Raw genomic sequence first — 72,089 nt, 5'->3', positions numbered from 1 at the left:
TGACAAATGTATACTTCTAATTTTTACATTGGCTTCAGTGGAATTATCTTTGTACATAAAATTAACCAATTGTGTAAATTCTTACAAGACCAATTTAAAAGTAATTATATATTTTTGTGGGACAAAGGAAGGTATATTTACTGTGGATCAAGGTATCTGGTTGTGAAATGTACTCAGATAATTTCACAGTGATCAGTGAAGGGTATCCACTGTAGAACCTGGAAAAATGCCAAAAAGACATATACCACTTTTAAAAGGGAAATATAAAAGTAAAGAAGAGGGGGTTTTGTTCTTGCAAAAAAAGTATGAACAATAATTATTGTGATTATTTGAGGCTTTGCTAATGTTTAGAATACTCCATGAAGTTAAGAATCACTGATGCAAAGAGCTGTTAGTCTAATAGTGGTCTGAATATTCATGCGTTTAAAAAACAGCCACTCCTAACTGTCACCCTGGATAATCACAGATACTTCCTCAGATTGCGTTGTTCTTGAAAAGTATCTACCACATACTGGAAGTTGCATGACAGTTTTGTGGGAGACTGAATAGATTTGAAAAGGTGATGTCATTGTAGACTTTTTAACAAAGGTCCAAAAGGGAATGTTTCTAAACATTGGCTAGAAAGAATAGCAAGAGTTAGGGTTGCATGTGTGGCTGTGTGTGTATGTATACATGTGAGGGAAGAGATATCAACCCTATACTTCAGTGCTTAAGTCACTAGATGAGGTTGGGAATGCAATTCTATTGCTGCCACCCTAATCCCGTTTTTTTTCTGAGGACATGGGTCTAGCCACATTTGCTCACAGAGAGTGATGTTCAAAATAAATGCTGGGCATAGTAATGGGTAACAACACCTCTGCACCCTGGAAACAACATTTCCCATCACTACCTACCTTCAGATTTCTAATCTCCAAGAAAAAAATGAGCTATTTGGACAGTTTGGGACTCTTCTTCCTTTCCTTCTCCTCAGAGCATTTTGTCCCTCACTGACAGTTTCTTTGCTATAACTGTCCCCATGGTTCCTCATATCAGTCTAAAAAGACTCAGACAGTCCCATCACATATTATTGCCTACTTCTTACTTCCTCACAAGATAACTCTGTGTTCCTTTCAGTTTCTTTATTGTCAGGTTATAGGCTCTCCTTGATTCCTTTTCCTCTATTTTTCTCTATGCTTTCAACAGAGGAAGCTGTGCTCATAAAAGCTAGACCTTCATCAGCCATGCCATCTTCTAACAGCACTCTGGTGCTGTGCTGGAAGTGCTACAACTACCTAGTTAATCCTCCCATTTTATTTGTCTCCCATGGGTGGCTTCTTATGCTGCTGGTGAGAGGGGCTCTTTGTTTTTCCCCTTTCACAAAGGGTTTTGTGTATTTAAAGATAGAAAGGGATAGGGAATTAATAGAATGGGCACAACCTCTCAGCCTCTCAATACCAGTTGCTACTGATAATGCACTAAATAAACAAGTCATTTAATCCTTTGATATAACCTGTGTGCTTTTGTGATAATTTGTACGCTGGAACAAGAATAAAATAGTGATCCATCCACACCATGGCTAAGTGTTCCCCAATAGATTGGCTAATATTTTATTGAAGACAGACCCCTTCTCCTGCTCCACCTTGCAAATGACATGTAGATATTTGCCACTGTTCAGCGTTGTTCATTTAAATGTATGCTCTCAGGAAATCAAAGAGAAATGATCAGTGCAGACTTTGCCATATGCAATACTTGTGTTAAATGGGATTTCTTTTGCAACAAGACACTGATGTTGACCACTGAACCATTATAGAAACATCTGCCTGGTGTGCATCAATGAGAGTCTGTAACCCAGTGCATCATGGAACAAGAAAAAGATGTGTGAGCACAAAAATGAACTAATAAAAGACTGTGATTTTATCCCTAGATTGTCAGTCTTCTTCGTACCTTCCTATGGTACCCCCTCCCCTGTAATGTAAAGATTTGTCAGGGCTCTGGGAGAAATCATAATTCAGCAGTACCTTGGGTATAAAGTAACTCCAAAATGGGTGCACGGTTTCATTCCAAAAAAAGATCTCTAGTACCAGAAAGTAAGATTAGTTAAACTAAATACCCACCATGGAGAAAAACTGGCTTTTTACTTATTATGGCTCCTAGAGTGAAAAGAGATGGAAATAAATGGCTGTCACTAAATACCACATAAATAAGAGGCCAAGTGAGTTAGTGATTCACACTATGGTTACAAAAGTTCCTTACCTATTTATACAGTTATTGAGTTAATAGATATATACCAGATGATGGCAATCAAGCAAACGCAGAACAGTTGATTTTGTTTTGTCCCATTAAAAATCATTGTGTATTGTTCTAATAGGTTTCTCTGGCATCTTTTTCCCCATTGCCTCTTAAAAGCTAAAAGTTTATTTCTTTGCCTCCACCAATCAGCTATTCCTTGCCCCACAGGCACAGCTAAGGAACACCCCTCCTTCATGCTATTTTTCTTGAGAGAATGATGAACAATACTGAGGTCTCCTACTTCCATTTGCTTAAGGGAAGAAACCCCTGAGTTCTTAAGACAAAAACATTAGCATGCTTCAAAAGTTTACCCTCTCAAAAAATAATAATCTGGAGAAATCCTTTTTTCCTCTGGCAGCTTCTTCAATGTAGCAACACATACTGAAAATAAAAAATGTTGCTTGAGGGATAAAGGATTTCATGGCATGAATTAAAAGATCTGTCCTTTGGTAGTCTCTTTCAACACTGCTTATAAAATGGTGGCCTTTTTGTTGTGTTGGCCCTTTAAATGTGGCAGAGACCAGAAACTGCAGTTTTAAAGTAGCCATTTTGAAACTGGCCTTTGTTTAAGTCTTCCTCTCTTCTTCTAGCTGGTGAGTTGAACAAAAAATCTCAGAAATAAAATAAAAACTTTGTTATGTGTATGCAGTGAAACTTCAGAGGAAAATGCATTTTCTTAGAATTGTATCTGTTGTGCTACACAAGAAATCTTTCAGCAGATTTGGGTTTGAGTAACTTTCTAGCCTCCTATATGTGGCTATATTTTGGTTGTTTAAATAAACTATCTACTGTCTCCTCACACTGTGTTGCTTTATCCTCAATCCTACATAGATCTAATCTAAACCAGGAAAACTATACTAAAGGAATAACACAAAATTGCATCGATACTAGAAAGATTATGATTCTGTGGATATTTTTTAAAGTTTTTTGTGGAGATGCCTAAGATATAAAAATATTTGCAACAGGCTGTTACATACTACTTACTCAGGGTCAGTTGCTTTATATTCATTTTTGGGAGAGGAAAGGGTTGGATGAATTCTAATAATTGTTGTCATAGTATTATTTTTGGCTGCTTAGTTGCTCATTACGTCTGGTGAAAGGTAGGGTCCTACCTTTTAATGGCTCACTTCTTAAACCATCCTTAGCATAGAAAAGCTGGCCAACCAAAAGGACGATTCATATGCCAAATCCTTTAATTGTTTTGTGTTGATTATAGCCATGGTCTGGGCAAGAAGAAATACTGCCAAGATTTTTTCATTATTCATTTTGAACTGTTTTACCATTTTAATGAAAAGCAGGTTTAGGTCTACAGCTAGTCCACTTAGTAAGGACTAAGTATGTCTTATGTCAGATTTGGCTGCATGGGCATATTAATATATAGTATTACATTTTCTGTTGCTGCCTCTTTGGTTAAATCATTGGTTTGGTATTGTCTGGTTTTTAAAGTGGAATGTCTTGAATAATGTAAGTGATCATAGAAAATGTTTTCCTAGTAATTTTAGCTGAGGAAATGGGAAGGGGTCTTGTTTGACACATTTAGTTAGGGAAGTTTTTTTCCCAAGCAACCATACACTTGGTATCAAGGTATTTAATAATGTGTCAGTATTTTGTATTTTAGAGAAGTGAATTTTGGAGTGGAATAAACTTTTTACTAGCACAAATCCAGTGATGTGTATTTAACCGTTTATTCCAGGATTGAATTTAACCCATTGTTTCAGGAAAAATGTATTTTTGCATTCATACTAACCAGCTTGAATTTGACCACATGTGGCTTTAAAGAGTGGCTGAAGGACATCATTGAGAAACTTGCAATAAACAGTAGCTTCTGTAAAGAATCCATTGTGTCTAATGGGGTACTGCTGGAGTCTGGGTCCAGTCTTAATTAATCAGTATAGTTACACTGCAGTAAAGGCAAAAAAACATATAGATTTATACTAGCTGTGTATCTGGTTTGGAGGAAACAATTTTAATAGTGTTCACATAAACACTAAATTAGAAGAATCTGTGAATACCAATGAGGAAAAAGAAACATTACAAAGTAACTTATAAAGGTTTAGATACCTGTGTGGAAGATAAAATGAGGTTCAATATAGGAAATTACCAAATAATATAGAATGGGTAAAAGATAATGCAATCACAGTTGCTAGGAAGGGGAAAATAGGAAGCAATAATTCAGTGAGAATCTGGGTGGAAGAGAACGTTTGAAGCTACAAACGGGTGTTAGGGTCTCCATCCTCATTGAGTTTCAAAAGGATTGGGATGCCAAGTTATACTTTATGCTCTTAGAAGTTATTCCATCAAGTAGCAATATTATATGATGGGTAAGGAGAAGAAGGGAATCTGGTGTGAGCTGAAGCTGTGAAACATATGTAAAAATTTTCCTTCGTGAAATAATAAGTCCTGCTGCCTCAAAATAGCTCTAATGTACACCAGTGTTGTTGCATTTGGTCCAAGAAAGTTCATGCTAAAATGAGATTAAGACCCCAAAAAGTAGTAATCAGAGAACAGGATCAATATTCGAAGAGACGGAGGGATTTACATACAGACAAATCTATATCTCTGAGTGGCTGGCTTTCTAAAACGTTTCCCAAGTGCATTGTATTTAGCCTTCTTCTTACTTGAACCTTTAAACAAATGCAAAGTCCAGGTTCAGCTGCTTTGCCAACTTGCTACGTTCCCTCATTCTCTTATCAGGGTCATACTTCTCTAAAGCCTGTTCTCTACAGAGTCAGTATTGCAAACATTGCAGGGAGGGCTTAGTTTCTTCACCTGTCTCCAAGGGAGGCTGTTAACCTTTCTGCCCTCACTGGATGCAGAATTTGTCCTTCTTCCCCATTCCAGTACTCCCTGGCACTCAACAAGACATAACAGAATGGTGTCGAGAAAAGGAAAACAGGCTAAGTATGAAGACATTTTTCAAAGGTGATTCCATTCAGGTATGAGTTAATCACTGAAGAAAAGTAGAGAGAGCTTATCTCTAAGGATAGCAAAGCTATAATTGACAAAATACTAGAGAAGCATTCCAGACTCTACATGGAGAAAGGACCATATAACCTAATACCTGCTTTCCGTTACAGTCCTCTTAATTCTAAGTAAGTTGATCTCAGATAAGTAGTCTTAGGCTCTGAATCTTCAGTGGGGTATGCATAGAGATTTTTTTCCCCCCTTCATCTTTGTTGTTGTTCCTCTGCTCATTTTCAATGGTATTCCTTGTTTTCACATCTCTCATTTTATATTAATTGTTGAAATTGTTCATTATTCAAACACTGTTGTGAATATGCTTGCTGAAGTGCAGTATACAAGGGAAGATAAGATATTAGTCCAAAGGATCCTGGTGTGTCTGTTCCAGGATCCCTGTTTCTCCATGTAATTCAGTTTTCCACCTCAAATATTTTATGTGACTCATGCACTGGCACTCCCCATCTTGTACATTTTTCAGGAAAATATTTGCCTTTTTCTCTCCTAACCACTCTCACCATATCCATACATTTAGTGCCTATGTCCTGTATGCTTCCCGTTCTGTCTATTGGTTATAATTATTACCATGAATTGCATCCCCCTTTTGCTCCTTAAAGGTTTTCTATTTTCTTCATCTAAACTACAGCCCCACCCTACAACTACTTTCATTCATACTCCTGTCTTTGATCATTCTAACTGCTCTGATGTTCTGCAGAATAGCTTGCAAATCTCTAATTTTAGTAACCTTTTCCTCTTTCTAGCAGGCAGTGAAACTCTGCAAGGAATTTAGGGATGTCTTTTTTGTCAGGAGGGTCTGTGTAGCAGGCATTCCAAAGGTTTTTAAAGAGCGAGGGTTCACTAACTCTTTAGGGCCAAAGGGACAAAAACACACTTTTAAGATTCATATTTTGTAACTTGCTTAGTGATACAAATCAGCTTGTGAAGGATCTTGCATAACAACAATAGACATGCAGAATGAGAGAAAATGTTTCTGCTGAAATGTACTTAAGACAAGGTTCTCAGCTGGTGTGAAATGGTGTTGTGCCTTTCAATGGAGCCCTATTCAAGGTTGAAAGTTTGGTACCTGTCTGCAGCTATGTCAGTTTACAACAGCACAAGATCTTGCCCTTAACTTTTCTAAATTAGAGAGAAACGCTGTAGCCTTTTAGTAGTGATGGCAGTCCATTTATATACAGCATTTCAACCTTGGCACCTCATTTTGCTGTATGTCCTAATGGTCTCCTGGCTCCCTATTAGAGCTTTCCAAATTTGTTATTTCACTTTCTCTTGTAGCAAATGCCTGCAGCAAATTTGCAGTTAGAGCTGGCAGGAGTCTGTATATCATACTTGGTAAGGAGAGAATTTTTTTTACCTTTTTTTTTAAACTTAAAAAATCATGTTCTCACATAGTGGTATATGAACCTCCAATTCAGTTGATAGGCATCATGCAATTTGAATAAATTAGTGCAGGGCTGTCTAACTGGCAATGTGGCCTGTGATGGGTTAAGGCACAACAGAGGGACTCAGGTAGGGGATCTGCACTGATTATGTGGCAGCAGTGGTGGCGGGAGGTGGGTTCACCCATGTGGTGGCAGCAGAGTGAGCAGGGGTGGCTCACACTGCTGGTGTGGCAGCAGTAGCAGGGGAGTATAATCTCTGAGTTGGTGGTAGCAGGGGGAATTGGGCAGAAGTTGCAGTGAGGGGCTCATACTGCTCACAAGATGAGGAGGCTGTACATGGTAAGGGAGTCTGGGGAGCTTGTGTGGCCTCTCCCCAGCACACAGCCCACCTTGCTTGGAGGCCTTGGGCCACACTGTGTGTTGTGTCTCTCTGAAGTTGTACAGTCTTGCTTTGATGTCATCTGGGCAAGGAACAATGAAGTTCAACTTCTGAATTGGCAAAAATGGTTTGAAAATCTCAGTAGGCTCCTGCATACCTTGATTTAGCATCGCTACAGTGTTTTGCCCACACTTTTCTGATTGAAGGTTTTGTTATGCACAGTTAAACTAAATGTTCTTCATCACAATAGTTTTGTCTTGCAAACATTTAATCTCTGTACTTAATGCATTCTCTTCTGCTTCCCCTTCCAATGGTGTCACAGATAAAACTTCCAGACTAAACAAATTTCTGTGCTTTCATCAGATCTTTGTGTCTCTGGTAAAGTTTAGGCAACAGGATTTGATTACAGATCCTCTTCTAAATCAAACCAAATGACTATTTCAGTTATACTCTTGCTTCTTACCACTGACCAAAATGCTTAAAGAAAGCTTCATCTTTATCATTATATGTATTACAATAATGCTTACAAATGCCAGACATCTGAGATCAGAGTCACAGAGTGTTAGGTACTACATAGCTGTGTAGAATGTCTCCAGTGGAATCAGAACTACATTTTGGGGCACTGTAGACATAACTGGCTGGACTATAACCTAGCTCTCTCAGATACCCATGGCAATGAAGTCAGTGTGGTATGGATTTTAGCATGGATTACCTGCTAAAATAAGTGTAGATGGTCTCTGGTGAAACTACACATCCATGATGAAGCCTTATGGCTACAAAACGCAAATGATCTTAGCCAAAGCCCTGGTTATAGTATATGCAACATAGCCCATAATGATAGGCCATTCATGGAATATTCATAGGCCATTCATGGAAGATCTTGCCTTCCTTATGGAGTAATATGCTGTTTTGTTTTCAGTACTTAGTAAGAGGGGGAAAATTGTTCTAAATTTATTTGAATCTTACTTATTCATTTTCTTAAATTTGTGGATAGGGCACTTTTTGAGAAATGGCATATGAGCTTTTAGATTTCAGGTGTGGTATATCCTAATCCCTCAGTTGTTTTGGGTGTTTTCTCATTTAAAACAGAAGTTGTATCTTGAACCTGAGAAATCTTCCCAGTACACTTCTTCAATCCAACCCTTTTTTTGTTTTGTTCTCTTTTTTTACGAAGGACTCAGAAGTCAGGAGTCTCAAAACAGCAGAAACTCCCTATGCCTGAAGAAGGGTGAGGACACCTGAAAGCTTGCAAAGAACTTTTTCCAACTACTCAGTTGGTCTAGTAAAAGATATCACATCTACCCAAAGAATCTTGCCTGCCTTTTGATGATTTTTGCTTTTTAGACACTGAAAAACTACAGAAAAAAAATTAGCTTTGGACCCCTTAGAAAATCTTGCCCAGGCACTCGTCAATGGGAGGTGCACTTGCCTGTGAAGTCATGCACACATCCTAGCTGACTAATTTATTTTATTGATTTAGGATGGATCCTAAGCACTAAATAGGAAATAGGCTTGTTTTTTAAAAGGGATATAAAGAGAGACTAAGGGCCTTGTTACACAGTAATTTTAGGAAGCTTCTGGAGCTTTTAAGCCCTGGATTGGCTGCATGTTAACACCTTTTAAGTGGCTTCAGGAATTTTTTATTTGGCTTAAATTTTTGCCCCTCCAGGGCAGGATTATCTCCAATCCACATCATTTTGCTACTATCTCATTAAGGTGTGGCCACTCTCCACAGCTATTCCACCCAAGTTGAAGTTCTTCAGCATCCCAGAATGCAGTGGGCCCTTCTGACTCAGGGTGAGCAGGGATGTGGGGGCACAGCAGGGCTGGGCATGGTGCCTTGCCCCCCAGGCATGTCCGGCAAAACAAGCACTGTAGCCTTAGAGTACCTGGCAGCTGCAGTGCCTCTTGCTGCCACATGGACCGGGATCACTGCTCCTGCTGGTGGCAACACCCGGGCGGGGGGGCTGGGAGCATCTCTGGTGAAAAATGGATTGGTCCGCTTGGAGCTCACCTCCCCTGCACTGTTGCTGGCCAGTCAGGCACTGCCTAAGCTCCAAGAGGTCCAATCCATTTTTCTCCACAGCTTACGCAGCACCTGGCTTGCAGCACAAGGTGGGGAAACTCTGGAGAAAAAGGGTCCAGGCCCTGTGGAGCTCAGGTGCTGCTCTGGCTGGCAGAAATGGGGTGGGGGGCAAGGTGCAGAGTGGCCCAATTCTTTATTTCTCTGGAGCCCACCAGCTGGGCTGCCGGCCTGCCAGGCACTGCCTCAGCTGTGGAGAGGGAAAAAAGATCAGGCCCCTGAAAACTCAGTCACCACCTGGTCAGCTATCAGCCCAGCCAGCAGTGGTGGGGGAGGGGCGCAAGCTCTGGCGAAAAAAAGGCTCCGGCCCCTCAGACCCCAAGCAGTGAGCTGGTCCAGGTGGTGGTGGGAGGGCTCACAGCTACCGGAGAGTGAGGAGCTTTTTCAGGATTATTTAGGAATTAATTTAGGATTCACAGGAATATTTACAGACCTTTTTTTTCTTAAACCAGCACATTAGCCTTTCGTAGGCTCTCCTTTTCAAAGGATTTACCTCTTGGAAATCCACATTTGGCTCCTACTCACTTTGTTCTTTAAATGGACTTATCTTACATTCTTTGAATAAATACAGGGAGTCAGTCCTGCACCTAGCTCCTTGTCCTGCCCCTGCTCACTACATCTCTAGTGGCAAGTCACAGCTGTGCAAGTGACAGACAGTCAGAGATGGATTTTCATCCTAAGGTGTGACTTCTCCACTAAGCCAAACAATACTAAGCTGATTAACATTTGTGCAGGTCATAGTGCAAGGTGTAACAAGGCCCTAAGTGCACAATTTACATTCACTGGTTTTGATTTTAAATGGGCATTCAAACCCTGCATGTTCTTTCTAATTCCACTTATAAATTCTGTAGTTAAGCACCACCAAGTTAAATGAAGAAACGGTGAATAGTTTTCATTCCATTTTGCAGTAATTGGCATGATATTGGTGTTTTTGTAATATCTGGTAGAAAGCAGTATTTTGAGTGTGTTTCAGTAATGAGAGCTTTGGGACATGAGTTGGCTAGTCAACATAAAGCTAAAGCTATTCATGACACATTACTCCCAGGTACATTTAAATCGTATAGAATTATTGATTTAGGGACCGGATTAAAAGTAGTATAGAAATAAATCTCTGTCATGTAAATATTTTTCCAAATAAGATCAGATTTCATTACTTCTGCACATCTGCATTATACTAATACTTTGTTTCAGCAGTAAATAAAGCGTGTCCCACTTGCAAGCTAGATCCCATGCAGATGTTAGTTTGTACCAGCCTCAGTAAATATGGTCATTGCTGATGACTGATTATTTCCAGTAATCGTATACAGTTTTGTCACACTGTGGTTTGGGCATGGGTGCTACCAAATTAAAATGATGAAACGTCTTTATCTCTCCCCTGCAGCTGTTTTAGCAATTCCATAAAACCAGTTCATCCTGTCAGCTGAGTAGGCCCAGAGAAATAGATTTCAGCGATACTTCCCTTGATGTCCCTTCATGTAGCAAGTTAGCAGAGGTGCTCTGTAATCACCTGCTTGTTTGGTTTAAGAATCCACTTGAGCAGGATATTTTTAAAGTACCATCTTTACCATTATTTTAGAAATGGCAAGGTTACTTTCCTGTTAGATCATGCTTCCACATGGCACGTCCTCCTCCTAGTATAAAAACAGTAAGAAAGTTTCTTACTACTTTTTTTCTATTTGAGTTGATCTGTTCAACACCCATTGTATGTTATGTTACTTGATGCTTATGTGCTGACTTAATGAAATTCCGACAGGACTGGTAGAAGTGTGGAAGTTTACTAGCCACTCACAGACATATGTAAAGTTTTTAAGGGGAAAGCCATGTTTCATTCACTATTGAAACGCTGCCAGGCCAACTGGAAAATGGGGGCTTTTCTTTAGCAATGTGTCAAATGCAGGGCTTCTGTGTTCCCATATCTGCTGTGGTGGTTACTTATATTTTAAGCAACAGAACAGTATCAACAGGAGAGAATACTCTAGTGGAAAAATTGCTGGTATCAGTTTGCTGGCTGTGTTTTGTGATGCTTACTGCCAATTTTCGTGACTTATTTCATTTTCCAACACTTAAAAATAATGTTTTGGATATGTTGAAATTATGTACTTTAAAAACATTTAAAAAATGTGTTTCCTTATTTTGTGTGTGCTTGCATAAGGGAGGGGGAAACAGTGAGGGTAAACATTAATCAATCCCTATTTTTTGGATCATTTGGTGGCTGAATGAAGAATCAGTTACTCATGAGGTCCTATGCTGGGCACCCCTTTTTTATCTGTGAAATGAATACTCTTTGTTTGCAAATGCATTATGCCTTTCATTTATAAATTGTACATCATTTACATTTTTTGCTTTGAAGTTTTAATTTTTTCTTCCATAGAAAATCTCTTTTTTTTTTTTTTTTACTGTGACAAGCTGTCTTTCATATGAGTAAATATCTCCTATTTGGCACAGCCTGCTGCTTTCACTGCCAAAATGTCTCTTTAATATCTCTTGCAAAGATAGAAGCAATGCATAATGTTTAAAACCTTGTAAGCAGAAATGTAAATATCATCTTGCTTGGAGCAAACTAGAAATACTGGGGCTTTTGGAATTAATTGGTTAGTCAAAAATTTTGAATAATGTAAGAAGGTACAAAACTTTACAGTGAGCATTTCTTGTTTAAAAACTTATTAAAGAGTTAAATGATCAGTGTTTATATTCAGCCAATAGTTAAACTGTAAGAAACAGGGCTTCTGTTTCTGCAGTCAAAAAGACATGGTCATGAAAACAGTTTGGTGTTTATCCCTATATACCTTCCTTTTGGCAATTGAGACATTGGGCATAAACAACAACCTTTCTTGAAAGGATTTATGCTTTGTCTGTTGTACCTCTTATGAGGTTTTTGGCTTTCCACAAAAAATAATCATGTCATATTTGACAATGTTAAACACTGATTTTTAAGGGTCTTGTTCACTGTTTTGTTCTTAAAAAGGATATTTGGCACCAGTGGCCTGGTTTGCTGGTTGTGGATTGCTTTCAGGATAAGGCAGATATGAGGATCTCATCTTCACAGTGAATCTGTGTTTGTTTTATGCTGGCCTGCCAGAGGGGATGAGTGTAGGAGGTGTGGGAAACAGGTGTGCTGCTGAAACAATGTAAGTGGTTCCAGTTATATTACTTCATAATTTCAGATAGCACATCTTTGTCAGGCTGAATTTCACTGTGAAATTTATCTATGTTGGTGGTGGTTGTGCTCCACGTTTTGGAGTCATTGCTGCAGCAGTTGATCTACAGTAGCACTCCCAACAATACCACTTAACTTGGTGATTCTCAACTGAAGGTGTCATGGCACCCTGGGGTGCCGTAAAATCAAGGGTACTCTTGGATTATCAAGTTGAGTGTGAAAGTTTTTTACTGTTGAGTGCGCAAGCATGATTCACAAGATACACCCAGAGATTTTAAATAGGAACCTATAATAAAAAGCAAAATCTGACCTGTTGTGGTCTTTTCTGAATTCTTTAAAAGAGAAGAATTTGTTCTATTATTTTTCTGTAGTTGAAAATTGAATTAAAACTAAGAGCTGACATTTTCTGAGATGTGCATTGAGTATATTGAGATGTGCCTCGAAGATAGAATTGGTGAGAACTTAACTGTATGTACATGGGCAGAATAAAGTGTATAATCCTGTGACCCAGTTAATCAGGACTGCTACTGACATACCTCCTGTTGACCTTAACAGGAATCCCATGCATGAAACAAATGTAGGATCAGCTTTACATATGAAATGACCCTTTTGTAATTACTCATAAAGAAAAGAATACTACATCAAAGACAGCAAGTGAATAGTGCTATGCCTGGTTTACTGCTTTAACATGAGGTCTTGTATGATGCTTGGAAATATACCAAGTGTCCTCAAACTTCAGCTGAAGTCATCAGAAGGATTCTTCTTGATTTCAGTAGCTGTATAAGACCCTAATCCCCAGCATACAAACCATGAGGCCTGGAGAAGTTAAGCAACATGGGATTGCTGCTTTGTGACTGCTGCAACATGTTCATGCTTAGCATGTCTTGCCTGTTGCTATCTGGGTTCTGTCATGGGCCAGAACATGCAGTGATGCATGGGATGTATGACAACATAAATGGAGTTGGTGGGACATGTACAAATGCCTACACAGCTCAATCCTCAGGGAAGGGAGAACTCTGGCTTCCCTTCCCCATCAGACACTCCCACACACATGGGGTTTGATCCGGATACACACTGGAACAATCGCAGACATAGGACTCTGTTCCCCCATGTGTGGCTCTGCCCTCACTGCCACCATGCACATAACAGTCACAGTGCATGGGTGAAGTCATTGGAGAACAAACCTCTGCCATGGGACATGGGGAGGGGGTGTTGTCATATGTGTCTGCATTAATATGTAATAAAGCAGCTTCTCACCCAAAATTTTTATATCCCCTGGATTTCAGAAAATCAGACATTGACTCCATCAGGAAGCTGATGGGTAGGATGCCTTGGGAGGCCAGTATGAGGGGGAAAGTTGTCCAGGAGAGCTGGTTGTATTTTATAGAAACCTCACTGAGAGCACAGATTTGCAGGAAGAATAACTAATGTGGCAAGTGACCAGCTTGGCTTTGGCGAGCTTAAGCACAAAAAGAAAACTCACAAGAAGTGGAAGCTTGGACAGACTAGGGTGGAATATAAGAATATTGCTTGAATATGTAGGGATGAAATCAGGAAGCCCAAAGTACAATTGGAGTTGAAGCTAGCAAGGAATGTGAAGGGTAACAGGAAGAGTTTCTACAAGTATGTTAGCAACAAGAAGGTGGTCATGGAAAGTGTAGTTTCCTTACTAAATGGGGGTGGCAACCTAGTGACAGATGATGAGGAAAATGCTGAAATATTCAATGACTTTTTGACCTTGGTCTTCACAGGCAAAGCCAGTTCCCAGACTACTGCACCAGGAAGCACAGTTTGGGGAGAAGTTGAGCAGCCTTCAGTGGTCAAAGGACAGGTTAGGGGCTATTTAGAAAAGCTGGACATGTACAAGTCCATGGAGCCAGATCCAATACATCCAGGGGTGCTAAGGAAGGTGCCTGATGTGATTGCAGAGCCGCTGGACATTATCTTTCAAAACTCATGGAGACTGGGGGAGGTCCTGGATGATTGGAAAAAGGGCACGTATAGTGCCGATCTTTAAGAAAGGGAAAAAAGAAGAATCCAGGGGACTACAGACAAGTCAGACTCACCTTAGTCTGCAGAAAAATCATGGAACAGGTCCTCAAACCATTCATTTCTAAAGGAAATGGAAAAGGTGATCAGGAACAATTCTTATGGATTCACCAGCCTGATCAACCCGACTGCCTTCTATGATGAGATGCCTAGCTCTGTGGATGCAGGGAAAGCAGTAGATATAATAAACCTTGACTTTAGCAAGGCTTTTGATACTGTCTCCCACAGAATTCTTGAGAAACTATGGGTTGGATGAATGGACTGTAAGGCAGATGGAAAGCTGGCTGGATTTGTCAGGCTCAATGGACAGTAATCAATGGCTCAGTGTCTAGCAGCCAGTGTCAGGTAGAGTGCCCCAGGGGTTGGTCCTGAGGTTAGTTTGTTCACTCACTTCATTAACGATCTGGAAGATGGAATGGATTGCACCCTCAGCAAGTTTGCAGATGAGACCAAGCTGTGTGTGGGGGGGGGGGGGGGTAGTTGATACAATGGAGGATAGACCTAGACAAATTGGAGGATTGGGCCAGTAGAGGATTGGGCTCTCATGAGGTTCAATAAGGACAAGTGCAAAGTCTTACACTTGGGACAGAAGAATCTCATGCACTGCTACAGACTTGGGCTAACTGACTAAGGAGCAGCTGTGCAGAAAAGGACCTGAGGGTTATAGTGGATAATCAGCTGGATATGAGCCAGCAGTGTGCCCTTGTTGCCAAAAAGGCTAACAGTATACTGAGCTGCATTAGTAGAAGCATTGCCAGCAGTCATAATTCCCCTTTATTCTGCACTGGTGAGGCCACATTTGGAGTACTGTGTCCAGTTTGGACCCCCTCTATGGAAAGGATGTGGACAAGTTGGAGAGAAACCAATGGAGGGCAGTGAAAATGGTTCAGGGGCTGGGGCACATGCCTTATGAGGAGAGGCTGAGAGGCCTGGGTTGATTTAGTCTGGAGGAGAGAAGACTGAGGTGGGATTTGATAGCAGCCTTCAACTACCTGAAGGTTGGTTACAAAGAGGATGGAGCTAGGCTGTTCTCACTGGTGGCAGATGACAGAAAAAGAAGTAATGATCTCAAGTTGCAGCAAGGGAGGTTTAGGTTGAAAATTAGGAAAAACTTTCTCACTAGGAGGGTGGTGAAGCACTGGAACAGGTTACTTGGGGGTGGTGGAATTTCTACCCTTGGAGGTTTTTAAGGCCCTGCTCAACAAAGCCCTGGCTGGAATGATCTAGTTGGGGATGCCCCTGCCTTAAGCAGGGTGACCCCCTGAGGGATCTAGTTGGGCATTAGATGACCCCCTGAGGTCCCTTCCAACCCTAATTTTCTGTGATTCTCTGATTCTGCTATAAGAAATGCTTAACACATTGAATTTTCAAAATTGTTTAGAAGGCAAATGAGATCAGAGATCAGGTTGCAGTTTACTTTTTATCCCCCTAGAAAGTCTGAATCTTTTGTGTTGTATTGCCTGATACAATATTTGGCCTATATATTTATGAAATATGTGTGCATGGCTACAGATAACAATTTTTTATTCTCCTGTATCCATTTTCTGCAAAAAAGAAAACTTTCACCCAATTTTCCCCCCCACCAAAACCCATGTCCAGAGGACAAAAAAAAAGTTGATTTTTTTTTTTATATCAAAAAGTGAGGATCATTCCCCTTCCCCTGCATCCACAGATCCAGTGTCAGTGAACTCTTTTGCCACTCTACAAAATAAAATTCCTAGAATGCATTGTACTCTAATGCTCGTTGCCTATGCTGGCTGCTGCTTTCAAGCAGTAACAAGGCAAGTAATAGTCTCTGGGTGAAGTGTCACGTCTCCCTGCTTAGTCTTTCTGGCACACTTCCCATTATATGTGACCCAGGGCAGATGCCCCACTCACCCACTCCATGTTCCACCACTGAATGTAAGTTAATGCTACCTTCACTTCGAATAGTTCGTCCTCTTCAGCATTCATAGCTGTGTTGTTTATTAGGAATTCTCAGATCCTTTCAGCTCTGTCAGAAATCCAAATGAGAAAGACACATAGTATGAATTTGTGGAAAATGTTTCTGTCTATAGTGCCAGGAATGGATTAGCACCTTCAAAAGCTATTTCACTTCTCTGGAAATGTGACAGGTGCTTAGTGAGTACAGGCAGTGGAACTTCTCTGGGTGTATACTCTAAATAGATTTCTGGCTGTAATAACTGAAGCTCAGCTGTTACTCTGCTTGTTTCGTGCAGTGTATGGTTTCTAGGAATCTTTGGAATACATAGATCAAAAGTAAGAACTTGATTAACGTGACAACTTAATCTAATAACCTAATGAGAGATGATCAACTGAAAAATCTGTTTAAGATGCTACTATCATAGGGTTCACTTATTCTTCTCCTTGGTCTCTGTTTCTTCCATCGCAGCAGTATTTATTACAGCTCTGTGTAGATATTGTCAATAGGAAAATAGTTGTTAATTACTGTGCAAACAGGTATGACAGAGCTGGACTGAAACATAGATGGGGGGGAAGTAAACATTACTGGAGTATTAGTTTTGAAAATTGTGGGATGGATTTATAAATATTTAGAGGCCTTAATGGGGTGCTCATATCATTGATTAAATCTACCAAGCCAGTCCAAAATCCATTCAGATAAATTAGCCTCCAAATTAGAGACAGGCCTGAAATGAAATCCTAGATAGAAACAACCCTGGAAATTTTGCTGACTTTTTAAAATATAGATTTCAACATTTAGTGGAAATACTATATGACATGATCCCTGAGATCATCTGGTTCCCCTTTGTCTTTGTCAGAGATGACTATCAGATGGTTCCGGGAAAAGTGAAAAACCCTTGCAATAGTGGCTGTGAGCTGTCACACTACTCTCATGTGACCGTTTTAAGCCTCGGAGTATGAGGTTTGATATCCTTTCTGAAATGTTTATCATTAGCTATGAATGCATATTCTTATTACACATATACACAACAATCCCTTTTTGTATTCTGCTAAATCATTAGTGTTATCAATATCCTGTTGCAATGAATCAAAACTCTAATGATGTACAGTTTAAAAAAAATATGTTTTACACTTGCTGCCTTTTGTTCAATGGTGCTTGTTCTTTGTGTTCTGAGAAGAAATGGTGGGGTCTTACTATCCACTCCGTCTATATCATCTATTATTTCATATACTCGTATTTTTCTCTTGCCCACTTGTAATACAGAATAAGACTTGGATTTCCTGTAAGGTGGTCCATATGGGGTGGCAGGGTAAGGGAGCAGAAAACGGCCTGATTTTTGCAAAGTCACTTCAAGTTGGACATCCAAAACCTGGAAAACTTGGGTTTAAATAGTATGGTGGTGAAAAAAATGCATGCAACTGCAGGAGCCTTTGTCTTACTTTCATCTAAATTACTGCTCGTGCTGCTTTGATGCTTCATATGTAATTCCCTAGTACATTGCCTTATTAGTACTTGTCTTCATAAAATATGCTTATCTACCTTCCAGTGATGAAGTAAACCTCACTTTGCTTTTGTATGGGAATATAAAAGTACAATAAATTCATGCATTGTTTCATTCTTCTTAACCTCTCCCTTAACAGTCCTGTTCTGCATGCTGCACATGGGTTGATTGTTTCTTCAAGTCTGCATCATCTCATTCATGGCTTTCTGAGATTTGTTATATAATTTTGGATATTCTAGATCTGTAAATTGCTGGCTTACCAGAGTGCTAGGATTTAGGCAAGTAGTTCATATGGATTTGGTGGTGTGTGTGGCTAATGTTTTGTGCAGCTACTCAACAATTAAGCGAAATTTTTCTACTGGTTCAGCGGTAATCCTCTTCTATATCCTAGAGTTTTGATGTAGGCTCAAGTAGACTGGATTACTTTAACTTTGAGGGGAAAGACTAACCCTTTAGATCAACAATAGTGTAGCTCCTATCCAGCCACAAAGACAGAAAAAATTTTGTCCAATGCTGAGCTGCCTCAACTTTGAAGGCAATAATGATTAAGGAAATGTAGATGTTCCTGATTTAGGGCTTAGTTGTATTTTTTTCTCTTATCTTTTTTTTTAAGAATCATGAAAATACTTATCAATACATGCAGTCAGCAGCTGCTTCCTTTGTAAAGCTTTAGATTTTAGTGGTATAGAAGCATTGTGATGGTTAATCCTTGCAAATAATAAATAGTAGATGAAAACTGTAGTTCTGCTAAGCACTGCGTGAAAACAGTTTTCCAAACCTAACGTCTTATTTGACTAAAATGAAAATCTTTGAAACAATTTGAATTATTTCTTTTAATTGACTTTTATGAAATAATGTGAAACTCCTCTTCTTTTGAATTGTACTAGAACGTGATGTTCATTTCAGAGTTAATAACATGCTTGCTATGCCATGACCGTTTTGGTATTTCATGGCTTTCATCACCATTACAGACGACGAATACATAAGGTTGAAGCACCTCTTCAAATAGATGTGGGGTGACCTTGGGTTTGTGTCAAAGTCAAGTGAAACATGCTTTTGACTGATATTTATTTTGTCTTTTGTTAGAATATATTGTTAAAACAAAGCAAGTTCCCTGGGGGAACAGGATGATGCTCAGTTGTCCATCTTAATATTGTGACCATATTTCTACCATTCTATAAATAATGGGTCCGAACTGTTCCTGGCGTAATTCTATGTTTACGCTAAAAATGAAAGTCAGTGTGATCTTGCTTGAATAAGGATTGATTTGAGTCCAGGAAATATTAATTTGCGTTCCATGCAATCTAGAGGTCTCTAAACAGTAAACCCACCCAGATAATTCTGGAGAGGACTGGAAACTGGAAAATATGGACCAAGTATTTCCCTTTGTTGGAACACAATAGTTTTTAGCATGCTAAATTTGGCCCAAAGTTCACAAAGAAGAGTTAAAAGAAATGTGGATGATCCTTACACTTTCTCCAAACAAGCTGTGTTGTTGGTGCTTATTTACCTTTGAAAGGAAATGGAGAGCTCTGGTTTTCCCTTTGTGCCTGGGTAGCAGCCTGAGACTTACACACATTAGCAAGCAATGTGATCAGCAAATCAAGCCTGTCATGTGCATGAGATTTAGCTTTGAACATCAGTCAAACTACACCCCTCCAAAATTAATTTTGGCCCCACAGCAGTTGAGTGGCTCAGTGTGTTATCTCAACACCAGTGTAATAAACAATTTTGACATTTACACCAACACAGGAGAAAATAAATTGGGGAAAGGTATTCACATTTTCTAAGTTCCGATTCAGCACCAAAGCCTTTGGGGACTGACCTGAATGGGAGAAAAAGGAGGTTATCTATCACATTTTTTATTCTGGCATGCACTATAAGATTTAATTATAAAAGTGAATGAAGAATCTGGAGGAGGTAGTGTGGGGGAACAGAACAATCAGCTTCTATATCAGACCTGTCTGTTTTAATTGTAAATTGACCTTTGCTACTTTTTAATGAAGGTTGAAAGGCAAATTCATGCCTCCTTTGATGTTGGCTGAGGGGTTGGTGTTTTAGCATGGTGCCAAGTGTGCTGTTCCTACAGTCAATGGGATGTGAACATTCTTCACATCTAAAGGGTCAGATTCTAACATACTCATAGTACTATATTAATAATCCAAACAATACTACTGGTTGGGGAATTATTATTTTGCCTCTGTACAATAAAATATCACCCTCTTCATTTCTATCACTGTCATGGGTTTGTAAAGAATACCTGGTTTACAATTACATTGATCCATGGTGGCCAAAAAATAGAAACATTTCAGTTGCTGGCCACCATTCTTGCCTTTCCTGGAAGCTATTTTCCAGCAGAAAAACATTCCAATGGAGAGCTTTTTGAACAGCTGTAGTAAGCAAGAAAATAGGTGCAAGATAGGTGGTGGGGAAAGTTGATAGAATGTATCTGGTAAAATGTAGAGAAGTTACCTGGGGTTATCAGGATGGTAGGCAAGTTATAATGTGCCATAAATCAAATGTCTATATTTAATCCATGCTTTTTATATCCAGTAGATTTATGAAGTAAAGTTTGTAGGCTTATCTACAAAAGGTGTTTTGTAAATTCTCTTTGAGTATTAGAATTGAGAGACTGAAAAGTGAGTGGTTGTATTGTGAGAACCGTGCATCCACAGGTAATTGGATATTCTTGTGTTTGATAGATTTTTGGTGTGTGTTCATTCTGGTATGCCGTTGTTGTTTGATTTCTCCTATACATTTTCCATCAGGGCATTCAGTGCACTGGATGAGATGTATTACATTTTTGGAGATGTAGGTGTAAGATCTGGGAATGGTGATGTGGCATGTAGTTATTGTGGGAGTGGTTGAGATGTCACAGAATCATAGAATCATAGAAGTAGGGTTGGAAGGGACCTTGTAGATCTTCAAGTCCAACCCCCCGCCTCTTAAAGATCCCCAGGGTAGGAGCCAGCACCACTTCCCTAGGAAGCTGGTTCCAGCTCCTAGCTGCCCTAATTGTGAAGTAGTTCTTATGGATGTCTAATCTAAACCTACTCTCTAATAATTTGTGTTCATTGTTCTTTGTCATGCCGGGGGTGCTAAGGGAAACAGTGTCTCCCCTAAACCCTTCTGGTCCCCCCTAGTGAGTTTACAGACAGTCACCAGGTCCCCCTTCAGCCTTCTCTTGTGAAGGCTGAACAGGTTTAGGTCCCGCAGTCTTTCATTGTAGGGTCTGCCCTGTTGTCCCCGGAACATGCGGGTGGCCCTCCTCTGGACCCTCTCAATGTTGTCCACAACCCTCCTGAAATGGGGCACACAGAACTGGATGCAGCACTCCAGCTGTGGCCTGACCAGCGTCGCATAGAGGGGGAGGATCACCTCTTTGGCTCTACTTGAGATGCACCTGTGGATGCATGACAAGGTGCGGTTAGCCCTGCCAACCATGACCTCGCATTGTCGGCCCATGTCCATCTTGGAGTCACTAATGACTCCAAGATCCCTTTCTGCCTTCGTGCTCTCATGAAGGGAGTTCCCCATGCTATACGTGTGCTGCTGGTTTCTACTGCCTAAGTACAGCACCCTGCACTTGTCAGTATTGAAACGCATCCTGTTTATGCCATCCCACTCCTGTAACCTATCCAGATCTTGCTGCAATCTTTCCCTCCCTACTAGTGTGCTCACTTCACCCCAAATTTTGGTATCATCAGCGAATTTAAACAGGTTGCAATTCACCCCATCGTCCAAATCGCTGATGAAGAAATTGAACAGCGCAGGCCCAAGGACCAAGCCCTGGGGGACTCCGCTGCCCACTTCCCCCCAGGTTGAATATGACCTGTCCACCACCACCCTCTGAGTACGACCCTTGAGCCAATCTGCAATCCATCTGACTGTGTAGGCATCAGTGCCACAGTCGCCTAGTTTTTTAATGAGGATGGGGTGGGAGACGGTGTCAAAGGCCTTGCTGAAGTCAAGAAAAACTACTTCTATGACAATACCTGCATCCATTGCCTTTGTGACCTGATCATAGAAGGCAATCAGGTTGGTCTGACATGACCTGCCCCTAATAAAATCATGCTGGTTGCCCTTGAGCATGATTCCTGAAGCCGGCCCATCACAGATGTGCTCCTTGAGGATCTTCTCAAAGAGTTTCCCAAGGATAGAAGTAAGACTGACGGGCCTATAGTTGCCCGGGTCCTCTCTCTTCCCTTTTTTGAAGATGGGAACCACATTAGCTATCTTCCAGTCATCTGGCACCTGGCCCGAGCACCATGAGCACTCGTAAAGCTGTGCCAAGGGTCCTGCAATAACCCCAGCTAGCTCCCTCAACACCTTGGGGTGGAGATCATCTGGACCTTCTGACTTGAACACGTCCAGCCCCTCCAGAAGCTCTCTTACCTGGTCCTCCCCAACCTGAGGTCTGGAGGCGTTCCCCTTGAGTCCATCTGGCATCACAGCGGGGAAGTCCCGGTCCTTGCACAAGAAAACGGAGGTGAAGAATTGGTTAAAGAGTTCTGCTTTCTCCTCTGGCGCAACCACCAGATTGCCCAGCGTACTTTGCAGGGGCCCCACATTACCCGGTGCCTTCTTCATCCTCCCTATATATTTGAAAAAGGACTTTTTATTATCCTTGATCTTGGATGCTAGTCCTAGCTCTATGTCCACCATACTTTCCTGACAGCCCCCCCTACAGGCCCAAGCAGGGGAGGTATACTCCTCTTTGGAGATAGCACCCCGCTTCCACTGGGTGTATGCCACCTTTTTGGCAAGCAGGCATTCCTGGACGTCCTTGGTGAGCCAGGGGGGCTTTCGGGCACTCTTGCCCCCCTTACATCTTGTTGGGATGGACTCCCCTTGGGCCCTGAGTATCATTTGTGATATAAAAATTTGAGTTAGCCTGATTAGTCAAGTAGGTCCCAGGAATAAGTACATGTAGTATTTTTATATCTGTCTAACAAATTGATTAGTGAGCAATTTAACTTATGTATGAGCAACTCATACTAAATATAATTTAGGAAACCTAAGTACTAATATAGAAAAGAAAACTATTCTGGAGTCGGCTTGACCCAGCTGAAAAAAGGAAGACACCGAGGTCGGCTTAACCCAACTGGAAAAAGGAACATGCCCTTGTGATGGTTCCCATCGCAAGAGATAATTATAAACTAACAAAAATATTATGTTATGACTAATCTCACTGTGCGTGCAACTAAGCATATGCAAAAGGAACCATATAAATATGGGAGTTACAAATTCCTCGGGGTAGCTCTTGGCCCTTAAGGTGGGAGTCTGCCCTTCTGCAGAAGCAATAAATTTTCTACTGGCACTCCTGTGTCTCTTAACTTATATTATCACAGCTAGTGCCCACGACGCAGGACCAGACTGTCCTTTCCTGTTTGGGCAGCTAACCCGGGTTTTGCTAACATTTCCTTAAGGAACGACCACTCATCCTGGACACTAAGTTCCCCTGCCCTCAAGGACCCCAGCGCCTTCCCCACTAGTCTCCTCAACTTGTTGAAGTTGGCCCTCCTAAAGTCTAGGGCTACCGTCTTGCTGCAGGCCCTTGACATCCTGCGCTGGATGGTGAATTCCAGCAAGCAATGATGGCTTTTGCCCAGGTGGTCAAGAACCTGGAGGCCCCTTACCAGGCATCGCCTGTGGCCAGGACCAGGTCCAACAAGGCATTTCCTCTGGTCGGACTGTGCACCTCCTGGATTAAGTGGAGGTCCTGCATGTCAGCTAGGAACCTCCTAGAACAAAACGTCCCAGCTGACTGTTCCTCCCAGATGATGTCCAGGTAATTAAAATCACCCATGACAACTACATCCCTTGCCTTAAGTGCCTCTGCAAGCTGGACCAAAAATTCCTGGTCCAGCTCCTCCCCTTGGTTGAGGGGGCTGTAGTACACCCCCACCGTCAAATCGCTCTCCCCACGGTCCCCTTGAATCTTAACCCAGAGCACTTCAGCCTGCCCTTCCTCTGACCCCATTCTGCTGGCAGAGGATGTATGAGCCTTGCAAGACTGTGTGTGCCACCCCCCATTTAGGGGGACTGTCTGGACCCCCGTTCCTTACCTTAGCACTCCTTGTCTTTGTCACCTGTCTTGCACCTGTGTTGGCAGGTTTTACATTTCCTATTCCAGCATGGTCTGGATTCATTTGGTGTGCTTTGGTCCATAGGAAGCTTACTTCTGGTGTTGAGGATGGCAAGGTTTGCTGCTTGTTTAAAGGCTAGGATGGGTAGTTCTGGAAAGATCTCTTTTAGAATTGTGTCTGTTTCTATAATGGGTTGCACTTGTTTGAGGGTTTTCTGTATAGGTTCCAGGGAAGGATGGTATAACAGAAAAATTGGAGTGTGATTGCTGGGGGCTTTCTTTTTGTACTGCAGCAGTTCTTTACATGGTATGCAGGTGGCTTTTTTCAACAGTGAAATGTCTGTTTCTGGAGGAGTGTCCTTGTTGAATGAAAGCCCTTTTGAGACTTGCAAGGTGATGATCACAGATGTTCTCAGTGCAAATTTGGTGGTATTGGAGGACTTGGCTGTGTATTACAGCTTTCTTGGTGTGTTTAGGGTGATTGCTGGTTCTGTGTAGATATGTATATTGCTCTGTGGGTTTCTTATATATGGTGGTTTTTATTTTACCATTCTGGATATTGATCATAGTGTCTAAAAAAGAAATGTTTGTGCTAAAGTATTGAAAAGATGGATATTTAATTTGTGCCAAAAATCAATCAGAGATTGCAGGTTTTTGATTCAAATGATAAAGATGTCATCTACATATCTTAGGTATAGCATGGGTTTGATGGTGCAGTTCTTGAGGAATTGTTCCTCCAGGTGGCCCATAAAAAGTTTGGCATAAAGTGCCGCCATTTTGTTGCCTGTAGCTGTACCTATTGTCTGGAGCAAGTGTTGGTTATTGAAACTCAAGTTGTTGTGTGTCAGGATGAAGTGTTCAGTAATATCTTTAGGTCTGTATTCTGAATTGTAATCTTGCTTTTGTAGATATGTAAGGCAGGCTTGGGTGCCATACCAGTGTGGGGTGTTGGCATATAAGCTATTAACATCCATGGTGGCTAGGAGGGTATTGCTGAAAAGGTGGTCTTTTCAAGTTTTCATAGAAAGTCTGTTGCATCTTGGACCTAGCTCAGTCTTTGGGTGACAAGAGGATTTAAGACGGATTTGATGAAACCTGGTATTTCCTCAGTTAGGGTTCCATGGTTAGATATTCTAGGTCTGCCTGGGTTCCCTTGTTTGTGGATTTTAGGCAGCATGTAAAAAGTTCCTGGGTTGGGTAGCGGGGGGATCAAGTTCTGTAGTTTTTCTTGTAGTTCATATGGAAATGATTTGAGGTTGGTTTTGAGCTTTAAACTGAAAAGGGAAGTTGGATCAAAGAAAGGTGTTTGTGCCTGAAGTCTTGCCAAGAACAATTTTTTCCAACTATTTAGTTGGTCTAATAAAATATATCACATTTACCCAAAGAACCGTGTCTTCCATAGGTAAGTACATATATTTAGTCGAAGTGAAAAAGTAATTTGTGTATGTTCAGGCTCTCTAAAAACCCCCCTTCCAGGTGGGTAATGAAGATGTTGGCTTACTGGAGAGCAATCTTTGTTCCCATAGCTTTGCCCATAGTTTGGAGGAATTCTCACTTGTTGAAAGTGAAACTGTTGTGGATAAGGACAAAATGGATTATTTGTGCAGTATAACCTGGTTGCAAATCTAAGTGTAATCCACAGTAATATTGCATTGTGAGGTTTACAATACAGGCTGATGACATCCTAGCTGCAACTATGGCCTTCTCAGAGGTGGCTCCTCTTCTGAAACTTGTTGTGGAAGTCTGTGTTTTGTAGAAAATCTGTTCTTTGAGTGACAAGCAGCTTTAGGATGGTTTCTATGAACCTGATAGCTCTTCAGTGAGGGTTTATATCTTGTGAATCTTCAAAAGCATATAAAACATTCCCAGGTTGGGATACGGGGGGGCTTAGTGCAATTAGTTTTTCTTAAAGCTGGAAAGTATTTGATAACGTTTTTAATTTCAAGAGCAATACCAGTGTGGGGTCCTCCCAGCATTGTTTACAGCACTTGGTCGGAGTTGTCTGTGAGCCTAATTAATGTAATCTTGATGGGTAAGGATGATCATAGATCCTCCTTTGTTCACTGGTTTGATGACTAGTTTGTTGATAGACCTTGTGGCTTTTGTTTCTGAATGAGAGTGCTTATGGTGATCCTGTTTCTTGTTTTTCATCAGTATATTGGACACTAAGAACCAGGGACATTGGCTTCATGGCCTATTATAACCCACCTAATCCCTTCATAAGAAGCAGTTTATATTCTTTCTTTCTTTTCTTACTACTGCATTTCTATGATCTGTTATCTACCTGTTAATATCTTGTATTCTGCTTTTATTTCCATATGGAGTTTTGCACAAGCATTTGTTCTATATACTACTTAGCTCTACTGTTGTGTCTGCTCCTGTTTTCCCCAACACCTAAGGAAGCATACAGTGATACCTGAGAGCTTGTCTATGTCCTTCCCAGTTACACAGTTGGTCCAACAGAAGATATCACACACAAAAGTCCTTGCCTCACATGTGATAGACTACATTTATAATCTCCTTTCTTCTAACAGGAAGATATAGTAATGGTGTGGTTTGCTTAGCTGAATGAATATTCTGCAGAATTTGCCTTTTTTCTCATCTTTGTCTCATCTGGTAAAAGAAATATTACCTGCTTTGTTTAATGTTTTATTTGTGTGAGAGAAGAAGAGACAGCCAACTGACATGGTGTGTTATGGCTTAGACAAGCCCTGCTATTCATATGTTTGGTGATCAATCCTATGTGCTGCCTATACACACGCTGGTTTGCATTCTAATTAGAACATGTCTGAGCAGACTTGATTAATCCACATTCTAATTAGAATGCTCCAGTGTGGCCTCACTGTCAAGTGTATAAGCCCCCACAGGCTTAAAAATGATCACTGGAGCACTTTATCTAAACTTGTCAAATGAGGTTTAGATAAAGCACCCTGCAGCCATTTTTAAACCAGTGGGGGCTTCATTCACAGGACAATGAGGCATTTTCATTACACTGGCTTTTTGGGGATCACTATAATTAAAACACCCCCTCACCCCAATCTCCATGCACATGTATAAGCAGCCATTATGCCTAAACTTTGTAAAAGAATGACTACTTTTACATGTATTTGCTTTTAAGGGAAGGACAGCTTTGTTTGTTGTAGGTTATGTCATACTTGTTCTTCTGTGTGGCTTTTCAACAGTTACACTATCTCTGTATGTGATAGTCTGGAAAGATATTCCAGGACATGTCTGGTGACCTTCTTTTTTTGGAAATTCTGTTTTTCTGTTTAGTGAAGTGGTTTTAGCTTCTCAGGGCTGACTCCTGTGTACAGAAATTGGAGAGTTGTCCCCATATTCCTATTCTCTCTTTTTACCCAAACATGGAGTACTGATTGCTGTCATGTTGACATCCCTGGCTCCATATATCTGTTGAGTACCATCAGGCCCTGGGATGCAGTGAATTCATGAACCATCTACCATACTTTCCATTAAGAAAGTATCTCTTTTGGAATCATTTCTGCTTCCTTCACATGTGGAGATGGTCACCAGAAGTATTAGAGACTTGTAGAGAAATGAGTCCAACTATAGGATGAGTTGAGTGCTAGGCAAGTAAGTAGTAGGGTACCATGGGGATGAAGTTTCTCATACTCAAAACAGCGGGGGCAGGAGATGTTCCTAAATTACACTTTCCATAAGGTCACAGGCAACCTATGGATGATTCTTTTGAGCCACTTGTTTTTATAGACATTGATTTTATTCTGTGGACAGGCTATATAACTTGTTCATGTGCACATAGTGAACATATGTGTGAGGAAACTGATCTCATTGATTATCTCCGACTCATCTCCACTTTTTCTGCTTTTTTTTTTTTTTGGCAGTAGGCAGCAGTCAGCCTCCCACTGATTGTTACTGAAAGCACCTCAGTTTTACCCAGGTGCCCTCTTAGTGAAAAAAATGTGAATGCAGGGATGTGTAGCTTAATGAATGCCAGAGACAGGCAGTGGGTAACCTAATCCAGGCCGCAAAGAAGCAAAGGAGAGAAGATGGATTCAATAAGTCCCTTCGTTGGGGTGATAATGAAGTCAGCAGCCTTGGTAAGTAAAATTTCAGCAGAATCAACTGGGAAATCTAACATTTCTATTACTCTTCCACTTACTATCCTACTTACAATCCCTTAGTAAGAAGACATCTTGCAGAGTAACCTCTGTGTGGTTTAAACTGGTTTAGAATTTCTGTTTGTAAGGAATTGTGTCGCAGATGAAACGTGTTGATTTTTTTTGTTGCTGCAGAATTATTTTTCAATTGATTGAGTTAATTTTTTAATTAATATTTAAAATATGATGTGTAAATTATTTCTGATGCCATCTAAAGCCATTGTGAATTGTTGTGTATGCAAAAGGACAACAGAATATGTTAGGAAAAGTTATCTTGCTGTACAGTCTCTTGTTTTACCATCAAAACAAACAAGTAATTTAAGAACCAGGGCTGCTACTTAGCACCACAATCCAATTTATTCTAAATTAGGTTCTGAGCAAGGAAAAAGCAAACCAGGCCCTGATCTTCAATATTGCTAACTCCATTCAGAAATCATGAGTTAAATCCTTCTCAAAAGACATCTTGTTTTTTAAGCTACAATTGTTATGCTCTCACAATGTTTTAAATTGTAGGGATTTTCCTTCTGGATTGTAAGTATCATCTAGAGTTCATATGCATCTTGCCAATCTTTTATCTGCAGTCATGTGTGTTATAAACCTACCATCAATAAAAAAAAAGTCTAACTGTCACACCACTCTCCACAAGTTGTGAATAAAATAAAGACGAGTTGCCCCTGATAGGTTACTTCCATTATGTAAGGTTGAAATTCTCCTCTGAATTGGACTCTTACTGATAACCTAGTAATTAAAAGGGATCACTATAATCTGTTAGTTAAAGCATGTGTTTTAAATGTAAGGTAAGGAGAAATGTGTCACGGTGGGAAGATAAGCAAAGGAAGGCTCACTGTACTAGTTTGGTGGAATGCCAGCGGTAGTGAGAATCTACAGCCTCTAGTTGTGGGGAAGTTTGAAAACCCTCAGCATGGGAAAGGGGTGAAACATCTGCCATGCCTGTACAGGACCAAGGAAAATGTATGGATCACAGGTAAGTTGCTTTGAGAGTGGCTGCTCCAATTTGAAAGGAGAATGACATGCCAAAGTTGAAATGTGCTTCTATTGAATGATAATTATGGGTCCACAGTTGGGAAGGATTAGGCCTGAAGCATTTGCCTGTACGTTCTCTGACAGCAAGTGCCATAAGCTACATGCTGCCACTAGATCAGGAAATAACACACCGCATGAAGATGGTATACCAGAAATGACTAGCGGGTTTCCTGCTACAGGAGGTTTTCAGGAATGCAACAGATCAGCAAAAATGGAAAGTTCTCAACACTATTACAAATGTCATCATAGGGTGGAACTTTATCCAGCGCAATGTCATCACAAATTGCTTTGTGAAGTGTGGCTTTGGCAGCAAGGGTGCTCAAGAAATTGAGTTTGAGCGAGATCATCCTGACTGGGCTGAACTTCAGGGAGAAATGGATTGCCCCACCAATTCCCAAGAATTTGTCAATGTTGATGATAAGGTGTCAACTTTTGCAGAAGGAAGTGGCAAAATAGCAAGCCAAGATGCCCCCATGGAGAAAGAAGCAGAAGAAAATGAAGAGTTGGAAGAAAATGAGTAGCCAGAGTCTGAGCGTGCATATATGCCACAAAGGAGGCATATGCAGTGCTCACAGTCCTTGAATCTGTGCTGAAGGATAATGCTTCTGCCATGGATGAGGAATTAATGAAGCCGTGAAGAAAATAAACCTGGAAGGGTGAATAGTATTGGAAACTGGGGGCATGCCAATAGGGAAGAACTCTCCAGTGGAATCTGGAGGAATGTTGTGGGTGGGTGATGGACACCACACCCTGTCACAGGACACTAAGGTGCCTGTTCCTTTAAGGGCTGAAATGGCATAGGGAGAGAGCCCTAGCAGTCAGGCAGGAACCCCTCAGGTGCAGGTTACTGTGGCAGCAGGCCTAAGGAGGGAATTAGCCTGCACCTGCAGCCGGTCAGCTGACCAGAAGAGGCAGGGCCCTGGGTGCATATAAACCCCAGGGCTGGGGCTAGCGAGTCAGTTCCCTGCCAGCAGCCAAAGGAGCCTCCAGGAAGGAATTGCCCTGAGATGATGCAGCTGCTTGGTATGTGGCATTTAGGGCTAATGGGGCTTCAGGACCTCACCAGGTACCCTTGACTATTAGGCACTTAGTGCCAGGGAAGAAGTTTGACTCTTTTAAAGGGGCAGAGTACACCCTGAACATTTTGTGTTATGTTATAGACCAGAGGCTCATATTTTGTTTGCTGTCTTATAACTACGGAGGATTGGGCTGAGGCTATTGGGGAAGGAGGAGGCCCTCTTCTCTCTCTCTCTCAGTGCCAGGCTCTCTGCAGCCCTGCCTCTGAGTGCTGGGCTCGGCACAGAACATCCATTGATGACCAAAGGCCAAGCTAAATTAAGGCCTTGGAGGGACAATGAGTGAATGCAATCTGCAAGGCTTGGGGCATGGTAAAGGGATGGCTTGAAGCCACGCATCTAGCCATAAGGCTGGGGGTGTCCTGAGAGGCATCCATTTTTGGAGTGGGACCCAAAAGGGGTCTGAGAACTCACAGGATTCATCGGGGTCCATCAGGACCATGCCCAACATAAACTCAAGGGCAGCCTCCCTGTTCATAATAATCACTAACAAGATGTGGCAAGTGAGAAAGAGGGTGCCCTTTGGACAAGATTGGCACAGTTAAGGGGTATCACGGCCATCCCTGAGGACCCCGTCCCATGACACATCCTAAGTCCCAGGCTCAGAACTGAAGATTAGATGATCTCTGCCTCTCAGATTCCTGCTGGGGTATGTGCCTGTTCCACTGCCAAGGCCACCCATGATTCACAGTCCTCCAAGGGACCAGGATGTCCTTGCCCATAGACCCTGGATCTCTCTCTCCCTCTGGGCATCCCAATAAAGGTGACCCTTGATCACACCTAGGGAGTACCTAATGCTCTGATACCTGAGGTGGCATGTGCCTCTTCCCTGCTGTGGCTAGAATACGTTCTAGCAAGAAGAGAGGGGTCACAGTTTTGAACCTTCCAGGTTTTTCTACCACCTGGCCACAGCTCATTTGGCCAACTTGGTGCTTCCCCCAAGCTTTCCTGGGGCATCCACTGGCTGCCACTAGGTCAACTAGTCATGCTCCCTCCCACCATCCCCCTTCTAGCCCAGAATTTCCAGGGGCATCCACCTGCTAGCCATAGCTGGTTTGACCACACCTGCAAGCCTCAGCTTCTCCAGGGGCATCTATTTACAGGCACCCCCTCCCATCCATTCCTTTAAGACAGCTCAGGTACCTATTAGCAGTGGCTGCATTGGTCACACTCAGCCAAGCCCTGAATTCAGCAGAGTCACCTTGCTGCTGGCCTCTTCCCATTTATCTTATCCACTTCCTTTCTCCCTGGACCTGAAATGCCAGCACTAGCTCCCACTTGCTGCAGGTAGGTCCTTGCTGGGTCCTGGTTGGCAGGGTGCTTAAGCCTGGATTTTTGGTCATAGTGTATTGAGTCTGCATCAGTGGCCTGGGGACCTGAGTCTATCTGAATCATGGGGAACTTTTGGTTTCTATGTTTGTCCAGTGTGTGGGTTTTGGAGTGCTTTGATATGGAGTTGTGGGGTCTTGGGTTTCTTAGGGTCTTTCATAGACATTTTCATAGACATTAGGGCTGGAAGGGACCTCAGAAGATCGAGTCCAGCCCCCTGCCCGAAGGGTCTCAAGTATCTAGAGGTCTGTATTGTTTGTAGGGGACTTATCTGCCTAGGCTCTCGGGTCTCCCTGTGCAAGGCTGGGTGGGGGAAAGAGACTTGGCTGTCTTGACCCTGAGACAGCCAGGTGGCAGAGTATTCTTCATGTTTGGCTGGAGCAGTGGAGCGCAGCCCAAATGCCAAACTGTCTCCCAGGAGGGCAGGGGGTGGGGAGAGGCAAGAGCTGTGTATTCTGGGATGCCGAAGAATACTGGGCTAACATATCAATAAGGGAACTGTACAAGTATTTGTTAAATGAGTCAAACCCTTATCAATCTAGAGTTAGACTTGGTCAGGTAAGTTCTAACTCTGGACTGCAAATGCCATTTTTGCTTAGTTTGGTCTAATGGAAATGCTTGTGCACCTAGATGTTTCTATTGCATTAAGCTCAGTTTTTTAATGATCTAAATGTAACACATGCATGCACTCTCTAGTAACTTAATTGAATAGGTCATAGAATTAATGTGGGGAAAAATCAAGGGTAAAATGACACTGTTTTGATTCCTGTTTGATTCCATCCCACAGTAGTTGTTTACTCAATAAAAATAGGCTATTTCTCATACCCTCTTCATCTAGTAGCAAGGCAGATTTAATACCACCTACCTGGAGTAGCTACCTCAGAATAGCTGTAGTGCTCATCTGTCTGCTTGGGAGAAAACTGCTGTATAAGTGTCATCTGTTCAGTCCAAAAGATAAATGGGCAAATAAAGATAAGGAGGATTAGACTAATCAAGCAAATGCAAGGACTGCTGAGCAAAATATCTCGGTTGTGATGAGGTATAGCTTTGTGGTTCAAAATATATTAGGCAAAAATAATTGAGGCGGCCTATTTTCCTTATGTTTCTGTGGGAGGAAAATATACTACTACTACAAAGGACAGGAATAAATTATGGATTTTGAAGAGTGGTCTTTTGCTTTCTTAACTGAGGGTTGAGTAAAGAAGTAGAAGTCCAATAATATCTGAAATACCTGAGTTCTGAGGTTGCTGTTCCAATCACTCCAGATTGTTGGGGGGAGAGGGGGGCGGGCCGGTGTTTTTGTTTTGTTTTTGATACACACAAACTTTAAAATACAGATAAAAGGACAAAATGTCTGGATGCTAGTAGCTGTTTTACCAGTATTTGCTGCTGTCTCATCTTGTTCCATGATGTCTTGTATAATTGATCAGCTTTGAGTTTTGCCTTTAAAATTATTGTGTAGCATGTAGCAGAGGCAGCATATCTCTGCTTCTGAAAAAGGGATTTAAAGCATGCCTGCTGTGAATTAAGAAGAAGATTAGAGAGAGGTCTTGTATTTTATTTCTATCAGGAATAATGATTTTTCATATTCTATTCTCCTCACTTCCAGCCCCATGTCCCCCTTCATACTTGACCTCAATCAAAGGTACAAACTCACTGTGGTTGCTACTAATTAAAATTGCATTAAACCAAAAATCAGGGAGTTGTGATTCAACAGACCTATCAAATAGCATTTGGTAGTATTTCTCCATACATGTTTTCATCTATCATATACAGTTCTTATTTCTGAGGTACGTTGGTCCCTCATGGCCAGTTATAGACTTGTATCAAGTTGCCAGCCAGCATCACTGGAAAGAGCATGAAGGTTTTTTTCTCCAGGAACAAAATCCTGTCCTTACTGAAGTCAGTAGGAGTCTGGGCATAAACTTTGCAGAGGCTAGGATTTTCCCTTAGTGTAACTCTGTCTTCATGTTCAAAAGTAGCACGATTTATATCCTGTTTAACTAATCACTAGAGGGTAAGAACCTAAAGAGATGTATTTCCATGCATTCAGGAAGGATACTGGAATGCAGACTGCAAAAAATGATTCCATCCTGTCAGTGGAGACGATGTGTAGACTACCTGTGTGAGGCTGGCCCTGGAATTAGAGATCTGTTAACTGCTTTCTGTGCATGGCAAAGTGAGGAAAGGACCTAAATTCACTAGGTACAATAGCACCTAGACCTGTTGCTGAATTGTATAATCTAGGATAAAGACTTTCCTCCCTCCCCTCCGCCCCCTGCTGAGAACTACTAGAATCTCTTAGTTCAAATAGCAGTTGCTTATAAACAAAGCTGTGGGATGAAATGGGTGCTTGGACAAAGATTTTACATTGTATTTAAACATTTACTGAAAGGAAAATATTATGAGAAGTCTAATCCTGCAATGTTTATTCAGGTAAAATTTTGCCAAAGGCAAAAACTGTAAAGCAGGGATCACCATTACATCAAACTTACTGCACATAGCTGAATTCATGTTGTAGGATTTACTTGTTTTCTATAAATTACCACAGGAGCAAGATGGAATTTAACCATTTTGTTCATACTAAATCTTTATTGAAAATGCCTGTATTTAGTATGTTAGGCTATTAACAAATTGAACATGAACAGTATCCAAATTATCATACTAGTATTTACCATAGAGCTGAGACTGCTACAGTATTGACTTGTTGTTGGAGAAATAGATTATTTGCTTTGAAGTGCCACTGTATGCTAATATATATTGGATGGGCTGATAAATTTTTTCCACAGACTAATGTTACTGTAAACAGACTTGTTGTCTGAACATGGAAATGTACTGAAACCACATGGAACTTCCATGCTGATTTATAAACAGGGTGTATATGCAAGCTCGCATCCTATTTTGTTGTTTTTTAGCTTTGGAGATTTGTCTCCAAAAGGTGCAGATGGAAGTTAGCAATAATGCTGTAAATTTCATAGCTTTACAAAAAATGCTGACATTTACAGAGTTATAGAAACCAAACAGATGAGCACTTCCATCACATGTGGGCCCATGCCTCCATGAAATGACAGAGGACAGGCATAGGTGGCAATGCCGCCTTCATTGTAGGCCAGCCATGACTCAGATTCCAACTTGCAGGGTGGCATGGACATGGGCATGGGCTAGCCATCTGGGCTGGGGTCCCTGGGGATGCTGGACACAGACATGGGGCTTGAAACCTCTGCAATAGCACCCCTCCCCTTCCTTTGCCCTCACATGCCTGTCAGTTTCAAAGCAGCCACTTGTGGCTGGCTGTTGAAATTGACCAGGCATGCTGCAGTGCCCTGTGTAACTGGCACAGCAGAGGCAAGAGCTGGAAGCCCAGGCTAGGGTTTCTGGGGTGCTGGGCAAGGGTGGGGTGCTGGGAAGCTCTCAGACACCCCTTCCCCCTCCTCCATGCCCCTGTCAATTAAACAGTGGCTGCCACAGAGCCAGAAGCTGAAATAGAGGCTTGGGTTGACTGTGCCCCGAGGCTCGCAAACCTGGGCTGGTTGGATGTGCCAAGCTGTGGCAAAGAAAGGCCCTTCACTGGCCATCAAGCCTAGTTATGATGCATAGAGGGTGTGCAAAGCTGCAGCAGTTAGATGATAGTGGGAGTTCACTTAGGGGCTGGAGTTTGCACAATCAAAAAATCCTTTTCACAATAAAGGGGTGATGTGATTTTTTTTGGGAGTGCTTCCAAGGGTTTTCGCTCGTGGGGACATCCTGTTTTCTAAGCCCCTGTTTCACATCTAGTAGTGGCCTCCCCACAGCTGCTGTTACAGAAGCAGGCACGCACTGGGACCCAAAGCTCTACTTCCAGAAATTGCTACTTCCAGGAACCTATCAGCCATCCTACCAGGTACCTGACACCCTGGAAAGCATGGGTACCCGCTTCAGGAACACAAATGTGGATATCCAGGAGCTATGATGGGTCCTGAGATGACTGCCCTGTGTGCCTCTCACAATAGGATAGGGTACATCACACATGGCTTGCTGAACCTGATATGTTGGGAAGCCCTGGAACTTGCCGTCACACCAGCATACACCTTGCCATCCATCCTGTCCCTGCAACACTACTCAAGATACTCCCTGGATGATGACCATGACATCCTGGATGGCATAAATGCTGGGGTGCCCTGGAAACACCTGAACACTCTTGGGCACAGGGTCTGGGCACACACCACCAGCACTAACTGGTGGGAGCAGATTGTCTGTAGCACATGGGATGATAAGGCCTACAAAGGATGGAGGATGGGATTCACCTTCAAGGTGGATTATACCGCACTGGTCCGGTCCTGCAGGGAGCAAACCAGGAAAGCCAAGGCTGCAACTGAACTCCAACTAGCTTCAAGCATCAAGGATAATAAAAAGTCCTTTTTCAGATATATGGGAAGCCAGAGGAAAAGCAAGGGCAACACTGGACCCCTGCTGAACCAGATGGGGCAACTGATGCCCAGGAAAAAGCCAACTTATTAAATGGGTACTTGGTGTCGGTCTTTCATCAGTCCCATGGGATGCCCATGCCCACCATGGGACAGGGCGGTCTATGTGAGGGAGATCTCCTGCCCTCCATTAATGCTGACCTTGAGAAGCTGGATACCTTCAAGTCAGCCAGCCCTGACAACGTACACCCCAGTGTACTCAAGGACCTGGCAAGCGCCATAGCCCAGCCTCTGGCATGGATCTTTGAAAACTCCTGGCACTCTGGTGCAATGCCCAAAGACTGGAAGAAGGCCAACGTGGTACCTATCTGCAAGCAAGGGAGGAAAGTGGACCTGGCTAACTATAGGCCCATCAGCCTGACTTCTATCCTGGTGAAGATCTTAGAAAAGTTTATTAGAGAGACCATCCTTAGTGGACTGACTAATGCCAACATCCTAAGGGATGGCCAGCATGGGTTTGTTGCGGGTAGGTCTTGCTTGACCAATCTCATTTCCTTGTACGACCAGGTGACCTATTACCTGGACAAGGGAGAAGAGATTGATGTCATATATCTTGACTTCAAAAAAGCCTTCTGTCTGGTATCCCATGATCACCTCTTGGCAAACTGGTTAATTGTGTCCTTGGGTCCACCACGATCCGCTGGCTGGGAAACTGGCTCCATGGTCAGACCCAGAGGGTACTAATTGATAGAAGTCACTCATCATGTTGTCCTGTGACCAGTGGGGTCCCCCAAGGCTCTGTCCTTGGACCCATATTGTTCAACATCTTCATTAATGATGTGGACATTGGAGTTGGAAGCAGCCTGGCCAAGTTCGCTGAAATCCAAGGATGTCATTCTCCCCTTGTACTCGGCCTTGGTGAGGCCACAGCTGGAGTACTGTGTCCAGTTTTGGGCTCCACAATTCAAAAAGGATGTTGAGAAGCTTGAGAGAGTGCAGAGAAGAGCCACGCGCATGATCAGAGGTCAGGAAAACAGACCTTATGACGACAGGCTGAGAGACATGGGACTCTTTAGCCTGATAAGCGTAGGCTCAGGGGTGATCTGATGGCCACCTATAAGTTTATCAAGGGTGACCACCAGGATCTGGGGGAAAGTTTGTTCACCAGAGCGCCCCAAGGGACGATGAGGTTGAACTGTCATAAACTACTGCAAAACTGTTTCAAGCTGGATATGAGGTAGAATTTCCTTATTGTCTGAGCCCCCAAGATCTGGAACAGCCTGCCATTGGAGGTGGTTAAAGTACCTTCAAAAGCAAATTGGATGTTTATCTTGCTGTGATCCTATGACCGTAGTTGACTGTCTGCCCTTTGGGAGCGGGGCTGGACTTGATGATCTTCCGAGGTCCCTTCCAGCCCTAATGTCTATGAAATCTATGAACTCTGGCTCTAGACCTTCCACATGCATCAGGACACCTTCATGGGCATTGTCCCTTGTCCACTACCCTTGGGACCCCAGCCTGGGTTGCCCACTCTGGCCTGCATTGTGTGGTGCAGGGCTTTTTGCCAGTCTCTCCTGGTACTGTAGCATGCCTGGTCAATTTCAACATCCAGCTGCAAATGGCTGTTTTGAAACTGGCAGGTGTTGATGCTGAGGATGGGGACAGACAGGGATGGACTGTTGGACAGTTTTTTTGAGCCCCCTGCCCAGGTCCTGCAACTCCAGGGACTGCCCAGATCAGGACTATGCCCCACCCTGCACACACGCACACCTTGCATTTCAGCCTGGGGAGCTGGTCCATGAACCCCCACCCATTCCCCAGATGGGGGTAGGTGGAGGGTAGGGGGAAACTTGGTAGTGATGGGGGCTTGGTGGTATCCAGCCACCCCTCTCCACAGTGCAGTGTCCCCCATGTCCCATGGCACAGGGTGCCATTGTGGCTCACAACCCCAAAGCTCCCCAACATACTGGCCTTCTTAATTTCAGCCCTGTCTTGAATTGACAGGAGATGCTGTCTCTCTCTCTCTACCTCCTGATTAGGGGCACAAAAACTAAATTTGCCACAAAAGTGTATACTAGAATTGTGTGGAATTTTGCTGGCTATTTCATTTAGACATTGTTTTGACTTGTTTCAACCTCAAAACAGTTAAATTGAAACAAAATGAAGACCTTTGAAGCAGCCTCGAAACAAAATGGGGGCAGTCAAGATTTCAAAAGTTTCAAAACATTTCAAGTTTCGAAGCTCAAGCTGGGCTTACCTGCAGGGAAAGAGAGAGAGGAGGAGGACAGGGGAAGGACTGCTCTAACACTGACTATGCAGCTGGCCAGTGGCTGTGATCTTTTCTTGAGGTCCTTTCCAATCCCAGTGCTCTAGGGGAGGGATGGAAAAACAGCATACAAAGCAGCATTGTTTGACCTGGCCTGCTTTCTGCCTCGAGGTCTGACAGTTACTGAGCTGTGTCTTTCACCAGCTCAGGACAGGAACGTTAGACAACAAAGGCTACTACTAGCATTTATTTGAATGATTTCCTACTTGCTAGTCTAGCCTAGCAAGTGGCATTTCTAGAATACTTTTTTTCTTCTAGACACTTTTTATTTATTATATTCATTGATTTATTCTTTTCAATTTTATAATTATATTGGATATTACACAATAGAATTTAATTGATATAGGAGAGGAGGTGCATTTATATTTTATTTCTATACATTTATACCTTGTGGCATAGACAACACACCTTAGAGAATTTATACAAGTATGCAGATACATTTATATGTTTGTATAAAAGCAAGAACCTATGAAACATACCATGAAGTGTGGTGGAAAGACAGATGGCAATCCTTCAGGGAGGGATGCAAGAAGGGGTAGAGGGAGAGGTGTAAGTTCCCCTCCTGCAAACTGAGATACAGCCTCTTTTCTACAACTAGCAGGAAGCACGGTCTGTCCCCAGTCTCTCAGGCCTGTTCCTGAAAGGGAATTTAAAAAAACACTTTTCACAGCCAGGCCTATGAACTTCACTTCATCAGCCTCTTGGGTAGTAGGTACAGAAACTCATGGGCTTACTATAGATGTTGGATTTATGATATACTACAACCTGCTGGACATTTGACTCCCCAGGTACCTCTCTGCTTTTACTTGTGCTGCTATATCCTCCCCCACCACTGCCCCAGCCTGTTCCTCACTCCCTGGTGTCTCCATTTCCATTTTCACTGATTGGCTTTCTTGCCTGTATTGCATGCTAGCCTGTGGCTTCTTTACTATTCCTTCCATCCAGGAACAGCACACACGCATGCATGCATGCACATGCACACTCTAACTGCATGTTCTTCTTTAGCTTAACAGTGTTTTTCAACCCAAAAGTTTGCTAAGATATATTTCTGTAATTTACTATTCAGTTAGTCTGTGAAAACATACCATATTAGATTGATCCAAAGGAAAGGACCTTGTCTGCCAGTGCCATGTCCTTAGACCAACACCCCTAGCACGTGACCAGGAGGAGGCAGGGCCTTGAGCACATCTAAGTCCAAGGGGTGGGGCTGGCAGGGAGAGTTCTTCACCAGCAGCTGCCAGAGAAGCTCCTGCAGAAAAGTAAAGAAAGTCTCTGTGACAGTTTGACTGCCTGAGCTGCTGGTGGTGCTACTGTGCTGCCGCTCACTAAGTTATTTCCTGTTGTCATTGAAAGTAGTGTACTGAGCTGAGGCTGTAGGGGAGGAGGAGACCTCATTGGGGCACACTACCATGTCATGTAGAGGCCCAGCGCCAGTGCAGGTACACCTTAACACACACACAGGTCACCCATGTCACAAGTTTTGCTTGTCAGTAGCCTGAGATGCAGTTTCCCAGAAACCCCTGTACTTATCTCCTTGAAAGCTGGTAGCCTTCATGCGCTCAGCAGGGGCTACCATCTCAAGTTTCATCCAAATCAGGCTGGAAATGACAAAGTTATAAGCAGTTTGGTGTTTCCCCATTATAGTCTATGGGCAAAATGTCCAAAAAACAATTTAGAGAAAACAAAACGGAACAGCTCTTTCAAAATTAAACAAAACTTGAAATGAAACACTGTCCCATAAAAATGTCAAAATGGAAGTCAAAATAGAATGGTGCTGTTTTGCACAGTCCTAGTGTACACACATTCTTTAATTTGCTCTTAAAGAGAGAGAGAGACTTAGTATATTACTTGATTAGATGAGGTTTAGTTTTTTGCCCAATTGGTCATTTTTGAGGTTGTCTGCAGCTGTGCATTTGTTTGGTCACAGCTTTATACCTCTCTTTGTGGTGAAAATTGTCACTTTTGTCTGCACCTTCAATTAGCCTCTTGTATCTTTTCCCTTTTCCTCTGGGCCTAATCTTACACTCTTCTAGCAGACAAGACTCCTAATGAGACTAATGAATCCACAGCTGAGTGAGCATTAGAAAAAAAAAATAGTAAGCATTGGCTTTGTATCAAATATCACTAAGCTTCATTGGTGTTCACACCGTTTTGCGTTTTGCCTTGTTCAAGCATCTGTATAGTTGTGGCTTGCTCACAGGAAACGCTTCAGCCAAGCTCATTTTCAGGTTTTTCTTATAAACTGTCACCACTCATGAATCTCAGTCTTGCCTGTGTGAGTATTACACTGGAAGTGGTATATAATATGTGAATAAGGACATGGCCTAGCAGAGCAAGTGGCAGGGTTCCCATAGCCCTTGTTACAAAAATAATAAGATGTACAAGGAGTCAATTGCACTTGTACTAATAAGAAACATGCATTCAGAGAGTTGGCTTATATGACAATGATGAGAGAGAAATGAAACGCAGTCTCTTAATAAAACATTTATTTTTACAAAAAATGCCTTGAAAACCTTGATGACTTAGAAAAGAAGTATTTATAGTGGGAGCTTTTAATAAGAATTCATTGCTGATTTATCTCTGTTCTCAGTGAGATTTACAGCACAGTTGAGCTGAAGCCAAAAACTTCTGAAAAGGGTAGCATTAACATTTCCTACCTCTTGCTGACATGTTGCCTGTGCCTGAATGATGCAAAGTACCAGTGGCTTCTTGAGGTCTCACTCTTGATTTATAAGGATTTTCCAGTTGGGATTCAGAAATGAAGTATTGTGATTTATTATCAAAATGTAACTTCTGTTGATGATTTGGAAGTGCAGACTTGACTAAAGATAAAAATAGGAAAACTGAATACCTCAGATTCTTTATTAGATATTCCAATTCAGGTGAAGTTCATGGCATGGTAATCTTATAGATTTCTGAAATTTGGAATAATGGCTACATTGATTAAATTACATCCCGTGCATTATTATTTATTTTTAGATTAATATATTAGGCTTTTCAGATGTATTAAGTCAGCGTTCTGACTGCATGTGTGGTTTCTGTTAACATGGAGCTGTGAGCATGCATCAACAGCTAAAAAATAGCCTTTACTAAACAAATTGCTCATTACAGTTATTGCAGGGATAATAATTAGTTGGATATAATCAAAGTATTTTTCTGATGCTCTTGCTTAGTGATATGGTGCAACAGTTTACTGCAGAGAGTTTTAAAATAAAACCTATGACCCTTTTCTAAAATTACTATTACTTTCTAATGTAATAACACCTGAAGACCACAGCCAGCATCATGGACCTGCTAGTCACAATGCAGCCATGTAGCAGAAGAAAGACTTTGTTCTTACTGGTTTTTTTCTATCTGAATTGAGTTACTTGAATATAGGTAATTACCAAATATCCTTATTTTTCTTAGTGTGTTTCTGATTCAAAGCCAATTGAGAAGCCAGAAGTCAGGGGGGCAGGGGGACACCTTAGGGACAAGCTGGTTCCAAGAGGCATCTGCTTTTATAGACAACAGCGTATTTTGCCAGATAATAAAGATAATAAATGAGAATTATGTTACTAACTTTTAATGGGCTTTTCATCAGGCCCTTTGCTCTTACATAGTACAAATGAGGCTAATTCTCTTGGTGATTCCTTGTGAAATATTTAAAGGAAAAAGCAAACAAACTCAAACTTGGAAAAATAAACCACATGCAGTCTCATTCACTTGTGCTCTCTTATCTTGAATCCACTATTTCTTCCTGATATTTTTCTTCAGCAATGTCAGTAAGAAATGATTATTGCTGTAACCTGCTGGGTTAAATTACTATATGCCATAAATATAAAACTAATGTCTGAGACCATTCATTTTCCATTCCACACTTTTTCTCCTTCAAAAGGAGAAGCTCTGTTTACCCAGAATGTGTTAATAACAGTTGTTTTAACACTTAAATAGTCTTGGTTTTTTGCCATAAAACATAATACTGTACTTAATGCAAAAGGGAAGCAGGCCTCTTCATTTGTCACAAGGATTTGCCTCCTTGATGTTTTGACCTTGAAAGACTTCTGATAGATGTGAAGTTCTGTAGACATTTTAACTGAATTTTGAAAAAAAACCCTCTGTATCCATGACTTTCAGCAGGAGCTGCTGGAGGCTGCAAATCTGAAAACTTGTTCCCTTCGTTTAGGAGCCTCACACCTGACCTACAGATTGACATTTCATTGGCTTAACCAGACTAATCCTAGACTTTATCTACATGTGGATTTTATGGCCAAATAAGCTGGGATATGTATTTAAAGTGTAGTAGCTACTCTGCACTAATTCCTTTATGGGGTAACTGTGGTTCAGGTTCCTTTTTAGTGTTTAAGGCTTATCCACTTTGGGACTGGATTAACAGTCCTGTCCACACTAGAAGTGCTTCTTTAATAAGTGTGTATGGAGTTAAAAGGAAGCAGCCATTGCACTTTGAATTTACACTTTGTCTTGTTCTGCCATAAAATCCCTATGCTGATAAAGCCCCCAGAAACTAGAGGCTTATAACTTCTGTGTGGATGCATTTAATGGAAGGCATTGTGGTAGACATTTAATGGTAGGCAATAGGGCTGTGTGACTTGGCAGCGATCCGATTCGGCTTCGGATCCGGCCGCTTCAGATAGCCGCGATCCGATCCGGAGCTCTGGACCTGGTTTCCGCCTCAGTCCTGCTGAAGCAGCTCGGAAGCTTCGGAGCCACCTCGGAGATCCAGCCATAGAGTATAATGGGGAATCAATGAAAGATGTATAATTTTATTTTTGTATGATTCGGATGAAACTTGCAGGGATGGTAGCCTCTGCTGAGAGCATGAAACCTGCCAAATTTCAAGAAGATCGGTGCAGGAGTTTGGGGGGGATCTATACCCTAAGTTCTTGAAAACCAAACTCATGGCACGGCCGTATGTTACACCACGGGGGGCTGAAAACTGCAGGAATGGTGGCCCCTGGTGAGGCCAGAAACCCTGCCAAGTTTCAAAAAGATTGGTGCAGGGGGGTGGGACGAGCTGCACCCCAAGCTGCTGACAGGCAAAACTCCTGTCATGTCTACATGTTACAGCACAGGGGGGTCAAAACTGCAGGGATGGTAGCTCTTACTGAGGCCACGAAGCCTGCCAGTGTGTGTGTGTGTGTCCCCTAGAGCAGGCCTGAGTGAGTGTTGGGCCTTGCCCGGCTGTGAATCTGCCAGATGTGTGTGTCTTGCTGGGGGAGTCTGTCATTTGGGGCCCTGCACCCCAAGCTGCTGACAGGCAAAACTTGTGATGTGGGTGGATAATCTGTGTTTGTGTTAAGGTGCACCCTTCCTGGTGCTGGGGCCTTTGCACAGCACAGCAGTGTGCTGCACTGAGTCCTCCTCCTCCACTACAGCCTCATGCCTGGTCCTCCGCTTTACATGCCAACAGGTACAATAACTTAGCTGGCTCAACACTAGTAGCATCAGCAGCAGCATCAAAGGTACCCAGACTGAACTGTCACAGAGCCTGTCATTTTATAAAGGAATTGACAGCAAGAAGTAAAGGTGTTGTGTTGTGTTGGACATATGATGTTACTCATGGTGTGTGATGGCTTATCTTGTGTTTATATGTGTATTATAAAAAAAAGGAGTACTTAAAAAAATCTTTGGAAGCTTTAGGGTTGAAAACCCCTTTGTCAGGCTGAGGAAGTACCCGCAGTTGGTCCTGGATGGAAGGAGCAGTAAAGAGGCCAGAGGCTGGCCTAGCATGCAATGCAGGCAAGGAAGCCATCAGTGAAAATGGAAATGGAGGAGTCATGGGGTGAGGGACAGGCTAGGTTGGGGGGTACTGGGGAAAGGAGGATGTAGCAATGCAGGTAAAAGTGCAAAGGTGCCTGGGGTGTCTGATGTCTGGTTGATCGCAGTGTGCCAGAATTCCACTGTGTATATTGAGTCCATGAGTTTGTGTATCTACTACCTAGGAGGCTGATGAAGTGCAGTTCATAGACCCAGCTCTGAAAAGTGGTTTCAGAGCCGCCAGCAGTCCCACCAGGCCTCCTTACCCTGGCAGGGTGCAGTTGTAGTGCCCAGGACCTGGGGCCTCCTTCTTCCCCAGAGCCCCAATCCCATACCTCCAGCTTCATCCTGGCAGGGGAATGAGCTCAGCAGGGACATGTTCTTTCCCTGCTGGCTGGTGATGCAGTACATGACCCCTCCAGTTGAGAGTGGGGCATCATTTGGCTTTTCAAAACTTCAAAAAAGGAAATTGGTGCAGACAGAGTGAGGAGGGTGACAGTCTGTCTGCAGCTGGAGCTTGGGGAACCCTGGCTGTAGGAGGTTCACCTTTAGGAACAACAGCTGCTCCATCAACGTAGGATCCAAGCAGGTGCAGTGGGATGTCACAACATGCCCAGCAATGCTGAACACCCTCTCACTTGGAATGCTGGTCATTGGACAGGACAGGTGTTGCCAGGCTACTGTGGCCAGATCCTGACACATCTGGCTGCTCAGCAGGCCAAGGGGTTGCAGTCCAATGGCTCCACATCCTCAGCGAGATAGGTAGCCACCAAAGCCTCAGTGCTACCTGCCCAAGGCTAGGGTCTGGTGCGTTTGGACCCCAGAATTGAAGCCATGCCCATGGTCCACATTGGCAGTGGCTGGCGTGGAGGAGACTGACAGGTGCTGGTCCTGGTGCTGGGAGTGGTGCCATAGGAAAGTGGATCCCTGTCTTCCACATCCACTCACTGCTGCAGTTTGGCTTCCCTGACTTTATTCACCAGCACCTGCTTCCAGTGATCAAGGGTTTTGGGGCTGCCAGTGCACATGCTCCTCTTCACCCTTGGGTTGCACATGCCCACATCATGTGGACCGTACTGGACCACAAAGGATCCAGCCATCTCCTGATGACCTCCTTCAGCCACCTCACCAGTGCTTGCATGTCTGGTGACAGCAGCCTGCCCCAGCCAGGAAGACTGATCCCCTGGAACTTCTCCATTTGGTTCTCCAGTTCCCTCACTAGGGGGATCACCTGGCTGAGGAGGGCATTGCCAGTGCTAAGGGTCTTGGTGGCTTCGAGGAAGGACTTGAGGACCACCAGTATCTGGGATATGGTACCCCACTCAGCTCTGTTCAGGGGGTTACTGATCCTAATCACCCCAAGCAAGGCTTGGATGGGCTTCTGTTGCTCCACCTGCCTCTCAAGCATCAGGTATGTGGAGTGCCACTGAGTCTCCACATCCTGTATGATTCTGTGCTATGGGATGCTCAGCTCTGCCTGTGTCTCCCGCAGCATCTTGCCCCACTTGATGCTGTGATGAAAGTAGCCTGCCACCTTCCTGCATTTCAAAATCAGCTGCCTTGTAGCAGTACTGGTAGTGGCACCATCACCAGCAGCCCTGTCCACCTCGAAGGCATCCCTCACTATTAGGTGCAACCTGCATGCCATGCAGCAGATGCCAACAAAGTTGGCATGACAGATAGCCTTCACCATATTGACCCTGTTGTCGGTGACCGTGAACCTGCAGGAGAGCTCAGCCTGCCCAACGAGCCACCCCTGCACCATGGCCCCTATGATCTCCCTTGCCGTGTGGGACTCATCCAGCACCTTGACTTGCAGTAGAGCCCACCGACAACCTGACTGAGCACACCAGTGCCCCAGAAAGGTGTGATCACCACCCCAGCTGCTGCAGATGTTGGAGGTGAAGTGCAAAGCTACCTGCGTCCCTGCCTTGAGCAGCTCCTCCCTCAAGTACTTCCTGCATGCCTGATGGTGGTACATGTGGGCACTTTGTAAAATGGGGCCACAAGTGCTATGAACCACCTGAACCCTGGTCGTTCAACTAGGTAGAAGGGCTGGCTACCCAGAGCAAGCATTTCCCCAATGCTCTGGGTGATTTTGCATGCCTTGGGAATGTACCCCCCTTTCTGTCCACCTTTCCCCCACTGGTCCAGGGTGGCCTGCCTCTGCTTTGGTGGGAAGGGGGCATATGGCAAACCTGGGATCATCTGCCACCTCCAAAATGATCTCATGCTACACTACTCCCCTACTTCTGGGTTGAGGATGAGGATCCTGCCTTTTCCCCCTTCTCAGCAGGCTGAGGCTGTACAGCAGGAAGAGCTGCCTCAGCTGAGCCACTTGCCTCCATAATGTCAGCCTCCTCCAAGGTGTTGCTTTCTGGAGGAGACCTGGTTCTAGGGGAAATTTGAGGGTTGTGGAGCACAAACTCTAATTCCCCCTCAGTCCCCAGAATTGCCTGAACCAGTGTGCTCAGCATTCCTGGTTCCAGCTCCAGCTCCTCCTCTGGCAGTGGGAGGCTCATACGAGAGCTGAAATTGGGGTGGAAGAGGCAGTGATTTCACTGCTGGTGCCCACTTTTGGACTGAGCAGAGGTGATGCAGTTGCAGGGATGTCAGGTGCAGACACTGCTCCCACTGCCTGGCTTCCACTAGCAGCACTGGTGTCATGGCTGCTCGGGAATAGAATGTGTCTGTTTAGGTTGGGGGTGGGGCTTGCAGCTCCAGCTCTCTCCGTACCCCCTTTCCCTCACCTGCCATTAGACCTGGCACCTGTCTTTTGAGCATGCTTCATATTGATCTTTCCTGTGCTGCAAAAGGTCTCTGTGTGTGTATGAATCCTTTTATACAACTGTATGTCTCTGTGTGTGTATGAATCCTTTTATACAACTGTGTGACTTGTTCTCTTGTGAATAGCTGTGTCTATCTTGTGCTGTGAATGAAAATATTTGAGTGTCTTCCTGTGTCTGAATATATTATCTGTGTCTTGCTCTCCTGTAAATATCTGTCTGTCTTCTTCCACTGTGATTTTTTTTTCTCCCTATATTCTGGGTCTCTGTGTATGTACATGCATGCGTGCAAGCAATCTGTGCCTTCCTGCACAGTGATAAATAACACTGGCAGGGAAAACACAAGTGTCTTTGCAAAGTTTCCAAAACAAGTTCCCCAGAAAATAATTCAAAGAAATAAATTGAATTGTAATACTACTAATAATTGAATAGAATAGCTAAGCTAAACTAAGCTAAGCTAAATCCTAACCGCTCCTTTATAACACAAAAAAGTGGCAGGCAGGTCTCAGTCACAGCATTCCTCTCTCACACATTTGCTGATGGGGAATGAGCTGCAAAAGGCACAGAAGGGCTGGAAACAGGGGCTTTTATACTTCTTTTTTAGTCCCACCCCACAGACACTGCCATTGGAAAGGTAGCCAGGGAGAAATCCTTTTCCCTGGCTGCTTAGAGATGTCAGTCTTCCACCCCATGCTTCCCCTCCCTACCCCCCTCCAACTCTCCATCCCTCCCCTGCTCCCCCCCTTCTAATTGCCTCAAAATGGCAGAAGCAGATCTGAAGTGTTTTGGATGCGCCCGACCCACTTTGGACAACATTACTGGGATCCTGCTTCGATTCGGAAGTGCCGCTTCAAAGTGCCAGAGCATCTGAAGTGGGTCTGGATCCAAAGCGGGATCTGAAGACTTGCACAGCCCTAGTAGGCAATGTAATGTAATGAATGGAAGTATAGTTACTTAGGTGTTGATTCAGATAATCAAAATAATGATGTTTACAAGTGGTTTGCATTAGTTCCATCTGCATCTGTCGAATGAGTTAGCCAACAGTAAAAGAGAAGTTTGTGCCACCTTACTTACATTTATCCAATTTTTAGTGAAACCAGTACAACTTCTGTGTATAGTCAAATTCTAAACTCAATGCTCTCAGAAACGCTCAGCATGCATAACTGAGGTCAAATTTCTCAGTGTTTGGTATGAAACCAAAAATGGTTGAAGCCAAATTGACATAACTGATACTACATTAATTTGTGCCAGTGGGAGGAACTGGTCTTTGCTTTATTTTGAAGCACTCTGTTTAGTTCTTCCCCAGGAAATATTACTTTTCCATGAGGCAAGTGTGTATTTAATATCACAGGTCTGAGGCTTTTTGAGTTTCAAAGTAATTTGGTTGCTGCTTCCCTGCTTTTAAAGCTTTTTAGTTACAACAAATGGGGCATCAGGTTTCTTCTTCCCACCTGTGGGTAAAATTCAGTTTGTTGCTGCCTTCAGTTCTGTATCCTGAGTGAACTTCCTTGGCTTAAGGATTGGGTCATGAAGCCAGTGATAGCAGAAGCAGTTTCTAATGTGACTGGCCGTGCTCCAGTTGAAGTCAGTGGAAACCCTTCATATTCTGTGAAAGCAGAGTCTGATCCATCAGTTGAGATATGGACCAATTTTTAAAATTATGTAAACCAATTTAGTAAAGTCTCATAGATTTCATAGATTTCATAGACATTAGGGCTGGAAGGGACCTCAGGAGATCATCAAGTCCAGCCCCCTGCCCAAAGGGCAGGAAGTCAGCTGGGGTCATAGGATCCCAGCAAGATAAGCATCCAATTTACTCTTGAAGGTGTTCAATGTAGGTGCTTGAACCACCTCCGCTGGCAGACTGTTCCAGACCTTGGGGGCTCGGACAGTAAAGAAATTCTTCCTTATGTCCAGCCTAAAACGGTCTTGCAGGAGTTTGTGACCGTTCAACCTCGTCATCCCTTGGGGCGCTCTGGTGAACAAACGTTCCCCCAGATCCTGGTGGTCACCCCTGATAAACTTATAGGTGGCCATCAGATCACCCCTGAGCCTACGCTTTTCCAGGCTAAAGAGTCCCATGGCTCTCAGCCTGTCATCATAAGATCTGTTTTCCTGACCTCTGATCATGCGCGTGGCTCTCCTCTGGACTCTCTCAAGCTTCTCCACATCCTTTTTGAATTGTGGAGCCCAAAACTGGACGCAGTACTCCAGCTGCGGCCTCACCAAGGCCGAGTACAAGGGGAGAATGACATCCCGGGATTTGCTCGAGAAGCATCTATGGATGCAAGCCAGCGTTTTGGTCGCTTTATTAACCGCAGCATCGCTTTGCAGGCTCATGTTCATCTTCTGGTCAATGATGGCCCCCAAGTCTCTTTCTTCTGTAGTGCTAACCAACATAGCACTGCCGAGCCTATAAGGGTGCTGCAGGTTTTTCCTCCCAAGGTGGAGAACCTTGCATTTTTCGGTGTTAAACACCATGAGGTTCTCATCTGCCCATTTGCTGAGCTTGTCCTGGTCAGCCTGGATCACCCGCCTATCTTCTGGCGTGGATGCTTTGCCCCAGAGTTTGGTGTCATCGGCGAACTTGGCCAGTCCACTTCTGACTCCAATGTCCACATCGTTAATGAAGATGTTGAACAGGATGGGTCCCAGTACAGAGCCTTGAAGGACCCCACTGGTCACAGGGCACCACGATGAGTGACTGCCATCAATCACAAACCTCTGGGTCTGACCAAGGAGCCAATTTCCCAGCCAGCGGATCGTGGTGGAGCCAAGGCCACAACTGGCCAGTTTGGCCAAGAGGTGATCATGGGATACCAGATCAAAAGCTTTTTTGAAGTCAAGATATATGACATCAATCTCTTCTCCCTTGTCCAGATGATAGGTCACCTGGTCATAGAAGGAAATGAGATTGGTCAAACAAGACCTACCCGCAACAAACCCATGCTGGCTATCCCTTAGAATGTTAGCCTGGGCCAGTCCCTCAAGGATGGCCTCCTTAATAAACTTTTCTAAGATCTTCCCCAGGATAGAGGTGAGGCTAATGGGCCTGTAGTTAGCCGGATCCACTCTCCTCCCTTTCTTGAATATCGGCACCACATTGGCCTTCTTCCAGTCTTCGGGCACTACACCGGAGCGCCAGGAGTTTTCAAAGATCCATGCCAGGGGCTGGGCTATGACACTCACCAGCTCCTTGAGTACCCTGGGGTGCAGATTGTCAGGGCCAGATGACTTGAAGGTTTCCAGCTTCTCAAGGTGTTCCTTCACGAGGTCAGCATTGATGGAGGGTAGGGGATCCCCCTCACCCAGATTTTCCTGTCCCATAGCAGGCATGGGCATCCCATGTGACTGATGAAAGACTGACGCAAAGTACCTATTTAATAGGTTGGCTTTTTCCTGGGCGTCAGTTGCCAGTTGCCCCATCTGGTTTAGCAGGGGTCCAACATTGCCCTTGCTTTTCCTCTGGCTCCCCACATATCTGAACAAGGACTTTTTGTTGTCCTTGATGTCTGAAGCTAGTTGGAGTTCAGTTGCAGCCTTGGCTTTCCTGGTTTGCTCCCTGCAGGACCGGACCAGCGCGGAGTAATCCTCCTTGGAGGTGAATCCCATCCTCCATCCTTTGTAGGCTTTCCTTTTAAGCCACAGGAGGTCCGCTAGGTCCCTGGAGAGCCAGGGGGACTGCTGTGTCTTCTTGCTGCCTTTCCTCCGTGTTGGAATAGATTTAGCTTGTGCATTGAGGATCGCTTCCTTGAGAAGCAACCACTCTTCTTGAACTCCCATCTCCCTGGGGTCACGGTCCCTGAGGGCCTGACCGACAAGCCTCTTGAGCTTGTCAAAGTCGGCTTTTCTGAAGTCAACGACTTCTGTGTTGCTGACTGATTTGCCAGCTTTACAGCGGATGGTGAAGGTGATCAGCTCGTGGTCGCTGTCACCCAGCTTCCCATCGATCACTAGGTCACCGATTAGGTCGTCCCCCGTAGCCAGTACCAGGTCGAGCAGCGTTTTGCCTCTCATTGGCCCATAGACTTCTTGAGTCAGGTAGAGGTCATCCACGCACGAGAGAAAGCTTTGCGACTGCTCAGATTTTGCTGAGTGATCTTCCCACGAGATGTCCGGGTAATTGAAGTCACCCATGACAACCAAGGTCCTGGAGCAAGTGGCCTCAGCCAGTTCCCGGGCAAACTCCTGGTCAAGCTCAGGACTTTGAGTGGGAGGTCTGTAGTAGACTCCCACCGTTGTGTCCCCTGTGCCGTATTCCCCACGAATTTTTACCCAGAGGGTCTCTAGCTGTCCATGCCGGTTGCCAACATCAGCTTGCAGGGACATGTAGCTTTCCTTCACATAGAGAGCTACAGCCCCGCCCCTTTTGTCAATACGATCCCTCCTGTATAGGGTATAGCCCTCTATACCTGTGGTCCAGTCATGGGTGGAGTCCCACCAGGTCTCTGTTATCCCAATGACATCGTATTTCTTTGCACTGAGCAGGAGGACGAGCTCGTCCTGCTTGTTGCCCAGGCTCCTGGCATTAGTGTACAGGCAGGCAAGTGTCCCCTTGGGGGCTCTTGCCTTGCCCACAGATTGTGCCAGGGCTGAGGCAGGGGTGGGCTCCCTTAAGTGCCTTGGTCCGCTGGCTTTGCAAGGGTTGCTCAGCGGGCCAGCAGGGGCAGTAGTCCCCCCATCCCCCAGCGGGCTTAGTTTAAAGCTCGGTGGAGCAGGTCAGCCAGCCTGGCTGAGAAGAGCCTCCTCCCCAGGGGAGAGAGGTGGAGGCCATCTCTTCCCAGCAGCTCACTGCCTCTCTCGCCAAGGAGTGGGCTGTGGTCATGGAAGCCAAAGCCTTCCCGATGACACCAGCACCGCAGTCTTTGGTTCACCGCGTGGATCCTCCTCTCCCTCCTCAGCCCATAGCCCGAGACTGGGAGGATCGACGAAAACACCACCTGAGCTCCCAGACCCCTAAGCCACGCTCCCAACTCCCTGTAGCGCCTCATGACCTGGCTGGGAGTGCTCCGAGCCCTGTCATTGGTGCCCACGTGAATAAGGAGCATGGGGTAGTGGTCTGTGGGCCGGAGGAGCTGCGGGATTCTCTCCGCAATGTCTCGGATGCAGGCCCCCGGGAAGCAGCAGTCTTCCCAGGCTAAGGGGTCGGGGCGGCAGATTGCCCCGTCAGTGCCCCGCAGGATGGAGTCTCCCACAACAAACACCTTTCGCTTTGTCTTGGGGAGAGCAGGGCCAGTAGCTGCGGTCGAGCCTGGATTGCCTGCAGGAGCCGGTAACTGAGCAGTCTCTGCTGGGGCTGCAAGAGGTGCAAACCTGTTGCTAAGCTCCGGCGAGGGAAGTTGCTCTATTGTTGTTTCCAGTATGAGTTTGTTGGCACTGGGAAAATGGAGCCACAGCAGGAACTGTAGTGTTAAACTAGACACTCTTATCCATAATAACAGTATGCATTGTGGTGGTGTTTTTGCTTATTTGGTTTTGGGTTAAACTTACTCAGATTTATTTGATTATGGGTATAAAATGTAAATATGTTCATCATGGGTCTGAGCTGCTGCCTAATACTATAATCCTATAACAGAGTAACTTCATCCAGACTACTTACCTTATGCTTTATGTATGGCTTGTAGACTCCGAGTCCCTACATTCCATGATGAATATTCTTGTTGTGCGAAATGGTAAAGTTTGGGAAATATGCACAGATCCAGGGTTCTTCTGGATAACTGTAGTGAAGAGGCTTTATAACACATAGTAGGAATGCTCCAGATAAGGTACATCCTCAACAAAGAAAAAATAAACTTCTCTGTCTTGTCTACTAGCTGTGGAAGAGATTCCTGAACAAGCTTTTTAACCACTTGATTTCCTTGAATAATTTGGACAAGAAACCCAAAGCAAAGAACTCATGCCAAAATCCTCCTTCCTTCTTATTCTAATTCATGGGGGAAGGGGAGAATGTAATTAATCTCTCCTTGGCACTTTTAATAAATACAGTATACTGAATAAGTCACTCATGTAAATGTTGCTATTGATATTGCTTCCCAATATATCTGTTGCAAATCATCTTATACTGAAGAATGAAGAATTATAGCTGCTGCTGCTAATAATAATAATGTGATTAGGAAATGGAGTAACTGCTTTTCAATTACTGTCTATCAAGTTTCTTCTCTCGATTTACCTTTCCAGCATTAAAACACTAGCTTTTAACCTGAAGAGTTGTTTTTTGTTTCTTTTTTTTTTAATGAGAATTCCCCACCCACTTAATCTCTTCTTTTTATTTTCCACATACTGTTTTGTATGGCAAGAGTTCCAGATATTTTTTGATTTGGCTTTCTCTGATGCTTGTCCCATTGTCAACTTGTAGCTGTTGTCTTGCATTTTTACCATGGATTAGGCTTAGATTTGGATTTCCAAAGGAATTTAAGGACATTTAATCTTACTGAACGTTAAACTAAAATGGAAATGAACACATTTTATGTTCTTGTCCAGGTGCATATAAGTCTGCACAGAAGTGAAGATCACTGTAAATTAGGTCCATTGCCAATATATGGAGGCTGTACAGACAAGCTCTTTAAGTTAATAGAGTTGGCAATATTTTTGACCAATTAATTGGCAAACCAAAATTCTAAAAAAAAAAAAAAAAAAAAGGCCAGCTCCTTTAAAATACATTCTCACATACCTGTGTATAAAGCATGGTTGCATTCAGCGGAAACAGGTTACCCTCCTCATAATTGTAGATTTCTGTTCTCTTCATTTCACTTATAGTTTTTCCCCCTAAAATGAACTGCTTGGTGCAGGGGTGGCTTTTTGGGCAGGGTGAGCTCACCCATGGGTTCATGGTCACTGACAAGGGGCTATATGGTCAAGGCGGTCCATGGTGCCAACTTTGACCTCCTCTGTGTGGCACACAAGTTCCATGTCATTGTTAGGGATGCCTTGGCAGGGGGATAAACTTGGAGGTATGGTCTGGGGCTATGGGGAAGGAGGATGTCTCATGTTTAGACCACTAAAACTGCACTCTGCCAGGGTCAGGAGGCCTGGTGGGACTGCTCATGGCACGGCAGTCCCTGAAAATGCCAGGACCAAGGATCCCCTTGGTGAAAAGTGGGTAGGAGGTGCCATAATCTTCAGCTACCACATGCATGCATGCAGTCCTGGCTGGGGAAAGCCCAGACCCATCATGTCTTTGACAGGCCTGAGGCTTGCTGGTTGCAGTGGAGTTGTGAGGCTCCAGGTGAGCTCAGCTTAGCTGCCTGGGATGCCAGCTTTCAGGTTGAAAAACCCTTCATCGGGCCGAGGAAGCACCTGCAGTTGGTGTGTGTGTTGTTCCTCAATGGAAGGAATAGTAAAGAAGCTAAAGGCTGGCATGCAATGCAGGCAAAAAAACAGTCAGTAAAAATGGAAATTGAGGTGTCAGGGTGTGAGGGACAGGCTGGGGTTGGGGAGGGGAAGGGGGATGTAGCAGCACAGGTAAAAGTGCAGAGATAACCTGGGGAGTCGGATATCCAGCAGGTTGTAGTATGTCAGAATTCCAATGTCTATACTGAGTCCATGAGTTTCTGTACCTAGGAGGTAGATGAAGTCCAGTTCATAGCCTCGTCTGTGAAAAGTGGTTTTCTGTTACTAGTTACATTGATGCCAACTTGAAAAAGTAGCCTTCTGGTTTCATTGTAGATGCCATGGTGCAAGATGGTTTAAAACCACTCGATCATTTCCCCCTGGCTCTGACCTGCTGAGAAGTACAGACTGACTGTGGCTTGCCTGTTCTACATGAGGGAATATAAAATATCTTCTGTTTGGTACATACTTGAAGCCACACTTTTATTCTCTGTTTCTCTGTCTGTCTGGTGTACTTCCTAGTAGTTGCTATTGTTGAGTCCACACATGCAAGTACATGTGCTTGCAGCAGCTCAAACAGAAGTGGTGCAAATTTGAGCCAGGGCTTTTTGCCTCAGTGCATGTGCTTGGACATGCATTTTGTTGTGGAGCAAATTGTGCCACTTGGGACTAAATAACCCTGCCTGGCTCCTCCTGGATCTGCAGTCAGGGGGATCTAGAGCCCAGAGCTAGCACCTGTGCTGTCTCCAGCAGAACAAAAACCTGCCCTGGCCAGCAGCTTAGGAGCTTCTGGGGCCCAGGCAATTGGTATCTGGGGACACTAGCCCCTTGTGTAAGCTACACAGCTGAAACAGCATCTCAAATTCACTTTTTTAAATGCCTCAAAATCCACATTCCTCCACAGTTAAGACAAAGGAGAGAGAGAAAGGGGCATTGATCAGATGGGCAATGCTTTATTGCTATATTTACAATGTTAAAGAAATTTGGAAGGCTACCAGTATCTCTAGCATCATAATAAAATAAATCCTAAAAATATATATGATTTAATTTTCGCTTGAGATTTCCTTATCACATGGTGGGTGTGTGCTGGAGGGATGTGGGGTTTGCAGGAGCAGGTGGGAAGTGGGGTGGAGGGATGTGGGGGGGTGAGTCATTGTGTGGGTAGGTGTGGGGGGACTGTGGGTGTGGGGGCTCCTTAGGAGGGGTGGATCTCCTGCATGAATGCTTCATGTCCCTGGTGACTGGTGGAGCATGGCAGTGATGGCAGAAGCGTGGTAGCAGTGGTAAGCAGGGAGCTCCCGCAGATGCTGTCAGCAACAGGGGGAGGGGTAAAAAGCGGCAAGCACCCACAGGCACCACTGGCAGTGACAGTGGTGGCCAGCAGCAATCGCAGACTGCCCACAGACATCACTGGCAGCAGGGGGTGCTGGTGGCAAGCGGCAACTGCCTATAAGTGCCTTTTTTGAGGGGGTGCACTTCCATGCTCAGGGAGTGCATGTGTACCCCCATGCATTGCCAATGGTCCCCTGCTCCCCACAGGGCAGAGACCCCCCACAGCACATGGATTACACTGCCTGCAGGCCCCCCCCAGGGACTACTGCACCTCACCCACACTGGTCTCCAGCACCCTGCTCATTCCCCTGTTCTTCTCCAGACTTTGGAGGCTGGAGATGAGCAGGGGAACAAGCAGGAGGCTGGAGAGAATAGGAGAAATTCTTGGATGATGGTGTCACCGTGGATGTAGTTTTTCTGGACTTTAAGAAGGCCTTTGACACTATTTTTCACCCTATACTCATCAATAAATTAAGCAACTGTGGCATTGATGCCTGCACAGTTGGATAGGTAAAAAATTGGCTGATGGGGTGCACCCAGAGAGTAGTGGTGGATGGGTTGTACTCAAACTGGTGAGATGTGAGCAGTGGGGTACCCCAGGGCTTGGTCCTTGGGCCCGCACTGTTTAACATCTTCTTCAGTGACTTGGATGAGGGGGTGGAAAGCACGCTGTCCAAATTTGCTGATGACAGTCAGATGTGGGATGAGGTGGACACACTTGAAGGGTGGGAGAGGCTGCAACTAGATTTAGACAGACTACAAAAGTGGGCAGATGAGAATAGGATAGGGTTCAACGTAGATAAATGCAGGGTGCTGCACCTTGGGAGAAGGAATCCACAGCATACATACAGGCTGGGGAGTTCCCCTCTTGAAAGCACAGAGGTGGAAAGGGATCTTGGAGTCATTATTGAATTCAAGATGAACATGAGCCGCCAATGCCAGACCGCAGCCAGCAAGACCAGCCATACCTTGCCATGCATCCAAAGGTGCATCTCAAACCAGTCCAGAGAGGTGATACTTCCCCTCCATGTGACTTTGGTCAGGCCGCAATTGGAGTACTGCGTCCAGTACTGAGTGCTGTGCTTCAAAAAGGATGTGGCCAGCCTGGAGAGGGTTCAGAAGAAGGCCACCTGCTTGGTGAGAGGGCAGCAGGACAGGCCCTATGAGGAGAGACTGAGGGACCTGAACCTGTTCAGCCTCAGCAAGAGGAGGCTGAGGGGGCACCTGGTGGCTGCCTACAAACTCATCAGGGTAGATCAACAGCAAATAGGTTGAGCCCTTTTCTTCCCAGCACCAAGGAACAATGTTAATAAGCTGATGGAGAATAGGTTTAGGTTAGAGATCAGAAGGCAATATTTTACAGTTAGGGTGGCCAAAATCTGGAACCAACTTCCCAGGGAAGTGGTCCTCACCCCTACCAGGGGCAAATTCAAGAGGAGGTTGCATGTTCACCTGTCTGGGGTCTTGTGAACCCAACATTCATTCCTGCCTGTGGCAGGGGGTCAGGCTAGATGATCTGTTCAGACACATCCTGACCCTAGCTACTTTGAGAATGAACAGAAGGCTCATTTCCCCCCACCCCTGTTGGTTCCCCCAGCTCCCCATCCACCATTCATTTCCCCTGCTCTCCCAGCCCACCCTCCCCCCTCACTGACAGTAGCAGAGAATGAACAGGAAGCTGGAGAGAGCAGGGGGAGTCTCCAAATTGTTTCCAGGGGCTTGTATCCAGCTTTCTATTGGTCTCAACCCTCCTGCTCCTTCCCCTGCTTGTCTTCGGGCTCAGGAGGCTGGAGACAGTAGGGAAATGAGCAGCAGGCTGGAGACAGCAGGAGAATGTTTCTGGGGCTGTCTCTAGCCTCCTGCTCATTCTCTGGTACTGCCAGGTGAGTGTGTATGTGGGGGGGGGGTCTGGGAGAGCCAGCAGGGAGCTAGAGTAACAAATGGAGCAGTGGGGGGAGCAAGCTGGGAGCTAGGGGAATGAACTGGGAGTGGGGAGAAAAACTGGGGGTGGGAGGAATGAAATGAGAGTTGGGGAAGGTCTTCCCCCTTCTCCAGTCCCCCAACCCCCTACTTACTTGGCAAAAGCTGGGTCCAGGTCCCTGGAGCTTGCACAGTTGCACAGGCAGGCAGTGTGTTTCAGGACTGGGGAAAGGACCAATCACAGATGCTCTGCCAGAGCATCTCTGGAGGAATGAGCCTCCAGTTGCCTCAGGGTACAGTCACAGTATGGAACCATGCCCTGATCCATTTTTTTTGCCCAGGTTTTTGTTTGAACCCTGGATATCCAGGGGTCTAATTTTCTCCCCTACACTGCAAGTTTGCGGTGTAGGGAAGATTTTTTTCATTCTCGCATATACCTCTTGCCCCATCTCAAAGGGGTTTGAGACGGGGCAAGAGGCACGTGCATGCTTATCTGGACGCGCCCTCTGATAGCAGTTACATGTTGTTGGATTGGAGTATGTGCACTCGATGTGTTGTGATTTACTCCCTATCACTGTCCAAAAGCAGTGTAGATATGTCCTATGCCTTTACAGCTTTCTACAGTCTCCAAGTACTATTTTTGAATGCTGCACTTCCATTTATAATATCAGTGGAAAATTTGTACACTTGTCCAAATAGCACATCAACAATGAATACTTTCTTGTACCAACAGTTAAATCTGTATAGTGTTTGAACAAAAACTAGTCTTCTCTGCAGAAAGAAAAATAATCCTTAACTGTCCAGAGATGCACTAATAGAGAATTTGTGGTTAGCTAGAAGGCGAATGAATGGCTCTTTATATCATTTACATACCATTTTTAAACCTGGGACTTTGACAGTTTAAGACTGAGGAGTTGTAGCAAATATGATAACTAACTATGCTGCTTGTTTGAACTAAATTAAGATGAAAATCTTGCTAGAGCAAACCAACAAAAGTATATAGATACAAAAATCTGCCTCTTTGGTCTCAATTTGATTGTTTTTTTTGTTTGTTTTTTTTTTGTACCAAATTGAGGATTTATGGATAGTACCATCCATTCTCACACCTGAGAGAACTGCTTTTTCATTTAACAAAACTGAAAGCAGGTCTATCAGAGGTGAAGCAGGAAAAAGAGTAAAGTTTATGTTCAGTTTATTCTTGAATTATTTAGTTTTGATCAAAATCTTGCTTTGGACTTGAGGAATCCACAGCACAGCTGGTCACTGATGGAGAGAGTAGATCTGTGAATATGAGTCACAGTATTTTCTTCTTGTTTTGTTTATTATTATGTATCTTAACTAGAGAGTGGCTGGTACTGGCTTCTTCCAAACCCAGAGCAGGGGTTGGACTTCTGCATCTGAGTAGTTGCTTCTCTGCTCAAGTTCATGAATTGACAAACTTCTGATTACTTGATTCTTTCTCTTCCAGAGGCAGACAAGGTTCCTTGGGTGAATCTGATATCTTTTATTAGACCAACTTAAAGAGTTGGAAAAAAAATCTTAGCAAGCTTTCAGGTTTAAAAACCCTCAGTCAGGTTGATGAAGCCTCTACAGTTGGTGTGTGTTCTTCCTGGATTGAACGAATAGTAAAGAGGCTAGAGGCTGGCCTGGTATGCATGCAAAACAGGCAGTCAGCAAACATGTAAATTGAGTAGTCAGTGGGTGAGACAGGCTGGCTGGGTGGTGAGGGCAGGGGGAAAGAAGGGGGATGAATGTTGCCGGTAAATAGTGGAGAGATGCCATTGGAGTCAGACGTCAGGCAGGTTATAATGTGTCAAATCCAATGTCTATGTTTAGTCCATGATTTTTTTTTTATATCCAGGAGGTTGATAAAATTAAGTTCATAGGCTCATCTGTGAAAAGTGTCTTGTAAATTCCCTTTGAGGATTAGAACTGATGTTGCCCTGAGGGGTCAGGCCAATGCTCAGGATATCAATATTGCACTGTTAGACAGGAGGGCATGGTGTACAACTGCACATGCACACACAAAAATCAATTAAGCACACACTCACTAGGTGCCCTATTAGGCATATACACCCACACTACCAGCTCAGGCACATACACTATATACCCCAAAAGTTAGACACAGATCACTAATTCATATATCATGCACACAATGCCATATATATATGAGGGGGAGAGAGGGAGAGGATATATACTCTCTCTCTCTGTCTCACTAGCAACTCAGATACACACATGTTCAAAATAATTAGTCTAGGTCCATGCACACTACACACCAAATTTAGACAGAATCAGTTACCAGTTACCAACACCTGTATATTCAATACACATATGTGGATTACTAACTCATATACCACACACATACACAATTATATCTATATATGTGTATATATATATGTGTGTGTGTGTGTGTGTCTGAATTCACTAATTTACACACATACCACCTACCTATACATGCATGCAAGTAAGTTCCTAAGTTGGGTATTGTGATATGTATGTATGTGTTTGGTGTACTTGGGATACCTGGGGAAAGGTTAAGGTAAGAAAGTAGAAGTGTAGGGGGTTAAAGTTACCAGGACCGGGATTAGAACCAGTAGACTACGAGGGCCTGGACTGAAGAACTGAAACTGGGGGTAACTTTAGGTTAATTGATGTTAATTGATTAAAAGACAATGCCCAAAGCCTGCAGAAAGGGAAGCATGCCAGCACAGAGTCTGGGACTGGAGCCAGAGCTATGGGGGAGCTGAAAAGGTAGATGGAGAGAGGAGGGAAAATGGGACTAAGGGAAAGTGTGTGTGTTAAAGAGGGGCTCTGGGTGTGGGGAACCAGAGGATGGCTCTGGGGCAGCTAGAGAAGTTGCAGAGAGTGGCAGTAGGTGCTGGCAGCTGAAGAGAACTGCAGGACAGCTAATAGGAGCTGGGAAGCTGGGGGGGGGAGGTGGGGGGGTGGAGCCTGAAAACAGAGAGACGGGCAGCAGAAAATCACAGGAAAAGCAGCAGGCATCAGAGTCAGCAGGAAAGCAAGGAGAGGCTGAGAGGTGGCAGAGAAGGGGAGATGGAATTGGGAGGAGATGGGGAAACTAGCAGAGAGGGTGGGAACTGGAGCTGAGAATGAGAGAGAGAGAGAGAATGAGGCTGGAATTTAAGATAGGGAAGGGACTGGGATTCAGTAAAACATGATGCAACTCAGGGTTGCAAATGACAGTGGTTTTATTGAACAGGGGAGATGGTGACACAATGCCAAATTGGTTCCCTTGCGCGCGCGCGCACACACGCACACACGCACAATGGCAGCAGGGGTTAGAGATGCTTGGTGCAGGGGCCGAAGTCCAGGAGGAGAGAGAGAGAGTCCAAATTGTAGGAGGAGGTGTGCAGGTAATATCTACCTATCCAGGCTGGAAAGAGATCCTTGTCCCGTAGGTGTTGTCCAGTGGGGGGTCATCAGCAGGGTCTCTGGGTGGATAGGTAGTGTGGCATTGTGCTGGTCCAGGTGGAGATGTTATCCCACTGGGTCTGTCTTCACTGCCCTTTTGTATAGGGGCAGACCTTGTGTGCCCTAGTGACAGGAGGCATGCCCAGGCAAGGGTCAGCCCCCGGCATACTGAGCATGTGTGCTCTATGCAGGGATGTGCAGTTTTGGGTGTCTGTAATGGTAAGAGTTGCTGGTTCTGCAGGGTCTTTTGTTTTTCAAATGCTGGTCTTGTCTCTGTTCCTGAGTGAGGTCCATGGTTCCTGAATGAATGAATGCGAGATGGTGGCCCAGTCATTATAGGCCATTCAGTAGAGGCCTGCTACCATTGTATGTCAATCATGCCCAATCATTCTCATTCCTCAGGGAACCAATTTACAGGAGGGCTTACAATAAATCATATTGTTGCAACATGGGATGTCCGGGCAGAGGACAGAAGATGGAGGCTTGACATATAAAATAGAAACTTGACATAACTTTGGTTCACTTACAAACATAGGCCTAAACCATACAATATCCATATGAAACAATAAAAATCAATAAAAAATGATGATGATAATTTTACTGTTGTATATTTTAATAAAAACCTAATAATTATACAATATAAAACAGTGGATACCCAAAACCAAAAACTTGCTACCAGAATAAAAATGTTTAAAGCTTATCCTAAGTTTGAGCTCACTTAGACTAATTTCTAGGGAATAGAGAGGGAGAGAGAAAGTCAGAAATGGTTGGGGAAGGGGAATGCAATAAATAAAATAAATAAATAAAAGAAAGAAACTGGGGGTTTTGCTACACTGAGAGATGGGGGAGAGAGTGGTTTTCTTGTGAGAATTGTGCCCCCACAGGTAATTGGTTTTTTTTTTTGTCTTTGATAGACTTCTGGTGTGCGTTCATTCTGGTGCACAGTTTTGTTTGCTCTTTCCTATGTATCTTCCATCAGGGCATTTGGTGCATTGGATGAGATATATTACATTTCTGGAGGTGCAGCTGTAAGATCCAGGAATGCTCATGGCTCTGTTGTGGGGTGTAGTAATTGTGGGGATGATGGAGATGTGTTGGCGGGTTTTGCGTTTCTTGTCATGGCATGGTCTGGATCCATTCGGTATGTTCTGGGCTGTAGGAAGTTTGCTTCTGGTGATGAAGTTAGTGAGCTTTGGTGCTTGTTTGAAGACTAGGATGGGTGGTTCTGGGAAGAACTCTTTAAGAATAGGTTCTCCTTCTAGTATTGGTTGCAATTGTTTGAGGATTTTCCGTATGCGTTCAAGGGAGGGATGATATGCCATAATCAGCAGTGTGTGATTTGTGGGGAGTCGTCTTCTGTACTGTAGCAGTTCTTCACATGGTATCTGGATGGCTCTTTCAAACATGCAATCTGTGTCTCTGGAGGAGTGTCCTTGTTGAGTGAAAGCCTTTTAAAGATTAATGAGGTGGCAGATTAATGATGTGTTCTGTGTCAGGAGACCCTATTCTTAAAGCAGTCTTCCCAAATGAAGATCCCTCATGTCATGTTGCTTATCTGTATGAATTCATGAATTAGTGGACCACTGAGTATTAATTAAGTAGGTGATGAACTTTGGGAGATAATACCCATCAGGAGATTAATGGACCTTACTGAGTTGCCTTAATTTTTCCAAGTGAAGTTATAAGGTAATTGTCGGGTATCGCTGTCCCCTGTGGACCTGACAGACGCTGCCTGGGGTGTTATCAGCTGTAATTGGAGATCTTACACGCATATATTTCTCCTGCCACGATTTGATGTTAACGGAGTTGGTTCAGATACCTTCACGTGTAGTCCAATTATTAGTCTCACTGGTGTCCCACGAGGTCCCGAGTTTCTGAGGGCTCCGCCACCCCTACACCCTCACCCATTCCACTGGGTGGTGGCCAGCCAATTGGTCTGGCTACGTGTCCTCAGTTCCTCTCGAACAAACAACAAAAGAGAGGTCAAAAAGAAAACACAAAAATAGAGAAGGCTCTCCTGGCCTGTGTCGTTGCTCCGGCTGTCTGCAGCCACACTCAAAATCAAACCTGACCTTCATCAGGTCAGTCTCTCTTGTTGGCTCTCTCTCTTTCTCTGAAAGCCCCTTGTAGCACTTGCCACGATTTCTCTAAACAACTTCAGTCTATACTATTGGCTTGTGCCACTATTAAATGTACTACAGTACCCAAAGTCAATAGTGCCCCTCTATTAGGGTTATTACGGTACCCTTCTCTCGCCAGGCTCAGCCAGCTCCCGGCCGGTAAACAAACAGTTCTACTCCCTGCAGGGACCAGCAAACTGGGTTCCAAAACCCTGCTGGGGTTTTGCTCTCTGCCAGAGGTTCCTACCAGCACTCAGCGCTGCTTTTAGAGTTCCCTGCAGCGTGCGCCGGCGTGCTCCACCTCCTCCTCCTCCTCCTTTTTCCGGTTCTGCATTGTTGCTTCCTGCCTGTCCCAGGGTCTTCTTTATACTGGTGGGGGAATTATCGGCCCCTCCCTTCCCAACACACCTGGGTAAGGGGAATCTCTGCCGGGCTCCTTGGGGTTGCGGACCCAGAGCCGCTAAATCTTTGATTAGCCCATAAGTCTTGGAGCCTGGTGGCTCCTTCTCTCTCTCACAGTAATCTATGCTCTGTTACAAATTGGCTGACAATTTAGCTGAACTTATGTGATGGAAACATGAATTGCGTGCCTTTGTAGGTGACAGGTTCCACATACAGATGATTGATCAATTGATGAATTTTGTGGTCCTTTTGTTAAACGGAAGTATTTTTTTAAGTTGATTTTGTTAGTGACTGAAGGGATGTCAAACTGGACTAAAAGTTCTAAAACCAGGAAACAAAAAGGTGTATTACATAATGAGATCAGCTATTGATGGATTTCCTTTGAGAGGAAAGGAGCAGGATGTAGGGGAGGGGAAGCCCTGTGAAATAACTCTGGGTTGAAGGTATTCTATCCTCCTCTGCATAATATTCAGCCTTCCTTTGCCATGACTTGTTATAAATATAGGAAGAGGAGACTGGAGGAGAGGGCAGAAATTAGACCTTGGCACCAAGGTGAATATGATCAACAGCACCCTCTCACAAAGTGGAATATGCATTGAACTTCTGATCCTACCCTTGTTTACATGAACATGCATTCTTAAGTCACCCATTGAATTTTTAGCAGTAGTGAGCAATCTGAGTGTTTCCTTTGAAAATCAACCTCCTTCAGAACATATCAGTACATCCTGAATATTCAGTGTCACCAGTAATTTGGGCTGAGATACTTTGACAGTCTTACCTGACTATTCTGCTTTTTCCTTGGTTTACTAGCTCTCAAAAAACAGGTGTTGCAGTCTGTGTGTGCTTACTGTTCTGTGTGCCTTAATCCCATAGTGTATATTTTCAGAGAATTAAAAAGACAGGCAAGAAAAATATACTCGATACCCATAAGATATGCTGACACCTTTCCCTTTTCTCCTCCTGCACACACATGCTTTGGACTTCCTTTTCTTTTCATCCTGTTAGGATGAATTTATACATTACACTTACACCATACTATGGACACTTAAAAAGCGAGTGCCTGCATGTTAATTTGTGGTAAATGTCTTCTGAGCATTTCAAAGTTATGCCACCTCAGGTGAGGGTTAACTTTGGGCCATGCAACCTAGGATGTGTTAGGGTAACTACAGAGATAAAATGAGCAATTTGGAGTCCTCCAGCATCAAAGTATGCATTGCTTCAGGTACCTCCTCTCAATCAGGGGTGGCTTGGCTGTTTGGCTCCATGCAGGAATCTTTGGCTGCCCAGAGAGCCCATGAGGCATGCTGGGAGGTGTGCAAGAGCCCCCCTTTCCCCCACAAAAGCTTGCTTGAGCATGCTGGTCTCAGGCTGTGCAGGCAAGGTCTGAGCCCCACCTCCCACAGAAGCTAACATGTTCTGTTTGCTCCCAACCTAACCGTGGGCACTTAGAGTAAGGCCTGAAAGTTAGAGTGCTTCTGCCTTGGCCTTCTTGAACACCTGTATTTGGCCTCCATGACTTGGAATGCTTAAGAAGATGTATGTAACAGTTCTTTGCAACCACCTGTTCACTTGAGGTATAGAGAGGGAAGTGAACCATTGCCAATGTTTGTAGTACTTAAGGATTTTGTTGCTCTAAGGTGGCTACATTGCCTTGTTTCAGGAACTGATGTATACAGAGCAGGAACAGGTAGGCAGGTTATGTTTACAGAGAGATACTTTCAGGCACAGCCTGGAGGCAGTGCAGACATGTCTAAGTAGCTTCCCTAGAATGTCACTGAAATATCAGGCCAAGATCTTCTCCATTTGTAACTGAATAAATTCTAATATACTTTTTACCTTTTCATTGTCTAAAATGTTAGTCACTTTCTTGTGATGTGTATTTTTTGGAACCCATCTAACCTGAGACAAAGTCCTGACTTCTAAATTTCTACCCTCCAATATTATGGAGATAAAAGCTATGTTCCTCTGTGGGCCTTCCTGCTTGTAAACATGGTCTTACTTATCATCATTTAGCTAAGCAAAAATGCATTACAACACTCTTGCAGTGTTACATGTTTCAGAGGTTCTGAAAGCTCCCTGTTTTATATGAGTGTCTGTTATCTGACAGGAGCAACTTATTTATGGATATTAAAGATCTTGGGTACAAATTCTAGCTTCATTATAAGCTATTCATGTGAGAGAAAAGCAAGATTAGAGCCTACATGTATTGCTAGAAATTTAACTTCTCCATTTTTATCATCTAAACTTGCATTGAGTATTTTCTTTTTTCTGACTTTGATTCAGTGGTGCATTTGAACACCTGCTTATAAGTCCCTTGCTGTCAACATGGCACCCACACTTACTTTTATGAAACTTAAACAGCTATCTAGGTATTGTACAGAGGGGTGAATTACTAACTACATTAAGTTTATTTGAAACTTTGATACTCAAGTTTAGCTTTACTCAGTGTTGCTGTGATTAGGCATTGCTGAGTCAGTGGGATAACTCATGAGGCAAATCATTACCCAAGATGAATGGTGGGCTCATAAATATTTTTGACTAAGTACACAGCTGTGAAGTCATTTACACGAAACTGTAATAAACTCTAAAATAATAGAACAGAACTTTTTAAACAGACTGTGTAAATCTGGTATTATTTCAAATAAAATAGTATTAATGAGAAGCTACAAAATCACTTCCTCATTACAAATGCAAGAGTTTATGTAATATTAGGAATGTGAAAATAATGACATTATAAATGTATTACAGCAGATTTCCAGGTTATTTAGTTCCTATTTTGTAGTAGGGTTGTAATAATTTATCCTATAACTAATTTGGCTTTTATGTATTTATTATGACATTAAAAGATACTTTATCACTTCATGATAAGTAGCTAATCATTACTAGTTGTTTTGGGTGTTCTAATAATAAACATCTGAGATGTATTTTTCTTAAATTAATGTGCCTAGAATATGTAATTCCAAAGATATTAAGAAATAAATGATATTTTGCCTGTTTTCTTCTGACTTAATTGATACATATATCTCCAAATCCTGAAATGAGTATTGCATAAAATATCTTTTTTAATGTCCTGCTTTGTTGGTTCTGCTCCCAAGGAAGCTCATGAAATTTGAATTTTGGCCTTTTGGGGTGCCAAGTGACCAACAGAGAGCAATTTAACAAGCATGGACTTTAAATAGTCAAAATTCAGTGCCTCATGGGCATGTTTACAGGTACAATTAGTGCACATAAATAAACTTTGGAGCTTATTGGTCTGGAGGTTTTTGCTTCCGGTGTGTCACTTGAATGGTTGCCCAGGAACAACTAACTCTGGAGTAACTGGTGCCAGAGTTTATTCATGTGTAGCACATGTAGCTGGGTCAGGGCAGCTCTAGTTGGCAGGGGGCCCTAGGTATCAGCCTGCCAACCTGGGGCTACTCCCCCTGCTTCCCAGCTCTTTGTGCTGCAGAAGGGCTGGTTTGGGCATGAGGAAGCTTTAGCACAAAGCTAGCTGGTAAGCATCCCCTGCACTGAAGAACCTTCATGCCCCAGCTGGCCTGGGCAGCATCTACAGGTGCACTCCTGTAGAGGTTTTTTTTTTTTATGCTGCAACAAAACACTACTTGTATTTACAGGCCAGATCCAGGCATGCAGGCATATGTGGTTTGTGGCGCCACTGGATGTCTGGCATATTGAAATGTTCCCTGAGCTGCAAACTTGCAGCATGGGGGCAAAAATTGCTACTGGGAAATCCCAGTAGGAAAAAAAATATGCCAAAAAAAAGTAGTGCAATGCACACTGAAGAAGCATGTGCTGGCAGGCATGGAGGCTTGGTCCTCCTGGGAAATGCTCTAGGTACCAGCCAGAGTGTGTCCCCTCCTCTAGTTGTCCCTCAGCTCCTACTGTGTGCCAGGGGTCAGGGAAATCAGGGAAATGGCAGTTTCCATGAATCAGGGCATTTGGCCTTGCACCAAACCCACATGCAGGGGCATGCACAGCAGTAAAAAGTAATGGCACAAATTTGTGTCATTACTTTTTTCATCACTGCAAGCTCACACCCCTGCACATGGGGACGCACCCACAAGTCCTATCCTGCTGCTGAGTAAATTAGTTTACTGCAGCCTAATAGCTGTGCACATGTAGATAAGGGTATTTCATGTGCAATAATTAGTCAACTGTCAGTAAAATTTTCATGTAGATGCACCCTGTACGCATCAAGCTTGGGGTAGGTTCCTTCTATAGCTAGCACAGTGTACAATCTTGGTTGAAGGTATTGTAATATGAATAATAAAGACAAAAGGTCTACAATCTTGTGCTGACCATGTTCAGAAACCATTACTGCACATAAGATCACTTGAAAAACTAGTTTAATAGATGTCTAATGTAACAAAGTATCTATGCTACTTTGAAGGATATTTCTGATTTTAACTCTTTCACAAGTTCAGGATTTAGAAAAACCAGAAGGGCAGTCCAGTAAGCAGCTTTCTGAAATTGCTCAACAAGCAGCCTGAAATAAATTATTTGGAAGAGTGGAAGTGAAATTGCTCAATGCTGGAAAATTAAATTTAGTGTACTAAGTTTCTGTGCTCTGTATAACTTGGACCTTACAATGGCTGTGGGTTTTTGTCCCTGCTCCTAGGCATAATTCAGGCATGTAGGGCTGTCTAATAACATACCTGTCATGCAAATGAGTCACTTTGAGACTTCCTTTTATCTATTAATTGTGGTAGAATTCCATTGGGGCATCTGATCCATGGGAGTCCGTAACATGGTTTTACAAAGCTAACAACTAAGCAGTCTTGGCCTAGTGCTCTAGGATTTGGTGTTCTGACTGGCTGTCAGAGACATTAAGATCCTTTTGCAGGGTTTTGTCTAGGCCCTTAGCTTTGGAATGCAGTTTAGTTTAATTCAGATATCTAGGTTTAGAAGAAGCTTTATCAAGGGTTGGACATGGCGTTACTTTGACTCTTACATGAGTTAATAACCTTTCACAGTGTCTGTCTATTGTTTATGTGATAATTAGTAGGTACTGTGTAATTCCTTAGTTCTTTTGTTGAAACGTTTGATGGATGCAAGTTGCCTGTCATGAGACTGGAATGTAACTACAGTGATACACAACTTCTTTATACTGGTATCTTCTAACCCCTGTATTTCAAAGGAAGGAAATAAAGTAACTGTTGTGTTCACACAAGTTGTTCAGAATATAAGTTAAAACAGAATAAGCCTTCTATATCTACTTGCGTCGTTGTAATTGTCATTCATTTTGGAACTGGAAAAAAGATATGCTGTAGCTATTGTACTTTACTGATATTTTTCATTGCTTCTTGTAATCCAGTCATTTCTAGTGCTAGAAAATTACTGATTCTCCTTGGATGCAGGTTTTTGTAGATGCACATTGCTGTATGTTGATATTGCTACAGCGCCATGCTTCAGTACTTCTTTTTGGAAGTACTAAAGAACAGTGCAGTACAGGTAGTTACTGCACCATGTGCACAGTGCACAGATTTTGCCACTAAATTGCCATAGCGGTGCACTATACAGGAGGAGCATGCCACTATAGTGACATAGCTGGTGATGATGCATACACCTGTGTAATAGCTATATTGCTGTAGTATGCCATACGGCAATGTAGTGCATAAGTTCCCTACGTTATGCAGAAAAGAACCATAGAATGAAATGGGTTAATTTAGGTCATCTACCAAAAAGAAACCAGTGTATATCTCTTGAAGTTTTACTATTTGGAGACTGATTTTCATCCCTACTGATTTAAATTAACTGTGATTGGTTTAAAAAAATGAAAAGAGAAGAATATGTAGGATACTTATTCATATCAAAACATTAAATAATCACAATGATGTAGGTCAGATTGGCCCAAAATATAATTTTTCAAAAGACAAGAAAAGCTACTCTGATACTCCCTTTTCTGCACACCACTCTTCTCCTTTCACATCCATGTATTTGTAGTTTTATGTTTAAATGTTCCTTGCCAGTGTTTGACATCTTAAGCATTGCAGCTTTGATCTAGAGTGTTAGACCTCCCAAGTGAAATGGAATAATGTATTTCTTTGCACTTGAGGCCAGAGAATACAAATAGTAAACATGTTGGAGAGTCCAAAGTTGGCATAGGGTACTTGTACGTGCAATGGGGGTTTAGTTCAGTTTAGTTCTCCCAAAACTGAAAAGTTGGAAACAGTGGGTTTTTAAAAACCCACCATTTCAGTTTAAGAACTAAACTGAACTAAACCCCTGTTGTGTGTGTATACAAGGGTTAGGGGCCCAATCCTTACAGTTTACCTACCTATGCTGCTTGGGAGGGGGGTTGAGCTGCTGGCAGGCTGAGTGGCCCCTGAGCTGTGGGGGCTTCTGGTGTTCCTTCCATGGCAGCGGCACCCCCTGGGTGGCACCAGGCTCCTCACCGCTATTTATTTATTTATTTCAGTCAAGTCTGCCTGCACCGGCTACTGCTAGGTCACACAGGCGCTGAGTTGAGCAGGGCCTGGTGCTTCCTTTCATGGCTGTGGTACCCCCCAGGACCACACAAACTGGATGCTGCCTGTGGGGGCATTACTATTGTGGAGGGAAGCACCAGGCTCCCCCATAGCTCAGGGTCCTACTGCTTGGCCCACTGGCATCTTGCCACTTCTGCCCCATAAGCCATGGGAGAGGCAGGCATCTCCAGCACCCCTGCACCATCCCCACTCCCTTCCTGCCCTTTGGGACCATCTGGGAATGGCTGACTTGCCCCTGGGGTGGAGCAGGAAGGCAGCAGAAGGGTGACTGGGTGTGCTGGTGGTGGGAGGAGGTGGCCGAGGTGGTGCACGGGGCAATGGAAGCCCGCCAAGCCCAAGCTTCCCTGAGCACATCAGCTGCTAGTACCCCATGCACCACCGCACTTCATTAGGTAGCAAACTATAGCACCTCTAAGGGGTTTTATCTTGTTATGTTACAAAGTCATTTGAAGCGGGATATGCTGCCAAGTGTGCAAACAGCAGTGCCATTGAAGTGGAGTATGCTACCGAGCATGCAAATGACACCATTCAAGCAGTGCAAAAGAGCATTTAAGTTGCTTTAAAGGTCAATTTTGTTGCATGTACAAAGGCCCATAGAGGCTAGAATTTCCAAGTATTGAGTGGAAGCCAATTGAAATGTTTCCCCCTAGAGGACAAGTGGTGTGAGATCCAAATCTGTGCTAGTGATGCAGGGTGGGATTTTTTTTCAGTAGCAGAATCACCTGTCATATTTTAAAATGTATTTCATTGTTAATGATTTTAGAGCTAATTGGAAAGGAAATTCTCAGCTAAGCAGAGAACTTGCATAACTGTGGTAAATTATCTCTAAATATCCCATTCAGTTGTGCAGTACTGACAAGAGCAGCACCAAGGCACATATTTCCAAAAGGAACTGCTACACCAAAAATTTAGATTAAATTATTTTAAATAAACCTATATCCTCCTGTGGCAGTTCTGATGCTTCAAAAGAAAGGATGAAAGTTGTATATTGTACTAACGCCTTAAATACAACACAGTACTTAATACATTAATTATATAGATAGGAGGTTTCTTCATTTGCTGTCCCTGTACAATGGGAATGATGATATGTACTTCCTTTGTAAAAAGCAAGGGGCTTTTGGCAATGTCTTTTATTGGACTGACTGTACAGCTGAGAGAGATGATAGACAAGCTTTTGGGCACACATTACTCTTCATGTCTGGGCAGATGTTTCCTGTGCCAGTAAAGCTACAACAGTACTCCAGATAACCATGTTAAAGAGCTAGCTTTGAGTTTTCTCTGTAGAGAAAAAAAGTTTGTCTAATTTTTCTAAGTGATGCTTTCCCAAGTGGAGGTACCCCTGTCCTTTCGCAAGAGAACTTATAGGCATAGGGAAGGGATATTCAGAGGTCATGCAGTCTAACTCTTTGCCTGATGCAGGATCATCCCTATCCAAACCATTCTATACAGATCCATTGTCTAACCTCTTAGCAAAACTACATAGCCAACCCTAAAACAACATAAGACCTAACATCCTAACCTACCACCAGTAAAGCAAAGGAAATGTCGTGCTGCTGCAAAAATTGCTAATATGTACTCAAGATCCAAGGAAGAGGTCCACACTCCTAACTACAGAGGAGGGCAAAAGCCCCAAAGTCTATATAACTCTGACCATCAGGTAAAATTCCTTCCTGACCCCAAATATAGTGATTAGCCTGTCCCTGAGCTGAAAGGCAAGACCCTCTAGCTAGGAACCTCTGGGTTTAAATCCCAGCAGGACCAGTCACAACCTGCAGTCTTGGCAGAAGCCGACACCCAAAGACTGAGGAAGGATTTAAAAAAAAACCTTCACACATGTCACATGAGGGGCAGGAGGAGGGATTCCCTCTCACCCTTGTGGCAACTAGAAAACCTCAGAATCATGGGGAATACCCATAGTAAAACATAGGCTTCAATATTTTGGTTTTCATTCTTAGAATAAAGCTTTTTTGGGGGGGGGGGGATTAGTGGGATCCTCTGCAAATTGGAATGCTCTTTCTCTACCCTATCTAAAAATACCTAGCAAGAATGTTGTGAGAGAGGATGTTAATCAGTGCATTAAAGTATGTAAGAGGCTCCAACACCACATATCAGGGACCCAGTAAAAAACACATATAGCTCCCTTCAGCTAATCCCCCTCTCCCTGACATGTACATACTGAAAAACAGGGTTTGATCTCAATGTGCCAAAACTGGGAACATGAATCTGGTTTGTAAATGCCTTAGCCATAAGCAAATTTTCTGATGTGTTGGATAAATTTTAGGAGTTGTGTATGCATGCCCACACACACAAACCAGTTGAATGAAACAAAAATGCAACTTGTTTAAAGTAGTCAAACCCTTTTCAGCTTCCAACATTAATCTCCTTTTCCAGAGCCTGTGGTG

This window comes from Crocodylus siamensis, chromosome 3 (genome assembly GCF_052110815.1).
Source record: "Crocodylus siamensis isolate JL-2025a chromosome 3, ASM5211081v1, whole genome shotgun sequence".
In the NCBI taxonomy this organism is placed as follows: Eukaryota; Metazoa; Chordata; order Crocodylia; family Crocodylidae; genus Crocodylus; species Crocodylus siamensis.
Note: the sequence above shows the minus strand (reverse complement) of the source record.